The sequence below is a fragment of the Phoenix dactylifera genome, chromosome 12 (genome assembly GCF_051530095.1).
Source record: "Phoenix dactylifera cultivar Ajwa chromosome 12, Ajwa_hap1_PhDact_Kaust_v1.1, whole genome shotgun sequence".
Classification (NCBI taxonomy): Eukaryota; Viridiplantae; Streptophyta; class Magnoliopsida; order Arecales; family Arecaceae; genus Phoenix; species Phoenix dactylifera.
Window position 1 is genome coordinate 18,016,016 of NC_143201.1, and position 72,089 is coordinate 18,088,104.

General features: G+C 41.4%; 2 protein-coding genes and 1 pseudogene across 17 annotated transcripts in view; 2 read left to right on the top strand and 1 right to left on the bottom strand.

Annotated features, from left to right (window-relative positions):
• LOC103709415 (uncharacterized) overlaps positions 1-2,456 on the top strand; it is a 6,530-nt gene extending 4,074 nt beyond the window's left edge. Inside the window, exons 3-6 of the mRNA XM_008794729.4 lie at positions 67-181; positions 435-584; positions 681-743; positions 2,050-2,456. Coding sequence (XP_008792951.1) covers positions 67-181; positions 435-584; positions 681-743; positions 2,050-2,262 — 541 coding nt within the window. The 3' untranslated portion in view covers positions 2,263-2,456. The remainder of the gene's footprint in view (positions 1-66; positions 182-434; positions 585-680; positions 744-2,049) is intronic.
• A 2,639-nt stretch (positions 2,457-5,095) lies between these two features.
• On the top strand, positions 5,096-45,299 carry LOC103709416 (DNA topoisomerase, type IA, core). 16 transcript variants are annotated; one of them, XM_088708734.1, is made up of 17 exons: positions 5,151-5,243; positions 5,361-5,417; positions 10,454-10,557; positions 13,063-13,326; positions 16,657-16,750; positions 20,244-20,343; positions 22,549-22,792; positions 24,872-25,034; positions 25,131-25,250; positions 31,517-31,596; positions 33,967-34,245; positions 35,690-35,858; positions 36,103-36,231; positions 36,416-36,628; positions 42,425-42,604; positions 43,506-44,191; positions 44,583-44,955. In XM_088708734.1, the coding sequence occupies exons 5-16, from the start codon at positions 16,703-16,705 to the stop codon at positions 44,145-44,147; spliced, it is 2,367 nt and encodes a 788-aa protein (XP_088564860.1). In that variant the 5' UTR covers positions 5,151-5,243; positions 5,361-5,417; positions 10,454-10,557; positions 13,063-13,326; positions 16,657-16,702; the 3' UTR covers positions 44,148-44,191; positions 44,583-44,955. The 16 variants fall into 16 exon arrangements, with proteins under 16 accessions (XP_088564859.1, XP_088564858.1, XP_008792952.1 ...); XM_088708741.1 differs by having other exon boundaries at positions 20,258-20,343; XM_088708733.1 differs by lacking the exons at positions 13,063-13,326; positions 44,583-44,955 and adding an exon at positions 45,228-45,299 and having other exon boundaries at positions 5,096-5,243.
• Positions 45,300-45,326: 27 nt separating this feature from the next.
• On the bottom strand, positions 45,327-46,239 carry LOC103709442 (ras-related protein RABA4d pseudogene; annotated as a pseudogene).
• Between the last annotated feature and the right edge of the window lie 25,850 nt (positions 46,240-72,089).

Here is a 72,089-nt window from a genome sequence, read left to right on the forward strand (position 1 = left end):
AGCTTTGGCTTTCTGATGCATTTATATTTGATTATTGATATATCTGACTAAAATTATTTGTATCAGGGACATGCCTGCAACGAATGATGTATCGAAGGATGCAGAGCCTGAGCAAGTAAATCCTGAGAAAGTGGTTTCTGAAGATGCTTCTGAGAAGAAGATGCCTGAGGAAGAGGATAACGTAAGAATTCCTTCTGGAGTAGGCTGGATTAGTTACATTTTGAACATCACTTAAGTTGTTGCCTCCATATTAAGTCATTTTTGTTCTGTGATCCCAACCAGTTGGGGCTCTTCATGGGGCTGCCTGTGGGCCTGTTCATTTAATAGGCAAATTACAGTGATAGTGTTCATACTTGGTTTTGGACTCAAGTTGCAACTGGATTTTATGTTGTTCCCCAAATAAGTACCTTATGTGTTCTTTTCTTTTCTTTCAGTCAATGACCCTTGATGAATATGAAAAGTTGCTTCAAGAGAAGCGGAAAGCTTTAGAAGCTTTGAGGACTGTGGAGAGAAGGGTTGTTGTGGACAAGGAATTTGAGGGAATGCAGTTGGTTGAGAAAAAGAAGGATGATGAACTCAAGCTGGTTAGTTGTTAGGCTCATGGTCATAGTTAATGCTGCTTTAAATGTGTTCTTTAGAATCATTGCATTTGCTGACTTGTGGCTATTTTGTTGTCGCAGAAAGTCGAAAAGGACAAGCTCAAGAAGAAGGATAATGTTGAAAAGGAAGAGAAAGTTCGCAAGGTACTGTCTACATATATGAACTTATTGACTGGCTTTTGTATGCTCCATTTGTATCATGATTTATTTGCATGCAATCATTTTTATTTTTTTGTTTATTTGTTACTAAATACAACTATTGGAGAGTTTGCATGCTATTTATGACTTGATTTGTGCTCACGTGCTTTCAGATGCATGGAAGTTGGAATGGATCTATGGTGCATTACTTAACAATTCTCATGCTAATAATCCACATCTAGGATAACCTTGATCTAATTTTGTTGAAATGACTAAACATTTCGGTAGTTTGTTGTGAAATGTAATCCAAATATTACCACAAGAAAGTGAATCCGACATCCTACACTTGGTTGATTTCATCAGCAAGTATAGTGGTTTTTAATGTTTAGGATATCTATCATCTATACCCTGGTGGATATGGCAATTACTGCAACACCAGCAGAACATGTCTTGTTCTTGAATCCTTCAAAATCGATTTAATGGGGCTCTTTCCTCTTGTTTCCAGTCAAAAGTACACACTTATTGGTTCTCTGTCAAGAAATTTCATCAAATGTCAATATTATGATTTATAAGTCAGATTATTGAGAGAGAGAGAGAGAGAGAGAGAGAGCGAGCTAAGTAGCTAGCAATTCTTGTGTCAGAGCTAACACCATGTTTGATTAATCTAGGATGTTGTCTGAGATAGCTATATCCTTCTTTGGCTGATTTATTTGGTCTAGTTGTCTAATGACCGATATTTTTCATTGATCCTTCTCTCAATAGAAGTTTTGACCATCCTTAGGAAGTAGAGAGGAAATTGAGCTATAAAGATAGCAGGGAAAAAAAGATAGAATTTATTGAAAATGCATCAAGGAAAACTTATGTCGTGAAAATATTTTTCAATTTATTCGCTGTTCAATTTCTCTTGCCATCACTGAGTCTTTACTGGTGGTATTTAGTGGTTTGAAAGCGACATTTGAAGAGCCTTCATAGCGATAGATGTTTGGATAAAGTGACATTAGTGTTGAAATGAAGATTAACAAAATGAGAATTAGGGTGTAACATGCAAGGCTAATTGTGATATGATCCGCTACGTTCTTATGTAAAGTGTGTTTAGATTATCCTAGCATTTTTTGTGTTGTTTTGGTTCCAGCCATGATAATCAATAAGATGGCCTGCTCAGCAATTTTCATATAAGCTTGTATTATGTAATTGTATTTTTTCTGTCTGCAAGGAGTTGCCTGGTGTCGATGATACTCATCGACATTTAGGCAATGACGGCAAGGTGTAACCTAGTAATGTAATATGAACCTCCTTTTGTTCATACTTGCAGTCGGTGAGCATAAATGAGTTCCTGAAGCCTGTGGAGGGTGAGAGGTATGTTGGGCCTGCATCTGCTCGTGGACGTGGTGGTGGTAGAGGTCGTGGTCGTGGAGAGCGTGGTGGATTTAGAGGTGGTTATGGAGGTCGTGGACGCGTCGCTCCTGCACCTTCCATTGAAGATCCTGGCCAATTTCCAATTTTGGGGGCAGTTGCTAAGGCATGATTTTGTCAGTGGTTAGGTTTTTGTTTTATTTCATCTTCCTTCTCCTACTTCTCTTTTTGGGTTATGGATCTACATCAGGTACTTTGTAGTTTTATATCAATCTTATGGAGGTGTCAGGGACTTCAGGTAATGCTGACATTTTTGTTTGTGTGTCTGGGAACACCTTTCATATATATGGCGATATTATTTTTTTATTTTTGACGTTCAACCTAGCAAATATCATTATTATACTGGTGTTCGTGGTATGTGTATTATCTTTGGATGCACTCTGAATGGAATTTGGATTTGCTGGCCCTGTTATTCTTTTTCAGATTGATATTGTGTGCCTGAAGCCACTTGGAGAGCTATAAAGCATTTTCTAGGAACCAGGCAATGCCGTGGCCACTTTTGTGGTTGGCTTTCTGCATCCTGTTCTAGTTTATAATTCTCAATTTCCTAGCATTTTCTAGGAACCTGGCCGGGCCGTGACAGCTCTTCTGCATCCTGTATTAGTTTATAATTCTCGATTTGGATTTTGATAATTAATTGGTGTTGCTGGGTCAAAGGTTGTGATTGCTTTTTGCTGACATATTTTGTTTAAATCCTCGTTCACTTCCCCCTTGATGTCTCATCATGACTCATCAGGTCATTACGCTTAGTTTCATCCATTTTTAATCCCTTAGATGTAATCGACTTTCCGCAATTATATCTTTGCTGCACTCCAAAAGCTTTTATTTTTGCACTCAGTAATAATGTAGTTGCATGCTATGTTTTTTACGTGCCAGGGTACGCTAGCATTGTTAATGGTGCTATCTCCCAAAAGCTAGCCGTGTGCTGTCTTTAACTGGGTTTTGCTCCAATGGTGATGGTAGCCCTTTTTGCAAGTTCTGGGTAGATTTTGGGTGGTGTGCGTACAAGAACCTGGACTTTAGATAATTAAAGTGCAGGAAGGTCTCATCTCCCTTTTCTATGAGAAAAGCTTGCTGTCTATTCCCTGCGTCGAGCTCTAATGAGGAGGCCCATTGAATCTGAAACTTCAAATCCCTAATTTTCCTACTTGCTCTTATTTTGCAAGCTATGCACTCTAACTTCAATAAGCAGAGTCTTAACCTAGACTTGATCCCCATTACTGGAAACCAATTACATTCCAAGAAGACTTGCTGACCTCCCCATCATTATGTGCCAACACAAGGTGTATGACCCTTTTGCTCTCTCAGGCTCACAGTACTCGTATATTCAACAATGCGAACTACCCCAATGATTTTATTGATGAACAATGTTGTAAAATTTGTCAGCGGTCGCCATCCCTTCAGCCTTTTATTAGTTGAATCCCATGCCTCTTTAGCACCACTAATTCAAGAATCAGTGAGCTGTGAGTCCTGATAAGAAAGAATTCCCATGCCGCTTGCTTACAGCCAATGTACAGGAAACAATAATCGTAGGAGGAGCTGGGGGATGCGTTTAGTTCGTGACTCTGGAATCGGAATCGAATTTGGATTGGGATTTGAATGCTAATGGGAGAGTCTAAATTAAATTTTGTGAACTGGGGCATTTCTATTCCTTTTGGAATTAAAATCTGAATGAGACTTTTCCGAACCAAATGGCTAGAATAGGAATTACTTATTTTAATTTCTATTTCAGAGCCCAACTTTCTCCAACCATACATGCGCTAGTTTCTTTTCACGTCCCAAACAAAGCCACCTCATCTCCAAGTCTCCATTTATCTTCGGTTAAGATAGCTGACGCCAGAGCAGTTGACAACTAACAAAACAATTGTCCAAGGATCTGACTTTATATGGAGATACAGAGATGGTTGTTTCTGGAATTGTGATTGTGTCATAGGATGTTATCCATGCCGATGCCAAACTGATGAACCTGCAAGGCTCATACCGAGCTAATGATCTCAAGGCTCCTCTATATATGTATGGGTACAAAAACACCACCTATCCTGTTTACACTGACATATTAAAATGTATCCTTCAGATATCCATACAACTTACATTAGGAAGGTCTGGGATCAGTTGGTATTAGCTATATGCTGGCAGCTATGACAAGAGGGAAATGAAAAGGTCTTGCTCAATAGAAAAGCCTCTAACTTTACCACCCTTGCTGTTGCTTTGAAGTTTGAACCTTTTTCTTTCCGGGACAATGGTTCGAATATTAAAGATGCTGGTAGTCTGGCCTTCTTGCTAACATACTCAACAATTTGTTTTTAAATACTCTCTACTGGCCTCCTCCTTTCCTAACAAAAGCAGGGGAAAGGAGCTACTTTTGTTCCTTCTCTCCATTTTATTCCCACGAAGAAGGCTATTCTCATTATATATAGTGGAAGTTCATAATAGATTGCTAACAAGATATTTTTAAAAAGAATATTTGTTACAATCTTATCTGAAGCCTGCCATGTTATACACAGCATATAGGAAAAAGGATCATCATTATAAGAGCATTTATTATAATTTTATAGATTTTTTTGTATATATACCTTTCTAAATATACGAAATTGCATGAAAACCTTTGTAATTTTTTTTTTTGCACGTACATCTTTTTTTTTTTCTTTTTTACATATACCGTATCATTTAACATCGTGAAAAAATAACCGGCTTAAAATTTAAATAACTAAAATATCTTTATGGGTAGATATGCAAAAAAAAGTTGTAAGGATATATACATAAATAGCAATTTTATAAGGATATTCATGTTTTTTTTCATATTTAGAAGTATATATATTTAAAAATTTCATTAAAAAATAAAATTTGGCCAAAATTTGTTAAATTTTTATTATAAGCTTGCTAGCTCAAACCGGACCGGCATTTTTCTGCTGAAGACCGGTTCGCTTCGGTCCACTTCTTGACGTCAAAACAGACCCCTAACTTGGTTCAATTTTACCGTATCTCTCTCTTCCTTTCGCTGTCGCGAATTCGACTCTCCTCCCAGCTCTTGAGATCGCGCCCTACTCGCTCGCTCTCCGCTCCGCCCCCGAGATGGCGCCCAAGGTTCTAATGGTGAGGAGAGGGCTCTTGGATCCCCAAATTCTCTTTCTCCATCTATCTCGCTCGCAGCCTTAGTCCTCTTCGTCTCTTTTGATTCTAATCTCCCCAAAAATCTTTTCCTTGTTCCAGGTCGCGGAGAAGCCCAGCATCGCTCTCTCGGTAGCCTCGGCGCTTTCTGGTGGTCGGGTGAGTCCCAGTGATTTCTCAACTTTGCATAACTCGAACCCTATGTGAACTATTTTGAATCCAAATTGTTGAAATATGAATTGCATGTGCTGGAAAAGATTGCCAGGAAATTCGAAAAAGTAGCCTCTTCTTTTCTTTTCTTTTTTGTTTATATTGATGAATCCCAGTTTTATTATGGTATCTCATAGGTTGGCATATTGAATGTTTACTTGTTGTTGAGTTCATGGTGAGAAGCTGTTATTTTGAGGATTTTATACATCATGCGAGAACTTGAGATGAATGGGAAGATTTTTCAACTGTAGGGAATGGAGATGTGCCAAAGACTTGGGGATGGCAAATTCTGACCCTGACTTGCGGTTGAAATAAATGGGGTTGGGTGATTGTTTTATAATTGGGTAGTTTGGGTTTGGCCTCCCAACTTGATGGCTCAACATGAGTTGGATAAACCATTAAAATCCAGTTTAGGACCCTAGAAATGTGGTATAATGCAATGGGCCCTAGGCTAGACAAGGCTTGGCTTGAAAGCTTAGGAAAGTTTTGCAATTAATTGATTGAAAACAAGACTACTGAAGAGAAAAGTAGACAATGCTTAGAGGGTTCAAGGTTTATCATGTTTTCTTCTCCACTTCAATTTTATTTCCTCTTTTTCTCTCTATGGGGATTCGCAACCTTAGATCCCTTCTTTTTGGCCCTAGTGTATAGATTGGTTGGTGGGTTAGAATGGGTTTACTTTTCTAAAACCAACAATAAATGTGCTACGTATGGGTTGAGGGTTTTTTGACCCAACATGAATCCAACCAGACCAGTTATTGCATTCTATACAAATAGCATATGAGGATTTGCTTGATTTGAGAACTATACCATTGAGGTGATGCTTATGTAGAGAATTATGGGAAATAGGATAGGCTGTTGGCAAGATTGGTTGATGAGACATTCCAAGGATCAGTGATGCTGCAGAGCCTTTTGCTCTTGAATTTTGTCAGCAAATAGTTAGTCCAATAGTCTCTTTATGCAAATTAGGGTATCTAAGTGGTTCTTGCTATTTATATTTAATCATACGTTCTTTGTGATAGTAATCTGCTATGCATGGATTATTTGCTCGATTCTATTTCCAGCATATTGTAGCTTGTTCAATAATGTGCATGCACATAGGTCTACTAGAAGGGAACTCCAAGGTGACCATTCACAATTGCATGCATCTGGCAGCTGACTATTGTTTTTTTTTCACCCTGATAGGACAAAGGGGAACCAGGGATCCCCAAACTGCATTCTATTGAACAAGCATTCACCATTGTTAGCTTTAGACATAAGCACTAGCCCACTAGGAAGACCAAAGGTCCATATACAACTCATTTTCGATTTCAATTATGGTTCCTTGGCTAGAGTTTCAGCAGTTTTGGCAGTTCAGATGTTTCACTCTGATTTCCAGAGTTTCAGTCAAAAAAGTCAGGATAGAAAACCCCAAAATAGAGAAAATAACAAACAAAGAGAAATCAAGACATGCCATTTTACATTGATCTAAGTTACCCAGGCTCATAATTAGTTGTTTTGGGTGGTTTTTTGTTGAAAGCTTGCGCTTGTATCAAGGGGAGAGGCCTATCATTTTTGAATCAATTTAATTGAATGCATTGTGCAACGAGAGGTAACAAAAGTTCTTTTCTTCTTCTACTGCTCCTTGTAGGACCAAAGCCCACATAGAATCATGATCCTTAAACACTCAGCTTTGCGAAGGTAACTTAAATGTCATATAGGTATTTGGATAGGAGGGTCACTACTACTATATTTTTTGGAAGAAAAATAAGTTGGTATTATGGCACATGCATGTTGGTGTTATGGCATGGGACAATTTGCTTATGCTGAACATTAGTATCTTAGATTGACTTCAACAAGAACAAGGGTGCTATCAACATCTGCCAGATTCAACACCTAGCTAATTTAGCTTCATTGTAGTATCAATTATCTTAGCCAATGGAAAGTGGTTGCTTACAAGTTATCTATGAAGCACGTACATGGATATTCTATGATATGGATATACCAGTACAACAAATCTTGATAAGTAAGATATGATATGGCTAGAATATGTCTCTCTATATATGGTAGAGCTAATATGTAGGTATTCACACAATAACCCTTATAAGGTCGGTTTCTAACCGGACAATTGGGGCCCTGGCACCATTGATCCGAGCCATTAGATGCGATCTACTTTCTCTAAACTGCACACTATTAAAGATATCTAGCCTATGCATCTAGTGGTCAAAATATGCATTGTTTCATATTATCTAAACTATTCATTTTTGACCATTAGATGCATAGGCTAGGAATCTCCAAATTATATGATTTTTGACCGAGAGCGATTTGGACATAGTAGATCGTATCTAATGGCTCGGGTCATTGGTACTAAGCTCTCGGTCATCCAGTTAGGAACGACCTTACTAGGGTGGTTGTGTACGTGCTTATATATTAACTTTATTTTATCTCTATATTAATATATGTATATATGTATATGTATTTCTATATATTTATCTTATACATATATACGTGCCCACATATATAAACATAAATGCATATGTGTGTATGTAGAAAAGTATCGATAAAGTGTAGTAGGCTACCAAAATAACATATTCCATACTTTATACAATAGCATTAACTTCATAAGTTCATCGTTAATCATTATTCCATGGACCACAATCCATAATCTATATTTTAATTTTAATATCGATAGACTACAAAATTGATCCTCTCCTTCATTTTTGGAGGTATTGAGGAAGTATCTAAAGTATATCTGGGAAAAATCCCAAGTTTTTTTTACTCTACACAAGTATTGGACATATAACCAAGAAGTATTTGATACGGATATCATATATTAACGACATGCGATTCAAAGTATTTGTGCTTTCTAGCAAGTCATGTAGTCAAATGTTATGTCCTTTTGTAATTAATGTACACCTTGCATTATGAAGCCAAAAGGAGATGGGTCTTGAGCAATAGCTTTCTTATAATTTTTTTAATGCATCATTTTTTCAATATAAATTAAATTAACTTGCTTGCTGTTGCCTATGTAATTAACGGATTAAGACAATAAAAATAATGATCTATGATAATTCTAATTAAACAATGATATGGCAATGTCAAGGAGAACTTGCAAGGAAAAATATGATCTTTTGTTTTGCACCTATATAAGAATCTTTCTTGAATTTCAAAATATTAATTAAGATATCTACTCACCTACTGATTTTTGTAGTGATCTTATCATGATTATTTGCTTGTATCTTTTTGTTCGCGACTTACAATTGCAAAGATCTATAAAGCTTAATTTTATTTTTGTGCCAACAACTATATGGTACTATAAACATTTGGTACCTTGATGTCTACAAAATCAACCCAAACAACATATTTTCGAAAGAAAATCATAGTGCAGCTGAAATGACCGAAATCAGCCAAATTGTCGAAAATTGGTTGAAGTCGGTTGAGACTAATGGAATTTGAAGATTTTGGTTGGTTTTGAATTGGTTTTGGCCGAACTTATCTACTTCATTCGAAACTTCAAAGCTTGCTTATGATGAATAGAGCAAACTAGGCCCACTATAAAGTCAGTGTATTTATTTTCTTCTTTGAGAATATAAATGGCCAAGGTATTAAATAATGTTGCAGGATCTTGTACTAATTTTTTGCTAGAATAATACAATTAAGGCAGGCCGAACCAGACTAAACCGCTCGGTTCGGCCCGTATCGAGCTGATCCGGTGGAAAACTGGGTCGGTTCGCCTGTTAAAATTGGTTTTGGCCTCGAACTGGCCGGATTGGATATCGAACCGACTGAAATCGGCTGAAAAAGGCATGAACTGGACTAAATTGGTCGGAATCGGCCTGGTACCCGCTGGAACCGTTTGGAACTGGCCGGCTCCGTTCAAACTTGGTGCGAACCAGAGTTGGCGGAACTGTTCTGAACTGGGCAGTTCGGGACGTACCAAGCTGTACTGGCGGCAGACCGGGATGCTCCGGCAATGGAAACGAAACCCGCCGACGGAGGGGAAGAAAGAGAAGGAAAGAGAGAAAAAGAGAGATTAAGTGGGGGAGGGAGGGAAAGGAAAAGGAAGGAAGAGAGAGGGAAGTAGAGGCCGGCCGACGTAGGGCCGATGGAGGCTGGCGATCTGCGCGGAGGAGGCGGAGGAGGGCTGGCCTCCACCTCTCTCTCTCTTCCTTCCTCTCCCTCTCCCTCTCTCCCTTGCTTTCCTCTCTTTCCTTCTCCGCCCCCTCCGTCTCCTCCGCACGGGTCATCGTACTCTGCTGACCCTCCACCGGCCTCCGTCACCCTCCTCTCTCCCTCCCTCTCTCCTTCTCTCTCTTTTTCTTTCTTCCGTTCACTAAAAAAATTTGCAATTTTTAAGTAAAGCCGGCAAATCGTTTGCTGGCTTCACTTAAATATCGCGAAATTTAAAAAAAATTAAAAAATTAAGTAAGTCGGCAATGAGTTTGTCGATTTGAACTTAAAATGTGAAAAAATAAAAGGAGCCTCCTTCGGGCAAAATGAAACAGGGGACCGGAGGTGGAGCCTCGCCTCTGCTCTCCCCGGCCTCCTCTGCATGGAGGCTCCCCGGCCTTCGCCAGCTGGCCCCAGGCCGACCTCTCTTCATTCCTCTCCTTCTCCCTCCATTCCCTACCCTACTCTCTCTCTCTTTTTTTCTCTTTTTCTCTTTTTCCTTCTTCTTCCCCTCCGGCGACAGCGTCTCGGTTTGTTTGCCGGAACCGTCCTACTAAGCTGCCGGTACGGCTCAGGACGTCTCGAACCGGGCGGTTTGGGACGGCTCTGCTGACCATGTCTTATGTATTATTTGAATTTAGTTAATGTTATTCTTTGCTTGGAGATACTTGGTTATTAAAGATGCTTGAAAATTTCTCCAATCAATTTTATGTCCGGCATTCTTCATCTCTTCTTTGTTATATCAATATAGATTTAGCTTTGGCGTCTACTGGTTCTTTTGCTTTTTCTTGGTGGTTGTTATTATATGATTCATCTAGCTGTCTTACGTGTCACAGATGTCTACACGGAGGGGCAGTACTGATGTACATGAGTTTGATGGAATGTTTCGGGGACTTCATGCACATTTCAAAGTGACATCTGTTATTGGTCATGTCTTCAGGTCTCCCATCTTATTGTTGTTTCTGAGGTCTTTTTGCTCTGATAGGATAGAAGTAATAGTCTTTGCAAATACCTACTTTTCTTGTTGATTTGCTCTGCTTTTTTTTTTCCTTTTGTTCAATCTTGCTAGTCTTATATTTGCATGTGGCATTGCCACATATTAACAATGTAATTAGTTGCCCATGAACAATGCAAATATATATTTCTGCAAGAAATGTTGGATGAAGTCCTAAGGTAGTTGTGGATTTGAAGATAGCTTTATATATCCAATTGAATTTATTTATTATTGATTTTAATATCAGCAAAGCTTAGAGAAAGAAACAAGAATGCGATGAACTTCCATCTGATATGACACAACTATTTAGCATAATGTTCATGTGAAATCACAGGAGTTCTTAAGCAAATATCAAGTTTATATGTATGGGTTTACTTACATAATTGAGTGATATTTTTAGAAACATTTATTTGGATAAATCTTAGCTACCTTAGTCAGGAGTGGATGCTGTAGTGGGTCTGGATGTGAGTGCATGAACTGGATCTCTTAAAATAAATTAGAGTAAGTGGGAAAAAGGGTGCAGGAGCAAGTTTCAAGAGAAATTGCAAATTGTGTACTTTATATTGAATAGTTTGGCCACAAAGGGAGAGATGGCTACCAAACCTTTTTTACTTTACATTGTTATGATTCATAACTTATGAAGAACTTTATCATGAACATAATTGAATGGAAGTCCTGTAGTGACTTAAAAGCATGTGATGATGGTAATCTCGATCAAGACCCTCCATGCTATGTGAATGCCTTTTTTGACCAAGGTTTGTTCTCTTTGGGCATGGAGGCTTAGTATGTGCTCTCATTATGTGTAATTTTTTTTTGGATGTGTATTTAATCTTTATTGTATCTTAATTGCTTTATTCACATCTCTTGAAGAGAAATAAGTGCATGCTTTTGGATAATCTTAAAGTTAAATTGCTACGAGTAACATATCAAGTAGTTCCAAAGCCAAGTTATGTTGATCATATGGGATTATGGGACAAATGTTTGCTTCACTTGAAGACTTGATGATAATCTTTCTTTTTCCCATAATTCCCTATCTAAACAAATCATGATTCTTTACAACCTGTCTCTAATTGTACACATTATTTTTATCCTATCAAATTCAACATGTTTAAGCACACAAATTTGGAAACCAAAGAAAGTGGAGCCATAACAGTGTCCTAAGATTTGATGATTCATCACTCAAAGTTAGATCACACAGTATAAAGATATTTTATAATGTCTGAACTTTGAACTGCTTTTATAATTTGGGTGAAACACATGGTCTTCTCGAATTTCTTTTGGGTGTCCTAATGATTTGAAGAGTCGTCACTGAAGTTAGGTAAGGGATTAGTGGCAAGTGATTTAACATGGACAATGCATGATCCTCTCGATCTTCTTTTGGGTGTCCTTATGGTTTATATCCTCGAAAAGTTTATGTCCTTAAACAATTTATCAAGGAGATCAACTACTCGTCTCCTATGAAGCCTGAACACAAATATAATACCATACAAGATGGACAAGGCTACATGGAAATCTTGAAAAATTAGGATGTAATATAGCTCGGATACAACAATGAATAACCATATATTGACATATTTTTATTATATATGACTAATTTTCATATTGTCTGGCTTAATAGAGAATTTGTAGCTGTAACTTAAGATAAGTCATTTGAGCATCCTTTATCTATTTACCAAGGAAGTGGCTATTGCTTTATCTTCATCTTTAGATGTTGCATATTGATGCTTTGACACATCTCCTAACACCTTTCCTATCTCGTAAAAAGGTTATGGTATAGTTGCTCCTTTGCGTCACTATCTTGAATGTACAATCCTCCTAATGTTTATCCAATTAGGCCTTTAGTTTCTACTAAGAAGTAGCTCAACATCTTGTCATGAGCAACCATTCTTAAGTAACTTGTAGCACCTTGTTAAACACATACTATTAGACAACCTCTAAGGATGGCTTTCTTTCTTGGCTTGTTTCTTGAAGGACCTATAGGCTCCCTCTTAACATTCCATCTATCTCGGTTAGCATCTTCTGGCTTGGCCTAGCTATACATGGGGTCAGATTAACTCATGTCTAATTTGAGCACTTCTATCGTTTTGTGCTTAATTTCAGATTTTACCAAAGCTGCCATGGCTACACTTTGTGGTTGATGCCCAAAATTGGTGCTTCCATCATTGTCCATTCAAGATTTTATATCAATCTTTTAGTCAACTCTTCTATGTCCTCAAGTTTTCTTATTCTTGTTGTGCTATAAACATCTTAAAATGCAGTAACCATCTGTATCTTATGTGCTCCATTTGATACTACTATTTGTCTCTTGCTTAAGGATCTTGTAAGGTTTTCTCCTCTACTCAATTATACTTGGCCAACGTGTCTATGTTGTTTTTGTCTTAAGCTAGTTCCTAATGCTTTATTATCTATTTGCTATGTTGTTCTTATGTGCATTCTTCCATTTCATTGAAGGATTTTGCTTGGTCTCTATCAAAGGTTCAAATCTCGAGTTTTGAGATCGCTTCGATGACCAGCCAATACAAACTGGTCCTTGATAGGGGGGCCCTACATGGATGGTATGCCTTGATACTAATGAGTCAAGAAAAGGTGTACCAAGTAACAGGGGATCAGTATGGGGTTGATATGCATGGTTAACTAAAATCAGTGTGCATTGGCACCTATCATATCGGCTCGTGGTTGTTATAGTTTGTACCAACCAATTTGGGGCCAAAATGCGTGAGATTTCAACCCTTGCTCTTACTCACTTTTCTACCTCCATGTTGGAGTCAGAGTCTTCACCATTTCTTATTGTGCTTTTGATTCTACCAATTCCAATTCAATTATTCGATATAAATATTGTTTGGAGCCTTTGTCATATTTAGGGAAGTGTAGAAAGCACAATAACTTCTCTATACTCTAGCACTGCAACTCTATATCAAGCAACGGCGTGTATCATTGTAGAGGCTATATGACCCTAATGTCCAATCTTTCATACTGGGGTTCACGCTCATGAGTTTGGCTTATTATGATAACTAATGTGTGTATGTGTAAATGATAGAGAATGCATCAAAATTGATAGCCATTCTACTTGCCATTTTTATTTTGATATCCTTAATTCCATTCCTCCCTATTTGATCTATCCATAAACTTCTTGAAGATCCACACCAAGGATGGCGGAATTGGTATCGACAAGCATGCTTGTCGGCGATTGGTATGGTGTGGTATTGGTATGTTTTGTACCGAACTGTAGCATGCCGGAACCATGTGGAGGGAGAGGGCCAGAGAGGAAGGAGAGGGAGGCAGAGGGAGGGGGGAGAGGAAGGAGGGGGGATAGAGAGTGGGGGGAGAATTCACCTAGAGCGCAGTTTAATATGTAGAGGCTGAGGAGATGCTTAGAGGCGCGAGTCCACCAACCTGCCAGCATTGGTCGGTCTTCCAAGTCAAGTGGCCGTAGTCAGGGAAGGACTGGGAGCAAGAGAAAGGTAGGAAGGAGGAGGGCAGCTGTGGTGAGTGGAGGTGGGAGAGAGGCGAGGGTTTAAAACGGTCTACATGGGGGGAGAGGGAGGAAGGAGGGATAGAGAGGGGCTGGAAGAGGGGAGGATCCACGATTTGGTTGAGGGTGGGGGGAGGGAGCGGTGATTGCAACCCGAGTGTCTTTTTAATCGAGTGCGTCGAGTGGATCTCGTACGAGGCCCTTTTGAATTGTTTATTGGGGGTTTGACTTGTTTACCGAGCCAACGGAGCAAACTTTCCTGGTTCTCCATCGATTCGGTTCGAGACGGTATGGCCAACAACGATCCATACATTAACTTTGTAAGCTCTACAGATTAGTTGATTTGTATTATGCTTATGTTAGCTAGGGTTGATGCTAGGAAGAATATGCCTAAAGAGAAGGTCGAATGATAGTGTAAACATATAGGACATGGGGATTAATCTTTGGTGTCTATTTATAAAATTTTAATTTTTTATTTATTTTTAATATTTATCTTCCACCTTGCTTTTTCTAATAAATGGTAGTTTATGGTCTATATCATTCAGATTGTAGCCTTGGTTTTTCCTACAATTGCTTGCTTCTATACTAATGATATTTTGAGTCTTGGGTCATAGCTGCCAAATTTTAGGTGATGGACCAAGTTTTGCTATGGGAGGTTATAGGGGAGCCAGTAGGCGCCACGGTCTTCACCCCTCCCCTCCCCTCCCCTCCTCCCACCAAAAATAGAAAAAGACCTAATTTTTAGATGAATCTTGGACCCCTCGACAATCCATATTGGATCCATGTTAAATTGCACTCTGTTGTCTGTCCTTTTTTAGGTACCTTCGATGGAAAAGCCTTGTTTCAATAGTTTTGTTCGATAAACTCATTGCCATTGGTATCCCAAGGATTCACGCTATATAAAATATCCTAGGGAAACCATCTCTAAGCAGTAGCATGTTGCCCTTACCCATTTGGCATCCTGAAACTCATGAGTCAACCAACATTTCCTTTAATGAGTCCTCAAAATATGCCCCAATCTCCTGTATTTCTGATGGAATTTAAATTTTGGTAGGAGCTTCTCAGAATGAGATTCTTATCACAATAATTTTTTCCCCTTTTTTCTAAGAAATTGATAAGCACAACTGTTGTCCATCCAGACCTGATTATCCACCTAAATTCCATCAAATTAGTGAGATGGAGAGAACAACAATATCTACCCTCTTAATCAAGCATAAACCTTAAACCCTCTCTCTTCCCTCTTCCATCCCCAAAGACATTTCCTCAAATTCTGTTAATTCATCGAGGAAGAGTGCTGCATCCTTTGTTTCACAATTTTATATTTGAAAAATAAAAGTATTTAGAAGAAAAACAATATTAAAACATGAATTTTCCTAATATATGTAGCAAATAGTTTGTCTTTGTCCCACACATGTAATGTAAGGCAGGCCGAATTGGGTCGAACCGGTGCAGAACTAGGTTGGTTTGGTCCTGTTTTTCGAAAAATATCATGAACCTCTCTGAACTGCCTGTTCCGCCCTATTTTTCGGAAAATATCACTAATCGCTCCAAACCGGACGCTTTGGAGCGGAACTGGTGCGAACTGCTTGGTTCACACTAGTTTGAACCTGTTTGCTCCCCACCTCTTTAAAGGCTTGAAATTGGTTTGTTGAACTGGGGGAGAACTGCCTAGTTCACCTCGTACCGAACAGTAGCCAACTGGTGCGGTCCTAGTACTGCTCGGCTAACCTTGATATAATGAGTTCAGGTTACCTCCCTTTTTATTGCCTAGGTGATGGATTTAATTACTCTGATTTTACCTTTATTTATAATCATACCCCTTCCTTCCTCCATGTGCACTGTTGAACAGAGAACTATTAAATAGTATATGAACTTTAGTGGATGTATATTTGCTGAATCTAGTGCAGTCTATTTGATTGGTAGAACCGCAACCATCCATCCAATGCACCTGTTTAAATAAAGACTGTTTATGGCATGTGTCAATATCTAGTTTATATAATATAAATGGACTGTGTATGATGGTATGCGACTATGCATTCCAAGGCATGTCATCTGTCCATAGGCCTAGGAGGCTGCTCATGGCCGAATATGCTTGTGAAGTACATAGGGAGAACTCTTAGCATCCAAGGTTTGGTAACCCTTAAAAATCTAAATATTGATATGCTTTCTGAATGTTTTCATATTCAAATTTCTACCCCTCAGAGAGATATTGAAGTCTAAACCAATTTTCTTTCAAAACTAATCTTGAAAGTTGAAACAGTCCAGCTTGATGGTGCTTTTGGACGATACATTTAACAGTGTGTACTCAACTAGTGACAAGAAAGTGCCAACGGATTTTCAAATTTTTGATGATAAAAATCAAATTATTTATCAAGCAGTGAGCTTAGTTCAGGATATTTTATTAATATGAAGGTTAACATCTTGCGTTATGTTTCCTTTTGATTAATATTTATATAGCTTGTACCGCTTCATCTTGTATAATTTTATGTTTGTGCATTGATCAACATGTGCATGTTATATTGTGTGTTCTAGGATTGCATTTTCTAATCTATTACCTATTCAATATATGACAGTGTAGATTTTCCACCAACATACCAGAACTGGGAAGTGACTGATCCAATGGATCTTTTCCAAGCACCAATTTTGAAGTCAGAATCAAACCCGAAGGTATCATTTTCTTGTAGTTTTTGAGACTTATGATTTTTTTGATTGATGCAGTTAAATTCATTGAACAGATATCTAGTGTTTCTGTTACTCTTATATAACTAGCTTAATTTTAGTTATGTTGTGCATCTTTTCATGGGATAACAAATAGCTGCACATGCTTGGTTTATACACTTTATTTTATGGTTTGCCAAACCGGGCCGAACTACCTAGTTCGGGCAGTACCGAACTGACCCGTTCGTCATACATATTCAGTTGTGGCCCCTACCGTTTGAAACCGATATTGGACCGGCCAAAATCGGTCCTTTACCGGTCGGAACTTGTCGGAACCGGCCGGTTCGGTGCCGATTCGGTGCGAACCGGTTAGTTCGCACCGAGTCAACCCGATTTCGAACCAAGTTGGGTATGAGCCACCTGCCGCTACCACCTGGTCGGTTCGCACCGAGTCAATTCGATTTCAAACCAAGTTGGGTATGAGCGACCTGCCACTACCACTTGATGCCTTTTAAAGGCATCGGGTGGCGTTAGGAAGGCCCGAGAATGCCTTCCTAATATAATTTGAACCGGCATGCCCTACCGGTTCTGTCCGATACCGAACCAGTACCGAACCGTACTGGGTGCCGACTGGTACGGGTCTCGACATCGATTCGGTGGACCTCGCTTTATTTATTATTCATTGTGCCCTTAGAGTTGCAGTTTGATATGCACAGTTTTCTCTTTTGGAGGAAAGACATGATTCAGTTTATTATGAGGCTTAATCATGGTCTGCTAAACCATGCTGAACCGTCCGGTTTGGGCAGTGCCGAGCCGACTTGGTGCGAAATCGGAACGGTTCACTATTTTTTCGGTTTCGTCCCCAAACCAGCTGGAACCGGTACCGAACCGACCGAAACCAGTCCCGAACTGACTGAAACCAACTGGAAAGGGTTCGAACTGGCCGAAACCATCCAAAACCGACCGGTTCCATTCAAACTCGGTGCTAATCGGTCGACTCAGTCAGGAGGGTGACATACATCCTTCCAGCATAGCCAGGTAGAGGGGCATGAAGGGTAAAAAGGAAGTCGCCCAGCACACTAAAAAAAATAAATAAAAGGCACCTGTAGCCCAAATGAAGTGTTGAGGAGTCAGTTCACTCAGATTCAGAGATCGGGAGCAACAATTCTGGTGGTCATGAATATGTTGGTCAGGAAGAGAGTGGAGGACAAGAGACCACCGTTTATGAGACATAGCTGCAGGGTGGTCTTCAAGTTATCGGTGAGTCTCAGTTTACACATGCTACACAGGATAGGAACTACGATGCACAATTTGGTAGAGCCCGTAAGGGTATGATTGCATATAGGAGACAGACTCTTCGTGGTCATTCAGGAGGACATGATGCGGCTGTAGATGACCTCGTACGTGGAGTAGGATTCATAAACATATCAGGTTTGAGTCGTATACTAAATCTTATTACTCGCAGATGCAGGCAGTCTATAACCCATATGGATACAGATATAGATATAGTGCATCTAAGGAATCTTCCGGTGGCTATTATCCTACGCAACTCAGAGTATCTTACGGATCTGATTTTGTTACCGGCATATTTGGTGGCCGCGAGGGGGCTGACGCCGGGCTGTGCGGGCCCTCCGCCGGCATCCTCTCCCTCCCTCCCCTGATCTCTTTTTTTCTTTCTCGTTCTCCCTCTCCTCTGTTTGTTCTGCTGTGTCGATATGGGCCCGACATGGCACAACGCGGGCCCGTACCGAGCCGTTCCGCCGGAGAACCAATACCAGTTCCTCCGACCTTGGTACCAACTACCAAGTACTGCTATGCTGTATTGACCTTTATGTCGAGTATATTTTAATGTTTGTGAAATATTATAAAATATATTTTTGTTTCCTATACAGAGTATATGAATGATTTTTATAATTTTATATAAATGTTACCTGTTACCCTATAAATTTTTATCTTTCATTTCCCTCTCCCGTTTCTAGTACTATTTCCTGTAGTCTCCCACATATATAAATGTTACCTGCAAGGTTGCAACTATATTTCAAATTGCTTTTTTGTGATTCACTAATCATTATCTATTCCGTTGTTTTATTTTGAATCAATATTGTGAAGTTACTCTCTGGTCGAATATTATATATGCACCCAAGATCCATGATACCGAAACTAGCACTCGTGCCAGTATCGTATGGCATGGTACCATGCTGTCCCATCCCAGCGTGAATCAAAAACGAAAAACTAGAGGGGGAGAGAGAGAGGAAAAGAGAGAGAGGGAGGGAGAGGAGGGCTTCCTCCCTCTCTCGGCATCTCTCTTTCTCTCCCTCTCCCTCCCTCCCACACACACTCTCTCTTTTTTCCTCTCTTTTCTTCTCCCTTTCCCCCTCCGTCGCTAGTTTCTCGTTTTGCTTGTCGGAAAACCGTCCTGGTCTGCCGCCGGTATGGCTTGGCACACCCTGAACCAGGCGGTTCGGGATGGTTCCATTGTCTTTGTAAGCATCTATCTTGTTCTTCTTTGCTTCCTTAAATTTCGTACACCATTTCCTTGCTCCTGCACACTCATTTCATTCAGGACCTGCTGCTTAGGCTGCTAGAATCTGCTATAAACTTTGAACTATCGCCTATATTTATTTTCTTGAGGTCATTTACTGTATCTTCAAGATCACTAAGCTTATTTGTTCTAAAGATTCAATATTAAAACTTAATCTTGCAGTTTGGTTTATAGTTAAATAGGAAGTCATTTCTATTTTGGTATCACAGGAAGGCTATAAAAGTGTAAATGATCTAAGCTGTCCATGAGCAGCTGATGATCGGCTCGATATAAGCTCTGCTCAGTTAGAAAACAAGCTGAGCTCAAATAGATCTCAGAGCTCAGATCATAAATTAGCTGATCATGAACATGAGTCTCCCAAAAAAATAATGGGAAGCTTGCTTTGGCTCGATAAAAGCTTGGTGCAAAAACGGATATAGGCCAAGCTTGAACAACTTAAGTTAAGCTCATGTTGAGCAGCATTTTATATATCAAGCTGAGCCCAAGCATTCTCATACTGGGCTCAGCTTGGCTTGTTTGCCTCTCTTATTACATTTGCTGCTAGCAATTTATACCACAGATAAGTATCTTTCTGTAAATTTGTAAGTATCATTCATTTTGGGTAATGGGCGGACTAACTATGACTCTCTTTTGTATGTATGTATGTACTTGTCTCAATGTTTGCTGTCATATTCATTGAGTTTGCTTTGGTAATTTATACTCCTGATATATGATGTTACTTTATAGTTCTTGTCCACGTCTTTTACTTCATATGCTGAAACACATACTTTAAAGGCTCATTTTTATAGGCATCTGTCTCAAGAAGCTAAAGGGTGTGGCTACTTGATTTTATGGTTGGATTGTGATGGTGTCATATTCATTGAGCTTGCTTTGGTAGCTTATACTCCTGATATATAATGTTACTTCATAGTTCTTGTCCCCATGTCTTTTACTTGATCTGCTGAAACACATACTTTTAAGGCTCATATTCGTAGGCATCTGTCTCAAGAAGCTAAAGGATGCGGCTACTTGGTTTTATGGTTGGATTGTGATCGTGAAGGTGAAAATATATGCTATGAAGGTATACTCTATTGGTCCAATATTGTCATTGGCAACAATATTAGTGTTGAATCTCAAAGGGATTACAAGTTTCCTGCCTCCTGGATAATTGACTAATAATTTGTCACCCTGAAATTAAATTGTGAATGAATGGAAGCTTGAAATATCTGTTACTAAATTTGCTACATTAAAATAGTGGCATTCACTTCTTTCAGGCAATTTAGTAGTGCTTAATTTTGATTCTCATGATTTTTCTTGATTAGTTCGATCATTGAAGTATGTTCTGTGGTTAGTAAGTATTTGAATGTTGGTTTCTTAGATGTATTATATACTTTTGTAAGACATCCATTTCAATCTTCACAGACATTTCTTTGATCTAGTATGTAGTATAGGTCACAAACTTCTATTTGAGACCAGTTGGCAGAACTTTGTAGCTTCAGTGAAAGTTTGGGAGAGAGATCTTACAAATGTCATTATCATTTTCTGGTTATTCCTTCTGCGACCACAGAACTATTCTTTTGAAGATCATGCAGCTTTTTGTTGCATGGTTTCTTTTATTAGTATGCCATACTGGTGTTGGATATGTTTCTCTACTTGAATTTGCCACAACACGCAGTCTTTCAAAATCCAAAGGCTTTTATTTATGATATGACAACTTTTTTTATACACAACTCAAAAGAAGACAATCTGTGTTTATGCTTATTCTGTTAGAGCATGGAATATATTTAAAACTTGTTTTGATTTGAAAAGTTAAAAGATGCTAAAATTGTTTCATGGTCCCAGATCCCAACCCAGCTAGTCACTTGTCCAATCTGGGAGATCCGGTATGAGCCGATTGCAAGTGGGACTTAAAACCATGACATGGGTCCACTGAAATTTAGAACCCACCTTGTTATTCATAGTCTAAAGCACCAAAAAATGAATATGAACCCTTTTATTTTTGCAAGGTAATTGAACATATGCATTGAATGGACACAATATTCATGTTCATGGTACTTAGAGAGAATGCATGCCAAAATGCATGGTAAGCCATGTGAATTCAGTCATTTAGAACTTGCACTGTCAATTATTCCCTGCATGTCGCAGGAGGCACAAGTTCGGCAGGTAGATGCTCCAAACATAAATCAAAGGTAACCATTATGCTGTCATTGAAATGAACCATGTTATCACCATTGAATGCATAACATGCAGGTAGCGATCGTCGAAACATTTGAATATCAGTTTGTAGGCAATCAAAGTGTTATGGATTAAGATTTACAATGTGTAACTCATGTATTTTCACTTTTGGACAAATTCTAAATCCTATATGCACGAAATGGACATATACGTTATACATTATATATACATATAGAGACAAATTTAGACAGATACATTCAATTTCTGTAGAAGTGGGAAGTTCTAGGATGATTGATCCATTTTGGTTGATTGATCCATTTATTGGTGGTATATAGAATGTGTACAATTGGTCTAGAATCTAGATAACCATGTAAAAAGAATGATGCTATCTGATGCAAAAGATATGAGGATCACAATGTAGTCTTAAGTACACTTATCTACATCAAGGAAGGAGTTCTCCTTGTTTCTTTTCGGACCAAGCTCAGCAAATCTTTTTGATTGCAAATGAAAATATTCTGAATATTTTTGGTTGAACACATGCACTATGTATTTTGTCCATACTCTATACTTTTTTATATAATAATTGCTGGTTTGGTTAGTTTATTATGGTTAGAGGCACTTAATTTGGAGGTTGATTTATATATACATTCAGAAAAGGTTTTAAAATTATGCTGTGATTTTGTATTTAATAATATGTATGACCATTCTGTTTATTTCCGCTGGTAAAAATAAATGCTGACCTTCATGAGATTGTGTGCCAGATATGTTCATAGCCATGTTTAGAAATCTATTCATTGAAATACATGTCATGATTCATGAGACTTTAAAGCCAGCAGTCATGTGGGATCAATAATTGCCTTATACTATCTGTGGCTTCAAACATTTTAAGTTTTTAACCATGGATCTGCAACTACTTTACAATCTTGCCCAAATTCTGACATGTTCATCACATTCTGCTAGTCTTAACATTGCATACATGCAACCAGATATTTTTCTATTTGCAAGAATCTTTTTCCTGAAATCATATTGTTGTAGTAGTTTTGTTACAGATCACTTTTCTTTTTTTTGGTACATTTGAAATTATTCTTATCAACTCTGCTCTTCAATCCAGTTATTGACTGTACTGGAATACATGAAAACGATGCTGGAAGAAGAATTTACCGTGCTCGATTTTCATCTGTTACTGAGAAAGATATATTGAAGGCCATGGACAACCTTGTTGCACCCAACAAAGATGAAGCATTGGCTGTAGATGCACGCCAAGAAATTGATTTGAAGGTTGGAGTAGCCTTTACTCGATTTCAGACTCGCTATTTTCAGGGGAAGTATGGAAACCTTGATTCTAGAGTCATTTCGTAAGTTCTTTTCTCCTCCCCCACCTTCCCTTGCCGGTCCTTCCCCTTATTCTTTTCTTCATTCATGTATTGTTGATTTATTTAGCATGCTCTCATTATAAACTACTAGGTTCTTTTTTTTCCATATTAATTTGTTATTAACTAGTCATACTATTGATTTGTTGAATGCCACCGTCCTCTTTTTTTTCTCCCCCTTAAATACACAGTACCTTTTTTTTATTTGATTTGCTTGAAAGTTCAGTTTCATTTTCTATGATTTACTGGACCTAGGAAAAAAGGGTATTTGACTGCTACCCTTTTTTTTTGTTGCCCAAATCTAAAAATTAGTTTAAGAGCCAAGCCATTGGGAGAGGGTTCATTTCATTTGCTCAGCCTAATTTGGAGAAATAACTGTTGCAGTAGGAAATGGACAATAGGTTTGGAGGAATCTAGGTGTTTATTGTTCGTAGGAGTTCTTCTCTTCTATATTCATTTCAATATGGAGCTTGGTTGTAATGGGGTTCAAGAACCAATATTTAATGTGTTTGTCTGGTTTAGAAGAGGTTTTCCTTTTCTTACGGTTCAGCCAAGCAAGAGGTTAGTTTCTTCTCTAAAAAACGGCAGGTCCACAATTTAATGAATGCACCAAGACCCTCCTCTCCAATTATCTATTCTTGTTTTGTCCTGTTTTATTTTTTTTCATTTTTTATAGTGAAGGCCAACTAAAGTATAACATTATAACTATAAGACCACTTCTAAATTCTAAGCGAACTTCTATTGTGAAGAGTATAAATTTGTAATCAGATACATGGGGTTTATGTTCTGGCTGCTCCTATTATTGTTTTCGAAATCCTAGTAATGTCTTTAAAATATTTTAGAATGCTCTTTAGTCTTTACTTTTAATTGTCTTCATTACTAAGGTGATGGATTAAATTCTGGCTTTTAATGATGTAGATTTTCTCATAGTTTTACACAAGGGTTTAGATCCCGGAACGAAGGCTTGTCCTAATATGGGCTGAATCAGTAGGTATCAGGATCGGCTGACATAACCATTAAAAACAAGAACAAAGAGAAAAAAATAAAGATAAAGTCAATGAAAAAATTGGAGTCCAAGGATGCAAGTCTGTTCCAAATGTCAGGACACAATGGTCCCAATTTGGAGACCCAGAGCTCCTGGTGCACCCCACGGCCTGGTCTCTCCTTGGTCCAATATGGTACTGCCAAGAAGGACCAGGTCCTTCATTTTTGCTTTTACTCATGTCATTCTTATTTGCTGTTCGCTTGGTTCTTAATTTCTTTTCTTGAATACCCCTTATCCTCTATGTGGTTTATAGTCAGAAGATCTGTCTTATCATCATCATCATCATAATGATAATACTAATGATAATTATCATTTTATTATTATTATTATTTATGTTTACATTTACCTACATATGAGTTTTTTTCTCTTTCTACTATTATTTCTAACAGAAATTCCTGTGTTTCTCTTATTAATGCATTAGTCTCTCCTTTACACTGCTGTTACCTATTGCTGTTTTATTTAGCAAGTTTAACCCCCTTGTTATCTGCTTTTGTCCATAGTGCCTATTAGATTGATAGTTGTAATAGTCATCATCAGTTACAGATTTGTTTGTGAATGTTAAATCTTAACCAGTACAAAACAGACCATCAATTTCATTGTTAGATCTTACTTAGGTTTAGTCCATTATGGTCACCTGAAGTGACCTGGGTTGATTTGCGATTGAAAATTGCAGAATACCTGATACCTTTGAACAACTAGGTAAATATTCAGAAGCAAAAATTAGAAGAAAATAATAAAAATATTTTTAAAAATATATTGTTCTTCATGATTTTTTCCATATCTTTTCTGTCAATTCCTTTGAATGCATGCAACATGTGTCTTGCAGAAGTTAAAAATGGAAAAAATTGTCAGTATCTAGGGGAGATCTCTATTTTGCTTGTCTTACATGGATTATTGGTTACGTCCTATTCTTATGAGTTATGAACTGTCTTTTACTACTCGGTAAGCAATTCACGTGCTAATTTTATCAGTTCCATATATTCATGACTGGCTATTATAAGATCTGTTTTTTGTTTCAGCTATGGCCCATGTCAAACTCCTACTCTGGGATTCTGTGTACAGCGTTATATGCAGATTACTACATTTAAGCCAGAAAAGTATTGGTCTTTGAATCCTTGTATAATAAAAGATGGTTATGAACTACGTTTAGAATGGGATCGTAACAAAGTATTTGACTACGATGTGAGCTTCTTTTCTGATTCGTGCTTCAATCATTTACTTGTTGTTCTACCTTTCTTCATTCTTATGAAGACTTTAGTTTCTCCATTCGAATTACAGGTTGCCGTGATGTTTCAAAAGCTGGTATCTGATAATCATACTCTAAAAGTGACAGATATTTCGACAAAAGAAGAGTGCAAAAATCGCCCCTGTGGCCTTAACACAGTTAACATGCTGAAGGTTACCACACTCACCTGATGTTCTTTACTTCAGCTATATTATTTAAATAAGCTATATATTTTTTGTCTCACATACTGATGACTTCTGTATTCTATATAATTAAAATGCCCTTGTGAATATACTTTGTAATGAGCTTTCCATCAAGCAATACGTTAGAAACTTGGTAAGTTGATCTCTTGGTCTCCTTTAAATGAGTGATTTAACTATATTTTTATATGAATAGCAAGGAGTTTCTCCATTACTCTCACAACTACAGTAAATGCTCAACTCCTACGAGCATACATGAAGAAATTTACCCCTCTTAAATTGGTACTTTGTTTTGTCTGTTCTTGTTGTGGAAAACTAATATCAGATTTGAACATTAATTTTATTTATCGGTGCTGATTTAGTAACCAAATTCTAGGTTGGTTTTTAATTTTAGATCATTGGTAAAGAGTGCACATTTCATGTATTTTATGATTCTTGATATTTAAACTTCACCTTGTGCCTTGGGTGTTTTGATAGGATATATAAGGATATAATCTTTAAAAACTGGAACCATTATTTGGTGCATGCAATTTTGGTTCCTTGTTTAGCTTGTTATCCATTTAAGTATTTGGTCAGTTTTGTGACATTGAGAGTAAGAGATATGGTGGTCAGAATCCATTAGTAGGATAATAACTTATTATGTGTAGTTGTGTACTCATGACATACCCATACCCGTTTCACAAACATAACCAAGGATGCTGTATGGACATACAAGTAGCATTGTTTCCTCTTACGCCTCTTTTCCAATTTTATGGCAGAACATGGATCTTGAGTTTGCTAAGCCTTCATAAAACTTACTATTGATGGTATGCAGTGACATCAAAAGTTTTAGTTTTTGTATGATGTTTTTTTGGGAAGTGAGCCAAGTGGATATAAAAAACAAACATCATGGGGATTTTTAGCATGTTTATTTTCTCTTGAAAAAAAGATTGCTAGCAGTTTGTATATCACTTAAAGTAGTAAAAACTTAAGCTTGAATCAGGCTACTAATCCTTGTAATGATTGAAAATTTAAAGGTACCTGATTTATTTTAATGTCAATAAGATAATAACACCGCTATTATAGTATATATATACGTAAAGGATTTCACTATAAATGTTCTCAATTATGTGAAGATACCTGCATCACCTAATAAGATATGCACGTTATTATATGCAATTTTTTCAAGAAAGATGGGGGCCACAACAAGTTTCATTTTGTCCTTAATCTAGCCTCACTTTGTTCAAGAAAACAATAGATACCTTTTATTTGCAAAAATAAAAAAAAGAAGCAAGCTAATTCATTCCAAACTGAGGGCAGGCCAACCAACTTGATCCTAAGCACATTACAAAGCTAGCACTTGAAAAGCTTAAGACCATTGAATTCCAATAATAGTCACACCCATTATTTTAAAAGAACCTTGGGCCTTCTTCAATGCCATGTTCTGACATTCTGCTTCCACTTGAGGCTTTTCCTTGCTCTCTTGCAGTCTTTGATTTATCATCACTGTTATCTTTTGTGATATTTTCAAGATTATTTTGCAGTGATCGATTTGATAGGTGCTTGTTTGGCATTTATACTTAAAGATGAGTTGGTATCACATAACTATCCCAAAGTCCAGACATAGGTTGAGTTGTTGAGGCCTTGAGGGCCTCCACAGGAACAAGCACAAGCTGATGCATGTAGTGTATATATGGATTCAAAAACCCAGGAAATGGGATGATATCATCAGTACTGTACTGTTTTAGCATGAAATTGGCATCAGTATGGTTGTTGGGACACCAAAACAACACAAGGTTAGGACGTACTGGCCGTTCTAATCAATACCAACTGATACCAAGGCTAGTAAGGCCAGCCGAAGCTTATCCCGATCAGATGACATTTTTTTAGAGCACGGGAATGGGACTAACTGACTGTCCTCCGTTTTGATTGGTATAAGTTGGTACATAGGGTTGTCAGTTGGTACCAAAATGTTTTATAAGAAATGGTGGAGGGCCATGTTGGTTGATGCAGTCTGAAGTTGAAAAGAAAAAGACAAATCGATTGGTCACTAATACAAATCATTCTAGGAATTAGATTATTTGACTCGATAATAAAAGGAAATATGCTAAAATTAGTTGACCAGAGAAATATGGAAATCCCGTGAAAGCTAATGCCGACTTTGATGGAAATTCTATAGGACTTTTGACCAAATAACGAGTTGTCAAATTTCCTGGCCCGAATCCTCTAGACTTTGCTTCCACTTGTCTAAATAGTTATGAGTTTTGACCATGAATGATAGGGATAGGGAAGAAAAATTATTCCATATGCTAGAGGCAATTCACTCCCAAAGTTGATTATGCTACAAGACAACAAATGCAATTCAGATCAAAACTAGGCAGTCAAATTACCTTCAATTCATATCATGTCCATATTGCACATCAAAAAAGAACAAGGTTGACTTAATGTCTATGTTACATTAATAAGAACCCCAAAAGAAAATTGAAAAACCAAAAAAAAAAGAGTCAAATTTGCTACTAGTATGATACCGGAACGCACCCACTGTTTTGAGAGTTGGTATTGTATTGGTGGGTATTGTACCATTCCTGGGGAAAACCAGTACTACCATCAGTCTCGGTATTTCAACTTCATTCCATTAGAATGAACTACATGAGATCATTCTCTTAAATGGTAATCATCATCATTGTCATGCATGCTGCATAATTATTGCCTTCTTGATCTGTTATTCTATTTTGCTTATCATGTGTAGATTCATGGTTTAAGAGCTGCATTGTTAATTTGTCTCATGCTAGATATTCTTTTGAGCTTCATTTGTGGAAAATGTCACATGGTTTGGTATGCATATATTTTGATTTTCTTTTTGGTGTTCTTCATACCCAAGTGTTTGTCAGCATCTATTCACCTTGTATACCCTCCACAAGTTAGTATTTTCATCCATTCAAATTAAAGGTTATATTAGCTTACCTTAACTGTAAGGCAACTTTGTAGGAAGAAAACGACACCATTGTTGGGCCAAACCCTGATGAGAAAGGTGGATGGTAGATGTTAGGTTGAGAGCTGTCACAGATAACATGACAAACTATGAAACAAATCCAAATTTAATATGTTGAACATTAGGCCTTCCCCTGACATTTGATGCGGCCCTTTATAGGAATGTTTGGCAAGTGAGAATGCATAAAGCCAACATCAAATTGTTGGGATAAGGCTGGGTGTTTATGATCATGGTTATAAGGGCAAGATACATGGGATAGCTTAGGACTAAAAGGAAATTGAAGGGCATCTTGTTTGTATCAAAATTCTATTTTCTTTTCTTTCTTTCCTTTCCCTCTCTTTCTCTTCCTTTGCCTTTTTCTTCTGACATCAAGTTGATGGATTGGTTGCTGAATGTTTGTATTTTGTAATAGATAACTGATTATAGTCTTACTAATTTAACCCTCTTGGTCATGATTGTCGCTCTTGAAAAATAAGAAATCTGTATTGTTTATCGGTTAATGGCTCATCTTGGTTTTGATCTTGTTAACACAAATGCCAACAAGTTATATTTCTACTAGATAAACAATGCATGATAGTCATCAGTCAATGTGGTATTTTGACAATCATAAGGTCCATCATACCGGTATGTGCTGTCCTGTACTAGGCATACCGTTCCATAAATCGAGACTTGGTACAGGGGGCGTACCGAGTCTTGGTATGCTGAACCACTCCCTATATTAGTATGGTATCGGTATGGGATCTGGTAGTAAGAAGATGAATTAACCTATGCTTCAAATAAACTTTTTTATGTCCCTTTCATGGAAGAAGTGGTTTATGATGTAATGAAATGTTGAGTGAATGTTGGAGATATTAACAGCCATTAAGATATTCATGATTGACCTAACAACACAAAATGAATAGCATGTCTACATGGGCTAGCTACAACACTAATGATGAATTCTTTTGTTATAAGAGGATAAAATTTCACGTTTTTTGAAGAGGAATTTCTGAGCAAGGAGTGGATATAATTGCACACTCCAAGGGCTAAGTCATTGTGCATCATGCCCATATTTGACATCTTATTGAATAGTCACTATTTGTAGAAGTGCCATCCACATTCACTAATGATGAAGCCGTGGAATAGAACATGCAATTTCACTTGTTAGAAAAGGCATTTTTAGGCATTTAGCAAATATAATTATTAATGAACTATGAAAAGTATAATTTATCATGCCCTTGCTAGTTAAGGGCTGGCATGGCATTCAGTTCACCGTGCGCCCCACCCTGTAAGTATGTGTTGCTGTAGCTTGCACCCCAAATTAACAAACCACTTGACCCCACAAGCTTGAGTAGATAGGAAATGGGACAACAATGTATATCTGCCTTAACACCTGCACCCCCTGTTTGGCCTGGATCATGCATGTTTATGGATAAATTAGTCGAGACAACAACTGAAATGAGTCAAGATTGCAGCTGCGTGAACTAGATAATTACCCAATGGAGGGAATTTGAACTCTTGACCTTCAAACAACCTGAGCTCTGACACAATTGACTAACTACCTGACCCAAAAGCTTTAGCTGATAGATAATGGGTCAATAATGAAAGTCTTGCCCAACAAATATGATATTGTGATGGTCCCTGGCATGCAGTTAGCGTGGAAAGATGCACACATTTAAGATTCACGGCAAACAAATACTCCAAGTAATTCATTTTTTTTAAAACATAGATCAGTTTCTACTGCTTATACTGGTTTATGATTACATAAATGTTTAAACTACTAAAAATAGCTTTAACATAAATGTATTATCGTAAACTATGCAAATTTCTAACGTGTGGACTGTATAGCATCAAGTAATTTATTACACAAACTAACATATATGTGTGTGTGTGTACGCATATATATAATATATATGTGTGTGCGTGTGTATTTCTACTCATTATACAACACAGAAAAGCTACAGTAAAAGCATATGATGGTCTTGTTACCTGCTGCCTGTAATGTGGGAAGCTTATTTGCCAGTTTTGCAATGGAAACTGATATATATGTATAATGGGTGCACTTAAATTCTGGCCTTTGGTTGAGGTACAACAGTGGTTTTTTATTGTTACTGTTTCAAGTTTTTAAATCAGGCCTCCAAATCCTCAGAAAAGTGGGCAGGATAAATGAATAATTTAGAAAGGATTTCTGACTGTGTCAGAAATATAGGTATTTGGAATTCTTGTCTATGGAGTTAATACTGAAAAACAGGATACAAGCTCATAGTGCTTCATATTGCCATGGAATCATGGATAGATGCATATTGATATAATGCACATTTGGTATAGCATGATATGCTATGATAGTTATAATATCTTTCCTTGTTGAAGGTAGGCAACAAAAGGTCGCATACTTGTTTATTCTTGTAAAATGGTGGTCATTCCTTTTAACTCACCGTAGCTAACAAAAGTTCAGCAACATGTTCTGAAGTGGTATTTACATGTTTTTATTAACTTACATGAAACATGAATTACCAACAGTCAGGGAAGAGTTTTTGTCCAAGTAGTCATAAGCGCATGGTAAGGATTAAGGGAGATGTATGAAAAGTCACTATCATACAGCAATTTGTTTTGATGGGCTAGACTACCATTATACTGCAATATCCTTTCATTTGGGCTTTAGTGTACTACATGTTTCCTCCCCATTATCTAATGCATGCACATGCATGATTATTTACCTAGCTATTTCCCTCTCCTTTTCTGTCTCTATAATATATTTGTATATACTTCACTATCATATTGTATTGATATTGTTACTAATTTTAATATGACAATATCACTTTTATCAATCTTTTTCATCTAGTAATTATACAGGGTTACGTGCTACTTGAGTTTTATTTTTAAAATTTTTGGATCCATATTTCTTCTTAGTCAATCAATGTGTTTTAGAAACATTTGGAAATTGAACAATGGATCTGGCTAGCATGGTATGTTGTGTCTGTATGCTTGTTTATGTTGTTTATGTTGTCATGGGGGATAGCATTTGGCTCCATTTCACTTATTTTACCTAAGTATTTGATTCTTTGATTTTCATATTGTATCTTTTGACTTTTTTCATATGTATGTTAGAATGTTTGATGTTCAAAGCATGATATACGCTTCTTACCCGACTAATATTTTGAATCTTTTCTTTAAGATATCAGTGACTAAATTTAGGAGATTTTGCTAATTGTCTTTGTTGATGTGTCAGCTAAAAGTCATAGAACTTGATAGATTATAAATTCATCTACATGTGTTTTATCTTTTATAGGTTGCCTCAAGCGCACTAGGGTTTGGACCTCATATGGCGATGCAGTTAGCAGAGAGATTATACACTCAAGGCTTTATCAGGTTTTATCCACGCTAAATTGTGTTAGGGATAGTAGAGATATTTGGTTCCTCCCATAAAATTTATATTCTGGACTTCCTGACAAAATTTTTGCAATCTTGAGGTTTTGTGATAGGTCCAGATTGAGCTGTGATAGTATCTAACTTACTGTTATATTCTATAGAATACAACCAATAAGAATGAGTGCTTCAATGTGTCAGTAGTGTTTCTCATAGGAGACTTCCGTTTATATTATGTAGGGCATTGGGTGATTAAATGCATGGACATTTTGGTCTTTCAATGATGACAAACCCATTGATACTCCCTCTTCTTTGGCGTATACATAGTTACCTAGCATACATACAGTAAAAAAATCTCCCAAGATCTTAAAAGTTTCTAAAACATGCTAAAGTTCCTTCTTTTATTGCTATAACATCATTAGAAGAAGGAAATGGATTACTTCCAAATAGAGAGAGCATTAGAGACTATTCTTATATAGCAGAAAAATGATTATTGTGCTCTGGTTCTTGGTCCAAAAATAGTTAATGCTTTGTGCTAGGAGGCATTAGTCACTTTTGGATTGCCAGTGTGTCTGCATCATGTTCTCTGTTTTTGTAGATTGCTGAGCATGAGGGCAACCTTATGGCCCTAAGGGCTTATCTAGAAGGGATGCCAGAAGGTGAGATGCATGAAAGGGATGCTGTGGTCATGGTCGTGGATAATGTTGGTCCCATGTCCATGAAGTAGCTATCTCATTCCCCAGTGTGTAGGTTCTAGAATTAGAGTAGCCTTTTGTGATAATGGGCACGCAATTTGAACATCAATCCTGCAGATTTCTTTAGGCTCAAATTATGTGAAGCAAACATGTACGCAGAGACACTAGAGTGGAGGAGATGACATAAGGATGGAGGGGGGGTGGGAAAATAGGTGAAACAAATGTATTACATAAGAGTTTTAACAAATTGAAAGAATCCCAATTGGTTGTTGTTTCCCAGTTACAGAGCTAAGCAAGTGAAAAGACCATGTTTTGGGCCTATATGGCATGTCGGCATCTCCCACCTCCTAACCTATGTTGGCATAGCACTTTTAGAAAAAAAAGAAGGAAGAGCTTCATTAGCCAAATAAGGGCAACTTAAACCAAAATTACATTTATAAACTTAAGAGAGGATGCTTAGTGATTAAGAAGAGAAATAATTTCTTATGAACAACAGAATAGTGACGATAGATAATAAGATTTTATTAAAAGATTGCCGCTTGCTAGTAAACAAGAAATCTAGGGAAGGAAAATAATCAAGCTGCAATGCAACTCCTATAAGGAGCTCAACATGTGATTTTAAAGATAAATTGAAGTGGAAGCTATTGACATTTAGAGGAAAAATTTACTTGTTAGAGAGCAATAGGACACCAAATTGAACCTCAGTGAAGCAAGGAGGAGGAAAACTGTAATGAAAATCAACATGACGTTTGATATTATGGCTATGTTTCGAGCATGAAGTCCATGCTCAGATGATGCTATATATATGTTAGTTCTTTTGTTATTGACTTCTCTCGAACACAAACAATGTTGGAACCTAAATACCTAGACACTCGCGTCCGGCTCCAAACAATGTGTTGGATATGCTTCTAAGTCGAATATGTATCAGATACCTAGATTTTAGAGAAGTCCTATTTTTTCCACTTTGAAGATTGGCATACAGTTGAACTCTTCCAACAATAAGTTTGACCATCCATTTTCATGCTAGAAGTGAGTATTTATTCTTCCTAGCGATTGACCAAGGATGTAGCTATTGGAATAACATTTCAAAATATTATTTTCTTATATCTTTTAAGTTAATTGGAAAGTTTGAATGTGGAACAAATATATTGAAAAATTTTAACAAACAATATCTTCTTAAAGTTATCCTACATATCCTCATATCTCCTTCTCTCTTGCCAAGTCAGACATTTGGATGCATGTCTGAATCCCATTCTTGTATTCATGTCCATGCAACACTAGTTGGAACTCTTGCTAAGGGCTGATAAATTATATATTGATCAGGGCATGAAATCTCACAGTCATGTATTTTTCCTGTATCATTCGCATATTGGTACAGTGACATATGCAAGATGCCCCTTCTATCTACTCATTGTTCACTGAAGTGGATGATACCTGTGTCGATATGGGTTGATATGACATATAGGGCCAAGATTTCAAACCTCGATTTTGATGCAATTGATCATCAGCACTGTGTAAATTGTTCGTCATGTGTCTTATCTGTTTCTTATCATGACCTAATCAAATATGAAGGCCAACCACTCTATCCGTTCTGTGTACTTTTGACTACTAATAATGTTTTTGCTTATTTTGGCTGTCTGCTAGGCTCATTTTTTTCTTTCTGAATGACAATCTACAGTTATCCACGTACAGAGAGCACAGCATACCCTTCATCATTTGACTTTAGAGCTGCACTTGGTGTACAACTATATAACCCTATATGGGGCAATGATGTGCGGGCACTACTAGCTGATGGTTTTCATAAGCCGCGATGTGGATTAGATGCAGGTGACCATCCTCCCATTACTCCAATGCGATCGGCAACAGAGGACATGTTAGGAAACGATGCTTGGAGACTGTACCAATACATTTGTCAGCATTTTATCGGCACTGTTAGCCCTGATTGTCATTATACAAGGTTTCTAAGTCAACTCCTCTTCTTCTCATGATAATCTGCTCATAAATAAATCTGTTGTTCCGTCCATTGTCTATACAATTATATGTCCAAGAAGTACGTTCACAAAAGCATATTTTGTTTATATAATCTTTCTTATTCAGATTTGCAAACATTCTTCAGATTTTTCCTTTAGCTGTACTATGTACATTTGAGAATTGGTATTATTTCAACTTATTCAGTTGTTTCGCTATGCATTAGTGAGCTTGGTTAGATATCATGCTATAAGGTGGTTAGTTATAGATTATGACTAGGGTCAGCTTTTATGAGTATGTCAACTAAGGTCCGCTGAATCGGTACTGAGTGCCATACTGGTTGGTGACTGGTATAATGTGGTATTAGTTTGGTATTATACTGGCACAGAAAACGGTATAGCATATAGTTATATGACTCGTCCACCATTTTTTTTTTCAATTTTTTTGTCTTCAGTTATTATTTTAATCATTGTGGTTATTTAACTTAGGATTTTGATGATGTTTTGATCTATTTTTTTGTCATCAAATGGACTTGAAGTATAATTAATGCAATTGTAATATAACTGAATGCATGATTATATATAGTTGAATATATATAATATATTAAATGGACTTAAAGTATAAAATACTATTGACATCTAAAATTTTGTGGAGTATTTATGTTCCTCATAGACGTCAGCATCATGGTCAAGGTTTGTCGAATACCCTTCAACTAGTTTAAAGTATGCATACCCGACACTTGGACACATCTTCATAAGAAGAGATACACAAAGGATCCAACACTTAGACATGCACCTATACTTGTCACACATACCTGATTACATGCAATGTAGGTGATCAGATCGAGTATGGAAGGATTTTGAAGTGCTAAGGATCAAGTAAGATGGTTCAAAAATTTACAAGCAAATTCCTAATTTTTTGGTCATGTTCACCAAAACTTCCCCATAGTAAATTGGTCTTTCATGACCACTCAATATTTTCGAGATACTTATTAATCACACTGTAAATAGTGGTGTTGGTAACACTAGCGAGGCCTAAAATTGATAATCTATCAATTCAGCATTATGTTATGATATCTAAAATACTTTGCTTTGTTATTCCTCTACTTAAATATCAGGTCAATGAACTGCCAATACGAAAAATGGTGCATGAGGACCTTTTCGGGCATGTATTTAGTCCTGCATTGGTTGTGCATTAGGGAGGTCTTGGATTTTAAGCATGGCCAAGGACCCCAATTAATAACTTGGGTGCGATCTTAGGTTATTACACTGTGTGTTTGTGTATGTGCCTGTGAGAGGAGATATATATATATATATATAGAGAGAGAGAGGGAGAGAGATCTTATTTTGATTTTGTTGCAAAGCTTTTCAAGATGGAAGAATATCATTTATAGTCTTCCTCTAAAAGATGCTTTTCTCTAATGATTGTTCCAGGACTAAAGTAGAATTTGCAGCTGGTGGGGAGCTGTTTCACTCAGTTGGGCAACGTGTTACTGCTAAAGGATTCACATCTATCATGCCATGGATGGCAGTTGGTGAGAAGAATCTTCCGCAGTTTACTAAGGGGGAGAAGATTGATATTCTAAAAGTTGACTTATACGAGGTGGAATTCTGCACTCCATGTATTTGTGGCTTCTTTCTTATGAACAACTTTGTCAACATGTGTTTTAATTGGTCATATCATTTTAAAATACCGCAATCTGTAATATCTAGCTTAAATTGGCCTCATAACTTCCATAATTATGCTGTCCAAAATTTGAGTTTATTTAGCGATGAAGTTAATTCATATCTAGGTACATACTAGAGATTTATAGCTAGTACCATGATTAGTTTTATTTAATTTTTAGGGCAGTACATCACCTCCAGACTACCTCAGTGAGAGCGAGCTAATTTCGCTCATGGAAAAGAATGGGATAGGTACAGATGCTTCAATTCCTGTACACATAAACAACATCTGCGAGCGCAACTATGTGCAGGTTTTTACCTAATAATCTTTCTTCTCGATTATTTTAAATTTTCACTTCTCATTTGTGATTGTGCTTATATAAGTTTACGCAGATCACTATTTAGCAGACTAGCACCTGAATCAATGATCTTTGAGATTCTGAGTGTCCAATGCCTTATGAATCCTAAATTTTCGGTTTCTTATGTTACTTATAGGTCAATTCTGGAAGGAGGTTGGTACCGATGGCCCTAGGGACCACTCTGATAAGGGGATATCAATGCATTGATCCAGACCTTTGTTTGCCAGACATCCGCGGCTTTATTGAGCAGCAGATCGCCCTGATTGCTAAAGGAAAAGCTGATCATATCCATGTTGTGCAGCACGTCCTTCAACAATTTAAACAGAAGTATACTTACTTCGTTAGAAAGGTAAGTTTTAGCTAATATGTGGTAAGAGCATGTTGGATGCCTTATAATTCTCTTTACTTTACCTATATCAGGATTCTTGTTGTGAATCTTGGAAGGTCATCAAGCTCTGCTTTACGACCTAAATGACATTCCATTATGATTTTATTCTGCAGCATATAAGTAACATAGTCAATTACCTATAACGGAATAAAATGATAAAGGTAAAGTGTAAATTTGTAATCTATATACTCAAACCATAGATGTATAATTAATGTATCATGCTGTGCTTACCAACCCGTCCTCTTCAAGAAGGATTCCTGTACCAACTAATATCCTATACTAGCATATCTTGGTATTATGATTGGGGAATCCATAATGTGTGCACCATCCATTTTAACTTTCTTGTCCAAGAACATCCATATCCACCACCACATATAGCAGAACCTCCTAACCCACCTCTATATTTCTCTTCAAGGCTACTTGCGATTGCCAAAGCAGATATTTTGTTAGAAATATTCTGTGTATCAGGACAAAAAGATTGCCTTTGAATGCACGAGTATCTTTTGTAGAACACCATCATAGCTTATTGGTGCAAATAATTTTTTAAGATTTGAGATTAATAATTTGCAACTCTTCAAGCTACATTTCTTGGGCTTCAATGTCTTGAGTGGTAGATAAATTCTCATCTTCATTAACACCATAAGGGCAACATACTACTTAGTAAGAAACTTTCAGTCCATTTTGCATTATAAAATACAAATATTTTAGAGATCAAATCAAAGATTCTATTAATTCTTATTTCCACTTACTCAATAGTTTCACTGCTCTATCTGCTTGAGAGTAAATATTAGCAGGTGTGTAATTTTTATAGCAAGAGCATTAGTTTAATGTGTATTGTAATCTTATATACACTATATGGTCATTGCTGGAGAAATGGAAGTAAACTTTTCTTATCTCCTGATGTTTTCCTCCATGTGAGAGGCACAGTTGTAGCCTAAAATATGAATTGATTATACATTTTGACCAAATTTTGGTTTCTACCTAAATGTATGGATATGTTTTGAAAATCCTAATATTTTTCATATTGCATTATTAGAGTCTACTCGAAAAATTGGGGGAGTTCGTATCCATGGATAATTTTAAAATTCAAAACTATATAGTCAATAAAAAACTAATTTTTAAAATTTATGCACATATGGAAGATATGACTGATTTTAGTCTAGTATGATTTCATTTGGATGGTACAAGAGGAGAGGAGGAAAGGGCCTGAACGGGGTCGACAGAACCGTCCCAAACCGGGCGGTTCCAGCTGTTCCAAGCTGTCTCGACAGCTCACCGGGATAGTTCCGGCCAGGGTCTGCTGAACCGACCTGTACCGGTCGGTTCAGCCCGTACCGGACCGGTACCGACTGGCATCGGTCCGGTACAGGGGTATAAAACGGTTCCGACCCAATATGGGTCGGAACTGTTCGGTTTGAGCATCTAACCGGTGCGAACCGCTCGGTTCGCACCGGTATGAGCTGGAACCAGTGCGAACCGGCTCGGTTCGCATCGGTTCGGTGCTGGATTTTAGTGCCAGCGCGTGGCACTTTGAAAGTGCCACAGCGCTGGCCAGAGGCACTTTGAAAGTGCCACACTGTGGCACTTTCAAAGTGCCGGTTTGTGCGGCACTTCAAATGAAAGTGCCACATTGCGGCACTTCGAAAGTGCCGGTTGGTGCGGCACTTCGAAGTGCCGCACTGTGGCTCACAGTGGCACTTTTCAAAGTGCCACAGTGTCTCAAGCCCTCAACGGTTGGCTATAAAAGCCGACCGAATGCTAAAGCCAAATCCATCAGCTTAGGTGAAGGAAAGGCAGAGAGAGGAGGAGGAAAAGAAGAGAAAGGCAAAGACAAAGGCATGAAAAAAATTAGAAGGGTCGGAAAGTATCGTTTTTCTTGAAGAAAAATCCAGTAAAAACTAAATAAGGTAAAATAAGTGAAAGAACTCAAAAAAAAAAAAAAACGACGATGGGGTCGAAACCAGGCCGAATGTGCCCTATCGGTACGGTATCGGTTCGGCTCGATTCGGCACCCGTACCGTACCGTTACCGGAGCCGACCGGTACGATCGGTACCGCGAATCTTGGTTCCGGCAATGAAAATGAAAATCGTTGCCGGAGGCGGAGAGAGAAAGAAAGAGAGAAAAAGAGAGCGAGCGGGGGAGGGAGGAAAAGGGTGAGGGAGGGTGGCGGAGGTAGGCGAAGGGCCGTCTAAGGCCTGTGACAGGGCAGCAGGCGAAGGCCGCAGCCGGACCCTTGTTTCTGGCCTTCGCTGGCGCTCCGCTGGCCTCCCTCCCTCTCTTTGCCTTCTCTCTCTCTCTCTCTTCCTCTCATTCTCCCTCTCCCCCGTCTCTTCTAATGTGTCAGTATGAACCCGACATGGCCCAGCGTGGGCCCGTACCGACTCATTTCGCCAGGCAACCGGTACGATGCCCGGTACTGATTTTGCCGATGCTAGGCCTGAATAATAATGGTCTCCATCACAGGGTGATTAATAGATTAGAGGCTTCCTGTGCAGTGTTGTGGTCACAGTATATTGAGGTGAGAGAGGAATTTGGTTAGTGTTCTAGCGGGTGGCCATTGCCAAGCTGATCAATTAAGGGGTGAGATGGTTCCGGGGGGGGGGATGGCAATGCTGGTAAGTGTTGGATCTTGGACATACTACATTGCAACAACTTGGTATCATTATGCGCAATAGACTGAATGGTAATGACCTTTAAGGATGAGGATGTTTTTTCCAAAGCAGAAGCATGCCAAGCTTTGGTTTTCACCTTGGACTTCGATGCAGGTCAAGAGCCCTAAAGTCACACACCATCAGTTGTGATGCACAACCTTGAAGTCTTGAATTCATGCATGCTTGCTCAAAATGACTGAATTCAACTTGTAAACTTCCTAGGGTTTCTCAAAAATCTCACAATACTATGTATAGGAAAACACAGAGAGAGAGAGAGAGAACATTAGATAGTGAGTTTTAATTAAATGAGGGCCATGTGGTACCTCCATAGATGGAAAGGAACCCTAGTAGCCATTCCCTACCTTTTGCTTATCCTATATCACATGGACTGTGTACATGCATTGAGTGTGAATACTTTTTTAGGTGGAGGATCATTTTAGTATCTAAGAATTTCTTCTTACAGAGCTGTGTCCAAGTGTCATACCTATTTGCTTATTTATGTGTCGGGTGCATATACTTTAGACTAAACTGAATGATCAAGTACTATAATGACTTTATATCCAAGAAGGTAAAGCAGATGCCTCTCTTTGGCCAAGTTGGTCTTAACTTGGGTTTTACCTTCGTATTAAGCGTAAGTCCCAGTAAGCTAGCTTATTTTTTCACACATTCTAATGAGTTTGTATAAGGAGTATAGACCAAGGTACACAACCTAGAAACCCTGCAAAGTGGCCCATATGTTTCAGAATAAGCTAGTTTAACCTATAGGATTATGGGACTAAGCAAGTAGGCTGAGATTGGAACTCATATTCCTACTTAAGGGCTATTGGTGTATAGTGAATGAACTGTTTTTTTTTTAGTCTTATAGCATACTGTGATATTGCTAACCTTGCATCTACTTATTAGTAATTTAGGCAATGATGCTACGGCAAACTCCTTAGATGTTATAACATCATGAGATATATTTTGCACAAGTTTCCCCACAACAAATTACCAATTTTATTTTTTGGGATTAAATAATGTAACATTGTTTACTCCATAACAATCTGCACAATCATCATATGGCTTTGGGCTTTGACAAGATATTGGATAAATGCGATCTCTAAGAAAAAAACCTCAAAACACATAGATGTAATTTATATTTTTTCCATAATAAATTTATTAGAGCTCTTCTGCAAGACTGTGAATGCTGGATCTAACTTGTCCTATTAATCCTAATTCCTCAAACTAGTATTTCCCTCTCATCAGGTAATGGTTCCTTGGGTTACGTAACTGAATTAAATTCATTAATTGGTTTACTCGGTCTGATCGTGAACATAATGAAATCGAAACCATGAAATTCAAATTTTGCAAGTTGAAGAATTGCAGAGACCGTCAAACTATGAAAACGCAACCTTATATTGACAGGTTAACCTCTTCTGACAGGTTAATTTCGGACAGACATGCTCTTAACTCATAGATTTGCCCATCAACATGTGAAGAAATGACCAAGCACTAATGAGAAAAAACTACTCCAGTAACCAACAAAGGTTGCCTTAATATCGCCATACAGTTTTAGCATCCATATAAACAGGTCACCTGAGATCACTCATAATTGTGACTAATTTTAGGAAGCATGATTTAGAACCTTAGTTCTCTCTCAATTGGTTATAGCTACTGAGTGTCCTATATCTTATAATACCCTATGTATCTTAGGTGTTATACCATGCTAGACATCTCAATCTAACATACATGAAACCCAATATTCCTGGAAATGAAAGAATGTCATTTTGTTAATGCCTCGTAAACTATCTCATACATTATAACATGGCTTTGTTAGGGTACCACCTCTAACAAGTATTGATATTGTTGGTCAAACATAAGAGAAGAGAGGCAAGTGAAGTTTGTATATCTATATTTTATGCATATAACAAATTGACACAGCTTAGATATGTGTATTTGAATGATACAACAAACTCTTTAAAACATTAAACACATTTACTTGTTAACAGAAAAAGAAAAAAATCCAACTGTTTCAGTTGGTTTTGGCTGAAACTGCCAAAACTGATCAAAACCAAATATTCAGTCGGTTCTTGTCAGTCTCTGCTGAAACTGATCCTTTGCAGCCAAAAATTTGAATCCTTGGTGAGAAATGTTTCCATTGCTTCCTAATAGGGTACTATTATCACCCTATCTCACTCATTCTGTATGTTTAAATAGATGGCTAGAGCATTGACAATCAATGGATGTGCAAATTTGTTTAGTGTATGGTGCTTACTAATTTGTAACTTGACTAAGTCGAATGATCTGAGGGCGAGCCTTGGTGCAATCGTAAAGTTGCTCTATTGTGATGTGGAGGTTACGGGTTGAAGCATGGAAAATGCCTCTCCGCATGCAATGATAAGACTATATACGTCTGACTCTCTCCAAACCTTGCAATAGCGGGAGCCTCATGCGCTGGGCTGCCTTTTTTACTAAGTTGAATGATTTGAGCTAACTCAAATGGGTTTTTGAGTTGACTCATCAAGTTAACAAATTAATTTTATTCAAGTTCCATGCAGCCAGTTTTGGCCAGTAGATTGACTTATAATCCTGCTAGGTTTAGTTGATTCTGTAATTTTTTAAACACCGATATATGGTAGCTTTCTCGTTTTATATTTGTGAGTTCCTAAACACTGGTGTATGGTAGCTTTTGTGTTCTGCACTTTTAGGTCTGTACAACTAATATGGCATTTACGAAAGATGCAGAAAATGCATTTTCTTTTGTAAGTACTGAATAAGATGACAAGATGAAAGCTTACATCTTGGTGGGATTTCTGTTATAGAACCATACAAGGCCCTCCTTGACTTGTTCTAGAACGAAGGGCCAGGGTCATGTTGCTGAGCCCTAATATTAGCTGAATTTTTGTCCGTAATAGCGGAGAACTGAGATCAATGAGAGGGACTTCTGAAGCTATCTGCCATTGCATTGTGTCTATTCTTCATAATTTAGGCTGATTTATTCTCTAGAAGTATGTATACATATCATTGCTGGATTATTGGAATGTTAAACTAGCTTCAAATTTATGGTTCATTTTCCACATATAACTGTTTTCCATTTTGAATGAGTTAACTGAAGCTTTAGTGCAGATTGAAAACATGGATGCTCTCTTTGAAGCACAGTTCTCACCCTTAGCAGACTCGGGGCGTCTGCTGAGCAAATGTGGAAAATGTACTCGGTACATGAAATACATTTCTGCTCAGCCACAACGGTTATATTGTGTGACTTGTGAGGAGGTCTATTACCTCCCTCAGAATGGCACCATAAAGGTAAGCCATTGCAATTATAGTGATTCTACATATACTGCCCACTGGAAAGTCATATCTAAGGATGCTAGTCTTACTACTATTTTTTTCTCTCCCATGGTTATGGTTTTAGTGAAATTGGAATATTAAAACTGGATGTCAATGCTTCATACCAGTTTGCAATCTCCCCTGGCAGGCATGCTGGGGATAACATCATTTAATCATTTTAGGCCAAGAATATATTTATTCTTTATGGTAGACCAAAGGAGAAATTGTCTCAGTGCTTCAAAGATTGATTTGATCAGACGTACACAATAGTGTAGCTTGTCTTATATGACATGGATTCACGTATGTGTGTCAGGTGTGGGTGGATGCAAGTGTCGGATCCTTTCAATATCTAAAAATTTCTTCTTGCAGAGATGTGTCTAAGTGTCATTTCCATCTCCATATTTAAGCGTCTGGTATGGGTATTTTAGATTACATTGAGGTTCCGGGAAACATAGAGCTTTTCAAGTACTGTTAAATAAATGGAGCTTGACCCTATTTGATGTAAGTAGATGAAAGAGTCAATATTAAACCTGGATTGTCTGTTTTGGCCCCTGCGTGCATGGGCTAGGCCTTAGGTGTCTGGCTGTTAACCAGTTGGGCTGACCCGTGGGATCCATGTGAAGGTGAAGAAGAATCAGCCAAAATACAATTTCTGAAATGTAGTCTATGTTTCTATCATTTGTAATAATACTGTAAATATATTTTTTCAACCTAAAAAGGTTTTGAGATGAATTAAGTAAAGTGCATTTTGGTGCTCTTGTTTCTTTGTGTTTGTAGAATGTTCAGAGGCATTTGCCATATGATCTAGGTGCCGATCTTCTCTTTAGGCTACTCATCAATTTGCTTCTAATAATTAATAAATCCTTTTTTTCCCCAGCTTTACAAGGAACTTGCATGCCCTCTAGATGGCTTTGAGTTGGTGCTCTTTTCCATGGCAGGCCCTGATGGGAAGACATTCCCACTCTGCCCCTATTGCTATAATAGCCCCCCATTTGAAGGAATTGACAAACTGTTTGGTGCCCTCAAGCTTGGAAGTTCTGGAAAGATAGGAAAGGGAGCGGGTATGCCATGCTTTCTCTGCCCTCATCCAACATGTCGACACTCTCTAATATCCCAAGGAGTTTGTGCTTGCCCTGAGTGCAGTGGTACACTTGTCCTCGATCCAGTTAGTGCACCCAGATGGAGGCTTTACTGCAACATGTGCAACTGCCTTGTCTCCCTCCCACAGGGTGCTCATCGAATCTCAACTACAGGCAAGAAGTGCCCTGAATGTGACTCAACAATCATCGAAGTGGACTTTAATAAGAGGACAACACCCCTGAGCGATGGAGCAACTTTACATGTGGGTTGCATCTTGTGTGATGAGTTACTGCATTCGCTCGTGGAGATGAAGCATGGCAAATCTTTTTTCAGGCGCGGAAGAGGGAGAGGTAGAGGTCGAGGGAGAGCAAGCAGCAGGGGTAGGGGTAGGGGTCGCTCAAAATATGAGGATCCAAAGATGAGTTTCCGAGATTTCTAAGCAGAGCATGCTGTTTCGTTTTGGCTTGACATCTCCTGTTCTTGGTAAGTTGCTTCATTTTTTTTTCCATCTGTAGATTGATTATTATATGTTTTTTATTGCTTATGCAAATATTAACTGGAGAAGAAAAGTTGTTCACTTATCATGCACGTTGCATAACTTTAGATGCCCTATCTGTGAATGTTTGTGTTCTCTTTCACAGCCCGGAAAATAATCCTCTTTCACACAAGAATTAACGGTGCAAGGATAATTTTGAGGAGATTCTGATAGCTCTGTACATGCCATGCAAAATTTTGATGCAAAGATGACCAAATAAGACAAAACATGATACTTCAATTCTCTACACAAGAATTTACGAGTGTACTACTGTCATTAGCTTGCCTGCAAATTTTTGAAACATCAACTGCATTCTGCTGCATTTCTTTTTTGTTACAGAACCAGGAAAGATGTTTTTATCAATGTACAACATTGATGCAATGGAATCTCAGGCCTCTATCACCACATCTAAAGGTTTTTTGCTTCCTGGAGCTGCAGAATGGCAAGATTTGATGCTGGAATCTTTGCTCTGTTAGGGCGCATGATTTATAGTTATGAAGTTCTCAAACGTGATTTCAGTGTAAAACTAAAGGATGTTGCTGATACTAGATGTCTGTCGATGTATTTCTAGCAACCAGACACGCCTCAATGATGTTCAGACACTCTGTATCATTCTTATTGCAATTATATGTGCTGTATGGATTTATGACACAGCGATTATTGTATACTTTTAGAAAAGTAATATATTTTCAGAAAAGTAATCTGATATTAATGGTGCCTTGTGTCTTGAAATTTACACCAAAAGATCATTTGCATCTGACTTGCATTTCATCCATCTCTATTGTATAGCATTACTTTGTATCATTATTCGAGCAAAAGTCTTGAAGGACATCAAAACCAGAAAGGTAGAGGCTTCACTGATCGTTTTATGTTGATCTCTATGTATTTCTAGTTAATTACCATTTGACACTATTGCCATTGTTTCAACCATCCTGTGCTGCGAATGTTAAAAGAGTTTTCAAATAACTAACGTTTGTCTTGCAGGTGGAAAAATGTTAGCAGGTCCAATCCATGGATATTGGTGGTATAATGAAGGAGAATCAAGCAGCATGTGGGGTAACCTTCTTCTTGATTCTCTCTTTAGTTTCTGATATGCTTTTTCTTAGTAAATCTGAAATACCACTATTGCAACAAAGTAGAATAAAAGATGCTCCTGTTGATCCACATTAAGAAGGCTTTCTCTTCGTTGATCCTAACACTAGCTTAGTGAAAAATGCAGAAAAGATTGAACTACTTTGAACAGCATTGGTACCTCTGCGTGCTTTCTTTTACATCCAATCTGGTACCTCTGAGAGAAGACTTCAGAACCAGAGGCAGCTCCCCATCGCCGCTGCTGAGTGATTTCCTGCTGACAATCCCAGAAATCCTCTCCAGAACCATCAGGAAGGCCTTCTCCACATTAGTTATCCATCGCCGACGTCTCCAAGAAGAGCAGTCCCTCTCTCTCTGCCAGCTCCTTGCCCGACCCCGCCGGCGCCGCCCTCAGCCCCTCGAGGTCGCACTTGTTGCCGGCGAGCATGACGATGACGTTGGGGTCTGCATGGGCCCGTAGTTCATCAAGCCACCGGGGGACCTGCTCAAAACTGGGGTATTTGGTAATGTCATAGACGATGAGAGCAGCAAGTGCGCCGCGATAGTAGGCGCTGGTGACAGCACGGTATCGCTCCTGGCCGGCGGTGTCCCATATCTGGGCCTTGACAAGCTTCTTGTCTATGAGGATGGTCTTGGTCTGGAATTCAACCCCAACAGTTGCCCGGCTCTCGGTGCTGAACTCATTCTTGGAGAACCTGGACAGGAGCTGGCTCTTGCCCACGGCCGAGTCTCCAATAACCACCATCTTGAATACGTAATCCATCACCCTGTTGCAATCCTACGTACTGTCCCTCCCTCTCCCCCTCCTCTCCTTGTTTCTGGTCTGAAAACTGGGCTGTGAGATCTGTGTTGGTGGCGTGGTAGCTGATTCTGGTCATCAGTCAGACCACCATTAGCTTTTGTGCCTAAGAAATTAAAGGGCCTATGAGTGCAATCATTTGAAAGCTTGCAGGGTTAAACTCGCGTTGTGCGGAGCTGATAGCAGCCTGGGCGGGCCTTCACCATGCCCCGTGTGTCTTACGGGCTAGGTCCATTATCCTAGAGGGTGACTTAGCCACCGTTGTCAGTTGGATCCGGGGGGTCCAAGGCGTGGCGGTTGTAACTATCCCTTGCTCCGTGACATTTGGGCTATGGCGAGGGATGGATGGGCCTTTCAGGCCAAGCATATTTACCGTGAAGGTAATGGTGCTGCGGATTGGGTAGCTGCGTATGTAGCTTGTCACTTCGGAGGCACCTTGTGGATTGGCGATGGGGAGTTGCTCTTGGCACTCCGAGATATCTTATTTTTTAACCTTATTGAGTGTATCTGGTTCCGTCAGGTATGATCCACCCGCATTAGCAAAAAAAAAAAAAAAAAAAAAACCGCGTTGTTTTGAATACCCAAAAAAACTCGCATTGCTTTTATGTCAGTTGGCGTGTTAATTACGGCCGATGGTGGACAACTCAGTAGGAAGTCTGTTTTTCTGGTTTCCAGGTGTTTATATTGGGTCTGGGGAGGGCAACCACTTGCCAAAGCTTACTTTGTTATTCTAGAAAGCCAGCTTGGATATTCTAAAGAAAGGTATTGGTTGCAGTAATTGATCTTTTATTAGGAAGAAAGAATACTGGAAACCCATTGTGGTGGCCTATCGACAGGCTATTTGGGCCTGTCATTGTCCACGGTCACCCTTATTATAATGGATGAGTTTGAGGCTGTGATGGAGAAAACTCGGTTGCTTTTGGATTTTAGTTTCAGGACGAAGTTCCTTGCGTCCCACATTTTTCATGGTCTGTAGCAGACCACGGTTTACTTTGCCTCGGGTGAAGCAATATTTAAATTGTTTTGCATTAAAAAAATCCAGAAATTTTGATCTCTTTGCCAAGATAGAATGACTGAGATTTCTTGTCGACGTAGGAAGACAGAGCAGCTATCATTTTATCGATGCATTTTTAATTATCTAGTGAGGATTCCTAAGGGTGCAGATGAGCCAAGTTGAGCCGATGTATGTCTTTTAGAGATTGATATGGTTAAATTTGGATCGAGCTCAAACCCAAGCCTAGCACAAAGTTTTAAGGCATTGAAGCTTAGTGTATATGCATCGGGTCACACTTAAGCTTGTAGCTAAGCTTAAGAACCTTGTTAAGTAGCCCAATTTATCATCTATGACTAGTTAAATTTTATTATTGAGACTAATCAGTCTGCATCCCACAACTTGGGATCTAGATAATTAGTGGAGGTGGATCTCTTTCCGTCTCACTCAAAAACAAAAGGAAATAAGTATCAAGACCGGTGATCACTAAGGATGCAAATGGGCAGAACCCTGGACAACCTGTTTCCCTTTCGAAGCCAGGTTATCAAGCCGCAGTGCATGCAATTGTAACCTGACTCTTTTTTTTTTTAACTCTAGGTTATCGAGCCGCAGTGCATATAATGTTGTGACAGATTCCTTTTTTTTTTTAACCTATAACTCAATAGATTTCACTATTTTTTTAGCCTTCACATTTTCTCCTTATTTTGACGAGTCTCATGAGGGATATGTTACTAAAATTGAACCCTGATTTTTCTCAAGTCCAACCAATTTGAGCTTGGTGCTCTCCGGCTTCGATTGGTAAAGTTGAAACTATAGCATGGGCTTGGATCGTACAATGATTAAATGGGTCAGAGAAAGATTCTTCATGTGCCAATTTAGGGTTGCAAGGGGGTTGGTTCAGATATGGGTCTACCTTGAGGACCCAGGCACCATGCAAAACGGCTTGGGTTGTACAATTTAGAGCCCAAACTGGAATTGAGTTGGATCTCCTTTTGCGTTGGGTTCATGTTGATTATAAGTTTTCCATTTTTTTTTATTTTGAGGATAGACCTAAAGTTCTCCAGTTCGTGAGATCCGTTACTGAGCCGACTGGAAAATTAGATCATAACGTTTGGGTTATTCATCACAGATCTAGGCCTACCTGACCTACTTGCACCATAAGCCGAATCCGAGGGATCCATGTACGATTAGGTTCCCAAGCAAATAATATTAGAGATTAAAGACTCGTTGAGTTCGCGAGAAGAGGAGAGGAAAAGTGTGATTAACGAAAAAAATGCAGAACTACCTCATGCTTAGTTGGAGTTTTTAAAGAGAAGAGGTAGAAAAGTAGTTTTTGTTATGGAAATAAGATTCCTACATTTTCATAGGAAAGAATAACTCATGTGAGATATAAAAAAATCCAATTCCCATTAGCTAAAAATTGGGATAATTTTTTTTTAAAAAAAAATTACTCTCAAGCTTTTTAGAGATTATAGAGTAAAATCTTTTCCTTTATTAAGGACATAACAGGTATTTTGCTTGTGGCAACTTGCACTGCCATGCCCATCCTTGCTCTACAAGCTTGGCAACTGCATCCAAATTTAGTGTTTCTTCAAGACCCTAACAAACGAAGTTCAGTGAGAAGTAAGCCAATTGCACCTTTAGACAGTGTGAAAACATGTGATAGATGACGTTAGGGCAATTCAGATTACTTGATAGAATAATAAAATTGCTTGCTTTAAAGAGCCATCCTTCTATCTGGATTCTACTAAATATATATCCTACTTGGATAAAAATATGGTCCTTATCTTATATGCCAACCTACTCTTCTCTCCCAACGTAGAATTTGCTCCCTTTGTCATAATAACGTGGGTTCTACTTTGTCCCTTTGACAAAGCGAAGAGTTGCAATGACCCATTTGGCTAAGGTTAAGCTCCTCACAAGATTCTTCTCCTAAAAAGTTTTTGGAATATGCTCGTGACTTGGCTCTCTCCTGCTGCTCCGAAAGGGCATGCCATTTAATCATCCAGGGATTGTGATGCTTGTTGATAGCCAAAAGAATTAGCTGCAGAAAATAGTTGCGATTAGTCCTTCAGTTTAATATATTTTATCCATAATTATCAAACTTGGAGGCTGGTGGGGCATGTAAGTTTATCATGCTTTTTTAAGTGCTTGGAGCCTTTAGAATTCCCAGAAAGTATTTAGAGCAATAGATTTGACATCCTGTTTTCTTCTAATATATCTCTTTTAGAGAACAAAAGCATCATTTAAGATGTTCGATTATTGAATCAAGGCCAATACTTCTACTCATTTCATATAGGTGGCTTGGCTAAAGATATGCTTTTTTTTTTGTTTATTTACTTTTAATACGGATGGCTTGAGATCTTACAATTCAGTAAGTTAACAGAACAACATTATGAAATGGTGTAGCGCTTGGAAGAATGGACTAATAAGATTTAGTAAGACTAAAAAGATCTCTTATTTGATGATATTTAAACCTCATTTAAGATGATTTGATCTGTGTCCTGTTCTGCTAGATGGGTCAATATGTGTTACAGAAAATCAGAACCTTCTTATGTGGTGTTAGGAGTGACAAAAGATTTGGTTGTCAGTCGGGTTAACTGGAGCACCGAGAGTAAGCTAAAGGACTTCGTATCCAGGGTCTTAAGAAAATTAGAAAATTACAAGCTGGCTCTCATACAAATACTTGTCTAAATTAAATTTCGATATATCTTTAGCATAGGACGATGCTCCATAACCAGGTATATAATGCTAAAAGATTTGTCTTTATAAAAAGAAAACAAAAAAAAAACTAGATGCTGCATTAATTGATTATCTATGAATTCTGCACACAATAGAGAGAGGGAAAAAAGAAAGCAAATGGAAAAGAAGCAGGTAAAGCGGACAGCTCTAATCCAGATTTCCTGGAAGAAAAAGATCTTTCTTTTCCATCGGCCCAGAGAAAGAGCGCATGCTTTAGTTAACCCTCATTAATTTCTTCTAGGAGTATTTTTCCCTCAACTAAGCCATCAGAATAAGGTGGGTTCTACTCATGTCGCTGCGGGTGTGTATTTAGTCCCACACCGATTATTTGCCAAATAGATTTTGGGTACTTATACAAGACTAAATAACCGAAATAATATTTTCAGACTATTTTTTTGGATGAAATTTTAGGTTGTTACAAATGATATCAGAGCAGACCTAGTTCATAATCTATATGGACTAGCGGACACTATAGCACGGATTTATGAGAACTAACTATGGACCGATTATGGTGCTTATGATTAGATTTGAATACTTACTCTGGCAAGAATGTCAGAATTTAGATCCGTACGGACGCGTGTTTAATTCTACATTAGTTATTCGCTGAGCAGATTTTGGATACTTATATAAAACTAAAAAAAAAAAAAATTTGCAGGCTAAGTTTTTTGGATGAAGATCTGAGTTACTGCGGCTGCTAATTCACTCGATTTCTTGCGCTGTCGTATCTTCATATAACTCTTATCTTATAAACCCCAAGGCTTGTCATCCAGGCTGTAACTTGGCTAGCTTCTCTAGAACAACATATAATCATATCATGACCATTATAATATACTACGACTGATGTGAGTTGGAGTTAATTGGTTGCCATCCAAATTTGTGGTTAGAAAAGCATATCAAAATTTGTTATTGTTTCGTAAATAAATTGGCAGCTTTATGTCCTTATCGCAACCCCACCCCACAAGGTTTATGTGTTGTTATACCGATCTTGCAGATGTGACAAGCTTCAGCTTGAGTAGTGGTGTAAGCCAAAGTCAAGGTTCTTTATGTAAAAAGAAGGAGGTCGAAGGTACACGAAAGTTCATAATATGATTTAGTTTATTTCTTATCCAAAACAAATAATTTTTTGTACATCCTCCAAGATTTAACAAAATTTTATATGACTATAGAATTGATTATGATTCAGCCTTATCTTTCCCGAACCCATGATGTGCTTCTTGATGTTACATGAGGCAATGACGCCATATCATGACCACCTTATCCCGAGCATTATTGTCCTCTCTCTGCTAAGGAGTCCTTTTCGTAACCATGTGTTTGGGATCATCTTAGGTTGCTTTAGCTCCAATTAGCTTACATGGCCCTCATTTTGTTTAGAACATCATTAACAGACCAATTTGTGCAAATTTTTTGGTGACTGGCTGGCTACGAAGGCAGATTTTCATAGCTTAAAAACTTATCGATCAAGTTCTTATCTCTATTTGAAATCAACCAACCCTGTGCACCTCTAAATTTAGCATGAACCAATGCTGAATTGCACTAGATACACATGATGGCAATATTTAAACCAAAGCTCAATTGCACTCAAATTGCATCAGCTTGCAATGAACTACTCTGAAGTTTTATATCAACTAACTTATGTACAATTGCAGCGGCCATGTGCTCATGGATCTCGATCTTTTTAGGAACCAAGTTCTAACACAAACCAGGCACCCTATTTACCGAATTAGGTCAAATACAACCCGGCGTGCTATAATCAACCATCTTTGACAGGGGTTTCAATTGTTGGGGTATTATGATGGTAGCATGAATTCTAGGACTTCAAATTCAAACCACAAATTTCCTACAGCCATGTAACACCTATTAGGTAGCTTGTATATCTTGTTTTGCGAATAATCTTTTATTTGGAGGGTGCTAACTAGTGCAATTGGTGAAGTCTTCTAATTGATATTTGACTTAGGGTGAGTCTTGTCCTCATCCCGATTTCGTCCATGTGAAGAAAGGGTGAACAATGACAAGCAAACAAAAGGAGAGATGTTGGACCCTAAAATACATCATGGACAATGATGAAGATGTGGAGTAGGTAATGGATGTAAGATAGCATCAAATATATAGGGGCTCAACCATTTATTTTGGATTGGATTCCTATCATACAATTAGAGCCAACCACCTCTTGGCCATCCACATCTCGCTCCACTCTCTGTTACCATCTATCAACCTTTCGAAGGTCAGGTCTTGCAATTTCTCCACTTGTGAGGGAGTGTTGGAGATATGAAAATAGTCTCAAAGCTTTGAGAGAGGAAAAAATGATCACTTGATTAGATTACAATGGAATACCATCAATCATGATAAATCATGATTGTATACTTTTCAACCCTTAAAGGTAATTCATACATGATAAGATTAAGGTACACTAATTATTATTTTCTTGGGCCAAAATGGCGGGTCCAAATATCCCAGCTCTTAACTCAAGCTTTTGAGTATAGTATAAAGAAAAGATCGTTATCAATTGTTGTGATGGTATATAAAATTGTTATTATGTATTGACATAATAATATTACAAACATAATATACAAGCATCACGAAACGATTTATATTCTAAGACAATAGCTTTGCTAGACAGCAACCACATGACATATATGCAGTAATAATTGTCAAAGCTTATATACAATGGTCATTATTTACAACTAATATGAAAGCATCCTTGCAAATTAAATGGTAGATATATCCTTCGACTATTTTGTTTGCTATTATTTAATAGCATATATTGCAGAGAAAAATAAGGATGCTCCAAGACGTCAATTACAACACGTGAAGCATGCATCCTCTGTCTAGTGACATTCCACCTCACATTTGAGGATATTTCCAAGCTTGTGGGTGACATTCATTGTATAAATATACATATAATTCCAAGGGATGAAACATTTGGCAGTTGGTGGTATACAAAAAAAAATGGCACCAAAGTCCTCATGCTAGATGAGACACAAGCCAAGCAGATCAATATTCTCTTAATGGAGTTGGAGTTTAATTAGCAGTCTTTTATTTGGCATGGTAATCACTGGATAGCCGGTGCTCGTTGCCCCAATAATGAAAAGTTGGAACAAATTAATACTATCCTTAGGTAGGGCTTGTATCTTTCGAACAGAAGAAGGGTTCATCTTGCTTTATGTGAATCCACCATTAGATCGTGCAATAGCAACTTTGAGATCTGTGCAAGCAGATGAATATAGAATTGAAATATTATAGGCTGTTGTGGTGGTTATAATGGCTCCTATTTCCCCAATTAACCCTTTCAGAGGATCCTTTAGTAAAAATAGCTCTTACAACAATAATATAATAGGTATCATATTGCATGAATAACAAACACAATAGCACCATTATTTGCATGTGCCAACTTTATATATATAGTTTTGCATCTTTTTAAGATTTTATTGTCTTAGGTGTTATTAAAGAATATTTTGAAAGCTATCATCCCAAAATTAATAGAAGAAATTACATTTTATTGTATGAATTTATTATTAGTACAAGATAAAATAATAAGCAAAATATAAATGTAATAATGACTAATATTAATGACTTTATCTAATTAATAATATTAATCTTATCCTCTAACTAAGTCAAACCGATCATGACTAGTTAGTAAATTTAAATATGAGTAATCTAAATTTTTAACTAGTTCAATTAGCAACTTGTATCATTAATTTATTATTAGCATTAATTTTTAAATTACTCGATATTAACAATTATAGTTGTCATTACCTAATAGCCATTAATTAACTAAATAATGTGTTATTATTTAATGATATTAAATTAATTTTTCATAATAAATTTTATTTATAAAATATAATTTTGTTATATATTTAATATAGCATTAATAGATATCAACAAATAATATTATTTAAAGCTTATAATTTAAATAATTAATAGAGAGTTATAATTTGTGATAATCCTAAAATATAGACACACTATAGGAGGGACAAATAAGACACGTTTTATTTCATTAAATGCCAAGGAGGGATGATTGTTTATACCTTCATATAATACAAGATGCACTTGTTTTCTTTAAAAAAATCATTAAATTTCAAACATCCTCATCAATTGTATTATCATGATGGGCACTCATCTCTCAGCAGAATACAAATACAATATATAACAAACCATGAGATGCTCTTAGCTTAACAATAGTTGATGGCATTATACTTCGTCATCTAAGGATATGCTCTTGGATCCAAGATGAGGGACTAAGGCCCTGTTTGGGGGAGCTTTTGGAGGCAAAAGTACTTTTAGATGAAAAACTATGCTTGGTAAATTTTTCAAAAAGCTGTTTCAGCTTTTGCGGGAAGCTGAAAACAGCTTTTGGGAGGAAGCTCCAATTTGGAGCTTTTGGGAGGAAGCTGTTTCAGCTTTTTCGGAAAGCTATATTTTTGACAAAAATGCCCATATTAAAATAACATAATTACATAGTTTATCCCTGTATAAACCTAAAAATCTGCTGGAGCCAAGAACCCAAGCCGTTAGTCTCCCTTCCGTAAGAAAAGGTATTTTTCTTTTCAATTTTTGTATGCATCTCTTGAACCATATTTTAGAAGAAAAAAAATTTTAATCCTTTTCTATACCTTCCAAAATCAATCTATTATTTTTTTTTATCATCAACCTCGCGGCCCACGCTGAGGTCCTCCTCGAGCGTGGACCATGAAGAAGAGCCCCTGGACCGCGAAAAATTATTTTATGAAAAATTATGAAAAATTATTTTATACTAATAATTATAATATTTTATATCTTTATTTTTGTATTATACTATAAATATAATATCATATTATATTATATCATAATACATTAATATGTTATGTTAAATAATTTAATATTATATTTGTTGCTGGTGGTCCAAACCGAGAACGATTGGCACTGCGGTGTGAGCGGGGTTCCGTCTGAGTTGTCTTGGTTGGTGTTGGTTACGCTCCACCTTCCGCCAAGAAACCTGCAAACAAGCCTTGCACCACCACCAGGGTGGTGATGGCCCTCCGACGGTCAAGTCAGAGGAGATTGGAGGAGGAGGAGAGGTGATAATCGCAAGTAAGAGAGTGCTCTGGGAGATATTGCTCACCTCCCCCCCTTTCTCCCCCCAGCCGCATATATACCTGGCTGGGGGGTCTCTCAGGGGGGGTTCGTTATCGTGGGGCACGATGGTGTGGCCACTGACATGGCCGTTATAGGGCGTCGTGGAGCAGCACCGGGTACGGCCACGTCAGGGCATAGTGGGGCTCCGCTTTGTACGGCTGATGCAGGAGATCGTGGAGCAGCATCGGATACAGCCGTTGCAGGGAGTAGTGGAGCAGGAGGCCGCGGCGTGCCTCTGGGGAATAGCCTGTCGTTATCAAGAGATCTCCGACTCGGGGTCGGAGCGCTGGATCAAGGGGCAGCCGACTCGGGGTCGGGCTGCGGAGCCGAGGATATCCGACTCGGGGTCGGATTGCTGGATCAAAGGGCAGCCGACTCGGGGTCGGGCTGCGGAGCCGAGGACGTCCGACTTGGGGTCGGAGCGCTGGATCAAAGGGCAGCCGACTCGGGGTCGGGCTGCGGAGCCGAGGACGTCCGACTTGGGGTCGGATTGCTGGATCAAAGGGCAGCCGTAGTCTTCCTGGGCGCGCGTGCCGGTCACGTGGGGCATGGCGGCTTATTTCCCCCGTAACAGTAGCCCCCCACTTCCGAGCCTGGAACCAGAAGGGGAACAGGTGAAGGGAGTGATGTTTCGGGATTGCCGCCGTTCCTCGGAGAGGCGCGCGCGCTTCGAGCTCCCCGCCCTTTTTATGGCGTATGGCGGTTATTGCTGACCTGGCAGTCTGAGGATTTCGGCGGACATCCTTCCTTAATGGTGTCGATTCGCCTTTGGGGCGCGAGCGACCCTTCGGCAGCCAGGCGTCCTCTGGCGTCATCGAGGCGTCACTTGCCTTTCCGCCTATTTAATCGGGGGCCTTTCCCCGTCCGTCTTCTTCTTTACAGATATTTTCAAGTTTCCCCTTTGCGCAGCTGTTGCTGCCGTCGGACTGTTCACTTGTTTCTCCTTTGGCGCTCTCGGAGCCGTTCTTACCTCTTTTCCGGTGAGTTTTCCCCATTCTTCTACTTAGGGCTCTCCATACTTTCCCCTCTTATACTAGTGTACTCCAGTCGCTCCGGTCTTTCCCCCCTTCCTGTCCCCGTCCTGACCGTAGGTTTATTGGCCATTAGGAATGGGCGAAGTGAGAGCAGACCAAATTAAGTCGGAGCTGGTCGCCACAGACTTAGACAGACTCGTGGCTCGGTACCACCTTCCCGAGGCCTGCAACGCCACGCTCCCGGGGCCTGAGGAGAGGATGTCCCATCCTCCTCCAGGGAAGATCGCCATCAATGAGGGCATTCTCCAGGCCGGGTTCCGCTTTCCCCCTTCGGACTTGGTCATGCAGGTGCTACGGGGTTTAAGAGTGGCACCGACGCAACTGGTGCCGAACTCGTGGCGGGCCCTAACGGTCTTCCAGGTTCTCTGCCGTATGCACGAGATCCCCGCCACCCTGAATGTTTTTTGGGAGTTCTACAGCCTGAGCGGCCACCCCCAGGACAAAGGGTGGTGGTGCTTCGCAGCGCGGCGAGGATGCGGCCTTGTCAAGGAGGCTCCTACCTCCATTCACAAATGGAAGGAGCGCTTCTTTTTTGTTGATGCAGATCCCTCTTGGGAAATCAGGGCGCCTGGGAGACCCCGATGAAGTCTCCGATCGGCCTATCGAGACTGTCAAGGGAGGAGTCCGATGGCTTGGCCGCCTTGAAGGGGTTGGTTGCCGAGGGCCAGCTCCCCCCGGTGGCCCGCCCCCCCCGGTGGCCCGCCTTATTTCCGAGGATACTTTGGTGAATGTCGGTCTGAGCTCGGTCCCCACCGACCGTGAGTCCGCCACCGATTCTTTCTTGACTTTTTCCCTTCTTTCGTCCCGTTCTTTCCTTTGGTTTCTCCGTCTCCGACTATCCCGTCCTTTTTGCAGAGATCGACGACGTCATGCGGTCGGTGAAGACAAAGGCTGTTGGTAGGGCGTCCCTGCTGGAAGCAGCCCAGAGGAGGAAACGAGCTCTTCCGAGCGGGGCCCCACCGGCGAAGAAGTCCCATAAGGAGGTGCCTCCGACGCCGACCGACGAGTCCGGGCCCACCGATCAGGGAGACGTCGTGGGCACGGACCGGCAGCTGACGCTGTATCAGCCCTCCGGTGGTAAGATTGCCGCTACTCCGGAGGTATCATCCGAGCCTGCCCGAGACGGACGGGTCGGACGTGATCGGTCCCCGACCCGGCCTTCGACTCGGTCGGCTCCTAATGACTCGAGGAGGGACGCGCCGAGGCCCCGACCGAGCGGGACCCTATCAATTCCTGGGGTGACCCCCGCCCCGAGCGCGATCGGCCGGACTCTTCCCCAGGCGATGGATAGGGGTAAGGCTGCAGAACCACCGTCCGGCTCTGGGGAGAAATCGGGGTCTGCCTTCACTACCGATGGCGCCCGAAATCTCATCGAAACAGTGCTGCTGGAGAAGGACCGTCGGCGGGTCCGGGAGTTGGAGGTCTCTGACGTTGGGGCTGCCAGCTGTGTCTGTCTCATGTCGGTGAGTGTTCTTCTGGCCGCTTTTCACCATTTATTGGCTCTGTTGTTCTCCGCCTGACTCCCTTATTTTTCCTATTTCTTAGCTCGCCCAGTACATGATCCGTCTGGAGGAGTGCTACAAGGAACAGGCGGGGCTTCTGGCGAAGGCCAAGGACCGGCTGAAAGCAGTGGAAAAGGGAGGCCAGGCTGTGGTAGGCAGGACGACCGGGGACTTCGAGGCGAGGCTCCGGGAGGCCGAAGAGCGGGCACTCGGCTTTGCTGCCCTCGAGAAGCAACTGTTGGAGGCTCAGGAGCAGCTCAAGGTTGCCTCGGGTCTCGAAGGCGAGGTCAAGAAGGCGGATGAGCGGGCCGAGAAGCAGTCCCGGAAGGCTGCCGACTACCGGGAGAGGTGGGAGAAGGCCCAGCGGTCAGCCGACAACGCCCGCAACCGAACCCGGTCTCTTGAAGCTAAGCTGGGCGAATTGGAGTCGGCCTTGGAGAAGTCCCGTGCGAGCGATCAGGAGCTTCATTCGCGCCTGACGGAGGCTGAGGCTGCTCGCATTGCTGCCGAAGCGAAGCACAAGGAGGCTCGGGCTGAGCTGCTGACGGTCTCCACCGAGGCGGAAGGCCGGATTGTGGCGAAGGTCTTGGAGGCGAAAGCCCAGATTATGGAGCAGGCAGAGGCGGCGCTGGCCGAGAGGAGTGCGGAAATCGGGCGTCAGGCGGTAGAGGCTTATCGCCAGTCCGCCGAGTTCGCTCATGATATGTCGGAGGCAGTACAGACCTATCGTCAGTCCGACGAGTTTGTCCGTGACGCGTCGGACGCGGGGGCCGAAGCCTTTGTCTTAGGCTTCGAGGAGGGCCTGGCAAGGGTGTCGGCTAAGTACCCCGAAGTTGACCTGAGCGAGATCTCCCTTCTCGACTCCTCTCCGGCGCCATTGCCTGTTGGTTCTCCTGCTGCTTCCCTACCTCCTGCGGACGAGCCCGACGTTCCCGACCCGGGAGTTCCTCCAAGCTGACCTCTTGTACCTTTCGTTGTCTTCTTTTTTTTTTGTATACCGGCGTTTTGCCAAATTGTATGGGCCTCGGCCCTGAAACAATGAAAATTAATGCAAGTTGAATGTTTCTTCATCTCGCCTTCGTCCTTCTTTTTCTTTTAACTCTCGGTAGCGTCTTGCTGACTCCTGGCTCCCGAAATTCTTCCGGCGCTAGGCCAGGCATCCGAGGGTTAGGCCTCAGGAAACTCTTCCGGCGCTAAGCCAGGCATCCGAGGGTTGGGCCTCAGGAAATTCTTCCGGCGCTAAGCCAGGCATCCGAGGGTTAGGCCTCAGGAAACTCTTCCGGCGCTAAGCCAGGCATCCGAGGGTTAGGCCTCAGGAAACTCTTCCGGCGCTAAGCCAGGCATCCGAGGGTTAGGCCTCAGGAAATTCTTCCGGCGCTAAGCCAGGCATCCGAGGGTTAGGCCCCAGGAAATTCTTCCGGCGCTAAGCCAGGCATCCGAGGGTTAGGCCCCAGAAAATTCTTCCGGCGCTAAGCCAGGCATCCGAGGGTTAGGCCTCAGGAAACTCTTCCGGCGCTAAGCCAGGCATCCGAGGGTTAGGCCCCAGGAAATTCCACTCGTTGGTCGACCAAGGCTGGCGCATGCCGAGGCAACCGGTCGGGGCTTCAGGCTAGTCTGCTCCCGGGATGGTCATCGGGTTAGCCTGGCATCCGAGGGCCGAGCCTCGGGACCTTCCACTCGTTGGTCGGCCAAGGCTGGCGCAAGCCGAGGCGACCGGTCGGGGCTTCCGGCTAGTCTGCTCCCGGGATGATCATCGGGCTAGCCAGGCATCCGAGGGCCGTCAAGCCTCAGGAAATTCCGCTTGTTGGTCGGCCAAGGCTGGCGCAAGCCGAGGCGACCGGTCGGGGCTTCAGGCTAGTCTGCTCCCGGGATGGTCATCGGGTTAGCCTGGCATCCGAGGGCCGAGCCTCGGGACCTTCCACTCGTTGGTCGGCCAAGGCTGGCGCAAGCCGAGGCGACCGGTCGGGGCTTCCGGCTAGTCTGCTCCCGGGATGATCATCGGGCTAGCCAGGCATCCGAGGGCCGTCAAGCCTCAGAAAATTCCACTCGTTGGTCGACCAAGGCTGGCGCATGCCGAGGCAACCGGTCGGGGCTTCAGGCTAGTCTGCTCCCGGGATGGTCATCGGGTTAGCCTGGCATCCGAGGGCCGAGCCTCGGGACCTTCCACTCGTTGGTCGGCCAAGGCTGGCGCAAGCCGAGGCGACCTGTCGGGGCTTCCGGCTAGTCTGCTCCCGGGATGATCATCGGGCTAGCCAGGCATCCGAGGGCCGTCAAGCCTCAGGAAATTCCGCTCGTTGGTCGGCCAAGGCTGGCGCAAGCCGAGGCGACCGGTCGGGGCTTCAGGCTAGTCTGCTCCCGGGATGGTCATCGGGTTAGCCTGGCATCCGAGGGCCGAGCCTCGGGACCTTCCACTCGTTGGTCGGCCAAGGCTGGCGCAAGCCGAGGCGACCGGTCGGGGCTTCCGGCTAGTCTGCTCCCGGGATGATCATCGGGCTAGCCAGGCATCCGAGGGCCGTCAAGCCTCAGAAAATTCCGCTCGTTGGTCGGCCAAGGCTGGCGCAAGCCGAGGCGACCGGTCGGGGCTTCAGGCTAGTCTGCTCCCGGGATGATCGTCGGGTTAGCCTGGCATCCGAGGGTTGTCAAGCCTCAGGAAATTCCGCTCGTTGGTCGGCCAAGGCTGGCGCAAGCCGAGGCGACCGGTCGGGGCTTCAGGCTAGTCTGCTCCCGGGATGGTCATCGGGTTAGCCTGGCATCCGAGGGCCGAGCCTCGGGACCTTCCACTCGTTGGTCGGCCAAGGCTGGCGCAAGCCGAGGCGACCGGTCGGGGCTTCCGGCTAGTCTGCTCCCGGGATGATCATCGGGCTAGCCAGGCATCCGAGGGCCGTCAAGCCTCAGGAAATTCCGCTCGTTGGTCGGCCAAGGCTGGCGCAAGCCGAGGCGACCGGTCGGGGCTTCAGGCTAGTCTGCTCCCGGGATGGTCATCGGGTTAGCCTGGCATCCGAGGGCCGAGCCTCGGGACCTTCCACTCGTTGGTCGGCCAAGGCTGGCGCAAGCCGAGGCGACCGGTCGGGGCTTCAGGCTAGTCTGCTCCCGGGATGATCGTCGGGTTAGCCTGGCATCCGAGGGTTGTCAAGCCTCAGGAAATTCCGCTCGCTGGTCGTGCGCTTGTCGCTCGCTGCCCGACGGGGTCTCTCCGTGGCCAGCCGCGATCATGTTTCTCCTTTTCTCTAAGCGTTGCCTGGGGGAACACGAGAAGGGCATTAAACGCCAATTAATGCGTTACCTGGGAAATCGGATCGCCAGCTGCTGCTTGCGAGGAGTGTTAGTTGAGCGGCCGCGATACGCGGGTTCTTCGAGGAGGATACGGCCTGGGCGCGAGCGGAGATATGTGGACCTAGGGGTACATGACACCCGGATTGTCCTGCACAAAGAATGCGGTTTAAGGAGAATGACGCTTAGGAAATCGCGGGGAGATACGCCTCGGGAGCCGGAACGGCTCCGGTTTCAATGCGCCTGCATTTATTGGAGCCACCCGCATCGGAACGACCAGGGGGCCGCAGTTTGGCTATAAATATAGGTGCAGGTACGATGGAGTTTGCCAAGCCGGAGCTGTTCAGGTTGCCATGGATCGCGGACCTCCTCCTTGGCATATGACTGAGAGACTCCTGTTGAAGGAAAGGGGAGACGCTCCCCTTGCGACTTCAGCCAACTAGCCGTTTCATCTGGGATCAACAAGGAGGGTCTTCCCGGCGGAACTCCGCTCTAGGCGTTTCATCCGGGATCACATCTCCCCTCCTTGAAGTTCAGCCTCCCGATCGAGCTCTGCACCAGACGCTCAGTCCGGGACCGCGCCTCCGTATGCTCTTCCCCCTCGAATTCCTTCTCTTTCCTACCACTGGGGAGGATGGGAATATCCTTTGGAGGCGGCGTTCCCCTGGGGGCAGCGGGAGCTTCTTCTGCGGCGGCTCCTCGTCTTTTTGGTGAGGTGCTGGATGGCGCCTCCGGTTAGAAGCACCCACTTCCGGTGGGATTGCAGCTGCTTTGGGTTGAGGGTTTGGGATCCTCGGTCCTCAGCTCCACGGATTCTCCACCTCTTCTTTGCTTTCTTTACTCCCTAATTCCCCTCTGGGAATTCCTTGTAATCACACGAGCACGCCATTGTAACCAGAAATTATTGAAATGAAAAGTGTTGCACCTTTTCAAATTGTCTTTCTGGCCTTGTTGTTCTACTGGTAATACATCCGCAGGTTAGCGGAATTCCAGCCCCTTGGAATTTCTCGGCCATCTAGGGCTTCCAACTGGTAGGAGCCAGGTCGGTTTACCCAACGAACTTTATACGGGCCTTCCCAATTCGGCGCTAGCTTCCCACCTTCCGTATGTTGAGATGCCTTGGCTCGCCTCAGCACCAGATCTCCAATTCTAAAAAGCTTCGGTCGGACTTTGGAGTTGTAATATCGGGCCACCCTCCGCTGATACATTGCCATCCGAACCTGCGTCATTTCCCTTGCTTCTTCCAAGAGATCCAGGTTCCCTCGGAGTTGCTCCGAGTTGGCCTCGGGTCGGTGTGCGGCTACCCGAGGTGAGGGAAGTCCGAGCTCTACGGGGACAACGGCTTCCGTGCCATAGGTTAGGCTGAAAGGCGTCTCCCCGGTAGGAGTCCGATGCGTGGTCCGATACGCCCAAAGGACATTCTCGAGTTCCTCGACCCAAGCTTGCCCCGTCCGTCCGATCCGCGCTTTGATACCTTGGAGGATTGTCCGATTTGTGACCTCGGCCTCGCCGTTGGTTTGGGGATGCGACACGGACGTGAACCGATGTTCGATCCCGAACTCCTCGCAGAAGTCTCGGAAATGCTTGTTATCAAACTGTCGACCGTTATCCGAGATGAGGACCCGAGGTACCCCAAATCGGACAATGATGTTCTTCTTTACCAACTTCCGGACTTGCGCCTCCGTGATGGTGGCCAGTGGCTCTGCCTCCACCCACTTGGTGAAGTAGTCGATGGCGACAATCAAAAATTTCCGCTGGGCCGAAGCGATGGGGAATGGTCCGAGGATATCCATTCCCCACTGTGCAAAGGGCCAGGGGGCGGTGATTGGCGCCAAGGGAACAGAGGGGACTCTCTGGATGTTGGCGTGGCGCTGGCAGGCGTCGCATTTCCGTACGTGATCCTTTGAGTCTTCCAATAAGGTCGGCCAATAGTAGCCTTGCCTCATGATCTTATGTGCCAGGGACCTAGCCCCCAGGTGCGATCCGCAGATGCCTTCGTGGACTTCGCTGAGGGCGTAAGCCGCTTCCGAAGGGCGGAGGCACCTTAAGAGGGGGGCGGTGAACGAGGTCCGATACAGCCTCCCTTCGTAGAGTACGTAGTGGGCGGACTTCATAACAAGTCGCCGAGCTTGATCTTCATCTTCGGGGAGGATCCCTTCGGCGAGGTAAGCTACAAGCGGGTCCATCCAAGATGGTTCCGGATCAATTGCCATTACCGCTTCAGCCTCGCCGATGCTCGGGGCATCTAGGGTCTCCAGGTATATCGCCCTTGACAGGTTGTGTGCCTCAGCGCCCACCAAGCGGGACAACCTGTCGGCCCTAGCATTTTCGCTCCTTGGGACCTGCTGAATGTCAATACTGCCGAGGTCGGGAATGAGTGCTTGCACCTTCCGGACGTAGCTCTGCATGGTCGGGCTCCGTGCCTCGAACTCCCCTCGAACCTGCCCGACCACCAGCTGGGAGTCGGTGAAGACCTTCAGACGCCGGATGCCGAGCTCCTTGGCGAGTTTGAGTCCCGTGACTAGGGCCTCGTACTCCGCCTCATTGTTGGTCACTGGAAATCCGAACCTCAAGGCATACTCGGCTATCACTCCATCGGGATTGGTAAGGACCAGCCCAGCCCCTCCACCTTCAGGGTTCGACGACCCGTCAATGTGGAGCGTCCAGATCGGGAGATCGAGGCTGGGTGTTTCCGGCGGCCTAGGTTCCGCCTCCTGCACAGTGCACTCAGCGAGAAAGTCCGCGAGCACCTGGGCCTTGATGGCGGGCCGGGGCTGGTAGCGGATGTCGAACTCACCAAGTTCTACTGCCCACTTCACCAGCCGTCCCGCATTCTCAGGATTGCTGAGGATCTGCCGCAGTGGTTGATCGGTCAAAAGGGTGACAGAATGAGCCTGGAAATAGGGGCGAAGCCTCCTGGTCGCAGTCAGCAGCGCGAAGGCGATCTTTTCAGCCTTCGTGTACCGCGTCTCGGCATCCCGGAGGACTCGGCTGGTGTAGTACACGGGCTTCTGAAGTTTTGCCTCTTCCCGAACCAGTACTGCGCTGACTGCGGTTGGGGAGACCGCCAGGTAAAGGTAGAGCATCTCCCCCTCTTGCGGCTTGGACAGCAGGGGAGGAGACGCCATGTACTCCTTGAGCTGGTCGAACGCCACTTGACATTCAGCCGTCCAGAGGAAGTCTTTCGGGCGCTTCAACACCTTGAAGAACGGTTGGCAGCGTTCGGCCGATTTTGCCACAAATCGTCCGAGCGCGGCGACCCTCCCAGCGAGCTCCTGAACCTCCTTCACTTTGGTCGGAGGGGACATATCTTGGATGGCCTTGATTTTGTCCGGGTTGGCCTCGATCCCCCGCTGGTTGACAATGAAGCCGAGGAACCTCCCGGCCGAAGCACCAAAGGCGCACTTCGCTGGGTTTAGCTTCATACGAAACTTCCGCAAGGTGGCGAAGGTCTCCTCCAGATCCGCAATGTGCTGATCCGGATGGCGGCTCTTTACCAGCATATCGTCCACGTACACCTCCATGTTCCGGCCGATCTGCTCCTTGAAGATTTTATTGACGAGGCGCTGGTAAGTAGCGCCAGCGTTCTTCAGACCGAAGGGCATTACCTTGTAACAGTACAGCCCCCTGTCTGTTATGAAGGCCGTTTTCTCCTCGTCCTGTGGAGCCATCATTATTTGGTTGTAGCCGGAGAAGGCGTCCATGAAAGACAGCAGCTGATATCCGGAAGTCGCGTCGACCAGTTGGTCTATTCGCGGAAGCGGAAAGCTATCCTTGGGGCACGCCTTGTTCAGGTCGGTGTAGTCGACGCACATCCTCCACTTTCCGCTCGCCTTCCGGACAAGTACGACGTTTGCCAGCCACTCGGGGTAGCTCACTTCCCTTATGAAACCTGCCTCCAAGAGTTTGTCTACCTCCTGGTCGACCACCCGGATCCGATCCGGGGCACAGTGTCTCTTCTTTTGCTTTACTGGTCGGTGGGTCGGGTCGACGTTGAGGGCGTGAGAAATGACCTCCGGGTCGATCCCAGGTACATCGGCCGCCGACCAGGCAAACACATCAGCATTGGCTCGGAGGAATTCCACTAACCGGAGCCGAGCTTCCAAGTCGAGGTTGGCACCGACCCGGACCGTGCGGTCCGGGCGGCCTTCTTCGAGGGGAACTTCGATTACGCCCTCGGCCGGCTCCCCGTGCCGCAAGGCCACTTCGTCTCTGGCGTCAAGGGACTCGACGCTTAGGGCCTCCATGGGCTTCTTCCCTTTGAGAGTTGCTAGGAAACACTGCCGTGCGGTTGGTTGGTCACCTCGGACCTCTCCAATCCCGGCCGCCGTGGGGAACCGCATGAGCAAATGGTAGGTAGAAACCACCGCGCGAAGGGCGTTCAGTCCGGGTCGTCCGAGGATAGCGTTGTAGGCCGAGGGGACACGGACGACCAAGAACCCGAGTCGCACCGTGGCTTCTGCGGGTGCAACGCCCGCAGTCACAGGCAGCTCAATGACACCTTCGGCCGAGATAGCGTCTCCAGTGAATCCTATGAGGGGGGTGGATGTTTTGTGCAACAATTGTCGGGACAAGCTCATCTTTTGGAAGGCCTCGTAATACAAGATATCAGCTGAGCTTCCACTATCCACAAGAACACGCCTTACATCATAGTTCGCCATAGTGAGAGAGATCACCATGGCGTCATCGTGGGGAGTCTGAACCCCCTTTACATCTTCATCACAAAAAGCGATTACATTTCCGACCCGCTGCCTCTTCGCGACGGCCACTCCTGATGCTTCCGCCGAGCCCCCTGCGTTCCTCACGGGCCGAGAGCAGCCCCCAGTGATGGTGTGGATCACTCCCGCAACGGGTCGATTCTGCTCCCGAGGCTCCTGAGGGGCCGGGTCGGCCGGACGCGGGTCTGCCGGGGGACGTCGGTCGTTTACATATCGACCGAGACGCCCTCGGCGAATGAGAGCCTCGATCTCGTCCCGAAGCTGGAAGCAGTCTTCGGTATCGTGGCCGTGGTCTCGGTGGTACTCACAGTATGCCCGAGAAGGCCTCCTCCCAGGGATCTTCTTCATCTGCCTCGGGACCGGGAGGTCCTCCCGCCTCTTGACCTCCATGAGGATCTGGGCCCGGGGGGCCAGGAGTGGGGTGTACCGGTTGAAGCGTCGGTGCGGAGAACGAGGGCGTGTGGCGCCGTGGTTCCTTGCTGGTGACGGGCTTCTGCGCCGGCGTTGAGGCGTCGGGCTCCTCCTCTGGGGTGCCTCTTTTCGCCTTTTCTTCCCGGGCTTTAGAGGGGCCTCGGCGGCCTCCTTGTTCCGGTAGGAGGCTGCCTCCTCGGCGTCTGCATACTGGTTTGCCCGAGATAACAGCTCCGGGAAGCTCCGCGGCAGGCGTTTGTTCAGGGAGAAGGTGAGTCTGCCCTTCCGGAAGCCACGCTTCAGGGCTGAGAGAGCCACTTCCTGGCTCAGGTTCCGGACCTCCAGTGTAGCCTTGTTGAAGCGGGTGAGATAATCCTGCAGGCTTTCTCCCTCGTTTTGCCGGACATCAAAGAGGGAGTCGGAGACCAGTCGCCGCCTGCTACTGACGGCGAAATGGCTGATGAAGAAGCGGGTGAACTGGTCGAAGGACTGGATGGAGTTAGCCTCCAGGCCGGCGAACCATGCCCTTGCCGGGCCACGGAGGGTCGCCGGGAAGGCCTTGCAGAGGAGCGGATCCGATGCTCCATGGAGGAGCATAAGAGTCCTGAAACTCTCCACGTGGTCCCGCGGGTCCGCCGCCCCGTCGTAGGGTTCGATCGCCGGCATTTTGAACCCCGGCGGGTTCGGGGTCCGCAGGATCCTCGAGGCAAGCGCCGGCTGGGAGGAGATCTCCAAGTCAGCGAAGGGATCTTTGGAGTGGCCCTTCAGGACCTGGAGTTGTCTGTGGAGATCGTCCACCCGCCGGTCCAGGGAGCGCGACCGGTGGGTGGGGGACAAGGAGCGGCGCGAGGGGGACCGACTGGAGTGCGGGCCCCTCGAGGACTGGGGTGTCTGAGAACGCGCCCGGGTCCGCCTCTCGTACCCCGCACAGCTCCGATGAGAAGGTCCTGGCAGAATGGACCGCACTCGAGAATCCTCCTCGCGCCGGCGCTCCTCTCCATGGGAGAGGAAGGAGCGCGGGTTGTGAGGAAGAGGCGAGTGCTCGGGGGGCAGCGGCTCCTGAGCCCGTTGCGGCACCCGAGAGATCACGCCCTGCAGATTCTGCACTGCCTCCGCGAGGGTGCGAACCTGCTGGGCTAGCTGGTCGAACTGGGCAGCTTCGACCGTCTGAATGGGAGAAGGGGCGGTGGAGTGCTGCTGAGAGTGCGTTGGGGACGCAGCAGCCTCTCGGCCGGAGGCGCGAGAGGCTCCGCGACCGGAAGCATTGGAAGCTCCACGACCACCTCGCCGTGCCATTACGATCGTTCTAAGATTCGGGCCCTTCCTCTAGCGCCAACTGTTGCTGGTGGTCCAAACCGAGAACGATTGGCACTGCGGTGTGAGCGGGGTTCCGTCTGAGTTGTCTTGGTTGGTGTTGGTTGCGCTCCACCTTCCGCCAAGAAACCTGCAAACAAGCCTTGCACCACCACCAGGGTGGTGATGGCCCTCCGACGGTCAAGTCAGAGGAGATTGGAGGAGGAGGAGAGGTGATAATCGCAAGTAAGAGAGTGCTCTGGGAGATATTGCTCACCTCCCCCCCTTTCTCCCCCCAGCCGCATATATACCTGGCTGGGGGGTCTCTCAGGGGGGGTTCGTTATCGTGGGGCACGATGGTGTGGCCACTGACATGGCCGTTATAGGGCGTCGTGGAGCAGCACCGGGTACGGCCACGTCAGGGCATAGTGGGGCTCCGCTTTGTACGGCTGATGCAGGAGATCGTGGAGCAGCATCGGATACAGCCGTTGCAGGGAGTAGTGGAGCAGGAGGCCGCGGCGTGCCTCTGGGGAATAGCCTGTCGTTATCAAGAGATCTCCGACTCGGGGTCGGAGCGCTGGATCAAGGGGCAGCCGACTCGGGGTCGGGCTGCGGAGCCGAGGATATCCGACTCGGGGTCGGATTGCTGGATCAAAGGGCAGCCGACTCGGGGTCGGGCTGCGGAGCCGAGGACGTCCGACTTGGGGTCGGAGCGCTGGATCAAAGGGCAGCCGACTCGGGGTCGGGCTGCGGAGCCGAGGACGTCCGACTCGGGGTCGGATTGCTGGATCAAAGGGCAGCCGTAGTCTTCCTGGGCGCGCGTGCCGGTCACGTGGGGCATGGCGGCTTATTTCCCCCGTAACAATATTATATTATGAAAAATTAATTTATACTAATAATTATAATATTTTATACCTTTATTTTTGTATTATACTATAAATATAATATCATATTATATTATATCATAATACATTAATATGTTATGTTAAATAATTTAATATTATGTTATATTATGGAAAATTAATTTATACTAATAATTATAATATTTTATACCTTTATTATTGTATTATACTATAAATATTGTATTATATTACATTACATTATAATACATTAATATGTTATTTTAAATAATTTAATATTATGGTATATTATGGAAAATTAATTTATAATATTAATTATAATATTTTATACCTTTATTTTTGTATTAAACTATAAATATAATATCATATTATATTATATCATAATACATTAATATGTTATGTTAAATAATTTAATATTATGTTATATTATGAAAAATTAATTTATACTAATAATTATAATATTTTATACCTTTATTTTTGTATTATACCATAAATATAATATCATATTATATTATATCATAATACATTAATATGGTATGTTAAATAATTTAATATTATGTTATATTATGAAAAATTAATTTATACTAATAATTATAATATTTTATACCTTTATTATTGTATTATACTATATATTACATTACATTATAATACATTAATATGTTATTTTAAATAATTTAATATTATGTTATATTATGAAAAATTAATTTATAATATTAATTATAATATTTTATACCTTTATTATTGTATTATACTATAAATATTGTATTATATTACATTACATTATAATACATTAATATGTTATTTTAAATAATTTAATATTATGTTATACTATGAGAAATTAATTTATACTAATAATTATAATATTTTATACTTTTATTATTGTATTATATTATAAATATAATATATATTACATTATATCATAATACATTAATATGTTATGTTAAATAATTTAATATTATGTTATATTATCAAATATTAGTTTACTCTAATAATTATATTACTATTATGCTATATTAACATAATATTATTTTATATTACAATAATATTATACTATATCGTATATTTATGTATTAATTTATGTTATGTTTTATTATGTTGTGTTGTATAATACTATGCAATGTCCTTTATGGTAATTTTGTCATATAAAAGTACTTTCTCAGTTTGTTTACCAAACACAAAACAAAGTACCACAGCACTTTACGAAGTAGAGTTGTTGGTACAAAACAAAGTACCAAAACAATGTCCTAAGGCCCTGTTTGGGGAGCTGTTGGCACTAGAGCTGTTGAAAGTAGAGTTGTTGGAAGTAGAGCTGTCTGAAGTAGAGCTGTTATAAAAAGCTGTTTGCTGTTTGGTAACTACATTCGTAAAGTGCTGTGGTACTTTGTTTTATGTTTGGTAAACAAACTGAGAAAGTACTTTTATATGACAAAATTACCATAAAGGACATTGCATAGTATTATACAACACAACATAATAAAACATAACATAAATTAATACATAAATATACGATATAGTATAATATTATTGTAATATAAAATAATATTATGTTAATATAGCATAATAGTGATATAATTATTAGAGTAAATTAATATTTGGTAATATAACATAATATTAAATTATTTAACATAACATATTAATGTATTATGATATAATGTAATATATATTATATTTATAATATAATACAATAATAAAAGTATAAAATATTATAATTATTAGTATAAATTAATTTCTCATAATATAACATAATATTAAATTATTTAAAATAACATATTAATGTATTATAATGTAATGTAATATAATACAATATTTATAGTATAATACAATAATAAAGGTATAAAATATTATAATTAATATTATAAATTAATTTTCCATAATATAACATAATATTAAATTATTTAAAATAACATATTAATGTATTATAATGTAATGTAATATAATATAATATTTATAGTATAATACAATAATAAAGGTATAAAATATTATAATTATTAGTATAAATTAATTTTCTATAATATAACATAATATTAAATTATTTAACATAACATATTAATGTATTATGATATAATATAATATGATATTATATTTATAGTATAATACAAAAATAAAGGTATAAAATGTTATAATTATTAGTATAAATTAATTTTCCATAATATAACATAATATTAAATTATTTAATATAACATATTAATGTATTATTATATAATATAATATGATATTATATTTATAGTATAATAAAAAATAAAGGTATAAAATATTATAATTATTAGTATAAAATAATTTTCCATAATAATTTCCCATAATTTTCCATAAAATAATTTTCTGCGGTCCAGGGGCTCTTCTTCGTGGTCCACGCTCGAGGAGAACCTCAGCGCGGGCCGCGAGGTTGATGATAAAAAAAAAACAATAGATTGATTTTGGAAGGTATGGAAAAGGATTAAAATTTTTTTCTTCTAAAATGTGGTTCAAGAGATGCATACAAAAATTGAAAAGAAAAATACCTTTTCTTACGGAAGGGAGTCTGACGGCTAGGGTTCTTGGCTACAGCAGATTTTTAGGTTTATAAAGGGACAAACTATGTAATTATGTTATTTTAATATGGGTATTTTTGTCAAAAATACAGCTTTCTGAAAAAGCTGAAACAGCTTCCTTCCAAAAGCTTCAAATTGGAGCTTCCTCCTAAAAGCTGTTTTCAGCTTCCCGCAAAAGCTGAAACAGCTTTTTGAAAAATTTACCAAATACAGTTTTTCATCTAAAAGTACTTTTGGAGGGCCAGAAAGTGCTTTCTGGCCCTCCAAAAGCTCCCCCAAACAGGGCCTAAAAGTGAAAGTAAAAGCATGATCTCCATCAACGAAGAATTGTAATGGTCCAAATAACTATTATGATAATATTACCAACCAGCCCAACATATACTTAAATAACTTAATTAGGGATCACGTGTGCCATAATTTTAGAGAACTAATTATTTATAGAAATATAAAAGGACCACAACATAATCCACTGTTGTTGAAAAATCTAGATATGAAAACTTTGAGCAAGGCTTGTTGAAGTTATGCTTCAACACCTAACTAGAGGAGTTTTCCCGACTACTTCGACATTTATTTTGATGCCTCGTCAAAAATATCTTTTGCAAAAGAAAAGGACATTTTAAAAACATCTAAAAAAAAAAAAGCATTAGAGCACAATCTCTTAAATGCTATGTCTATGAAAAATTAGATATATTAATTAATTAAACATATTTTAATGTAGAGGTACAAATAGATATGATCAAAATTAGTTAAGCAATACAAACTTCAACTAAACCATCTAACAAACACAAGTAACGCGCCTTTGGCCAACTACAGTTAGTGTCGATGCTGAGGAGGGTCTACATGTCTGTGATCTCATGTCCCCTGGGGAGGCCGGCTGGGATGAGATTCGATTGGCCCGCCTCTTCGGAGAGCATCTGGCGGAAAGGGTTCGTTCTCTCTCCCTACCTCGGAGTGGTGGACCAGATGTACGAGTGTGGGGTTCCTCGACCAGTCCTAGAGTCCGGATGAGTGATCTTTCTCGCATTCTTAGGCAGGAGTATGAACCTGATCTTGATTGCGCCTGGATTTGGCGATTGGGCCTCCTCCCGAGGGTCGCGTTGTTCCTCTGGAAGGTGGCTTGAGACCGGCTCCCTACGAGAGCTGTACTTGGTGGACGAGGAGTGAGGATCCCATTGGAGTGTGGGGTGTGCGGTGCGGTCGAGACGGTAGACCATGTCCTGTTTCGGTGCACATGGGCGAGGGATACTTGGCGCCTGGCAGGGGTCCCACAGTTGGTTTGGAGCTGTAGGGACCAGTTCTTACAGTCCATGCATCAGGGCTCGGAGTCCCCGACGCTTAGTCAGGTGGTGGTTCGAGCGAGCTGTACTGCCTACCAGATCTGGTTGGCCAGGAACGCTCGTACATTCGGCGAGCGACATATGTCGCCGAGATTTGTGGTCGAGAGTGCCCGCTGTCAGGCGGCAGAGCTGTGTCACATCACCCCCGTTGGAGGGA

Excerpts from the sequence above, each read along its gene's own strand:
- LOC103709416 (XM_088708733.1), top strand. The coding sequence starts at position 5,223 with ATGGCGCCCAAGGTTCTAATG. Across the intron at positions 5,418-10,453 it reads CGGCGCTTTCTGGTGGTCGG|ATGTCTACACGGAGGGGCAG; the intron begins GTGAGTCCCAGT and ends TACGTGTCACAG. Across the intron at positions 36,629-42,424 it reads ATACTTACTTCGTTAGAAAG|ATTGAAAACATGGATGCTCT; the intron begins GTAAGTTTTAGC and ends GCTTTAGTGCAG.